The following is a 72,089-nucleotide window of genomic DNA, read 5'->3' on the forward strand; positions in this document are numbered from 1 at the left end:
CATGACACACAAGATTTTATACATGCTCATTTATATTTTTCTTCTTTTGGAAAGAGTATATAAGAAGGCAAAATGTCCACCGCTTAATAAAGTAAACTGGAATTAATCAGAGGAAAGAATGACACTTGTGAAGCATGAGTACCTTGAGTAAGAACAGCCACTTTGAGAGGCATTCCAATTCCCTTGGGTAAGCTTACCTGTTACGATTTGATGAAAGAGGAAAAATTTATGTGTTACTGTTATATTTATAAGAACTTCACAATTTAGATACTAAAATCAAGCAAAGAGCAGAAAACTCACCGTTGCTCTTATTTGTTGGTCATTATATTTAGGGTCAATGTTGAGACGAAAATGGGCTTGTACTGTTCCTACAAATTTTGTATTTGCTGTTTGTTTTAGTAAAGATATTGCCGTCTTTAAATCATACTCCTTTATACTCTCCCTCAGTCCATGAACCTCTAACAACCTCTTATATCTCACCTGGTGAGACAACAAAAAAACATTTAGCCTTGAAGGGAAAACACAGCAAATACAAAAAAATTCAAAGAAACAACAATCACCTGAGCTTAAAAGAGAACAAAAACGACTTTTAGATAATTTTGGCAACAAGCCGAAACTCTTGGAAGTATGCAAGAGTCGAAAAATGAAAATCAATATAAAATATTGCATGGACTGTGAGATATACATAAGAACAACCAAAAAGTCTAGAAGTGCATATTACCCCTCCAAGTTGACAAGTGAATATATTATAGTCACCACTTGCGTAAGACCGATGTAGATAAATCTTAAAGCTTAATTAACAAGACAAAAAGAACATGAAAATAAACAACTCCCCCATGATTCATTGAGAATAATATACAAGTCAAGCGCAAACGTATGGCATTCTATAAGACTAATCCAAAACTCTGGGTAAAAATCAATGAAATTGAAAGTAGGAATTTATAAAGGAGGCACCGCAAGACCCTGTACTACTTCTCTTTCGGCAAATGACAATTGACAGCACTAAGGTTAAAGCCTAAGACCTACAAAACCAGCCATTCCCTTCAACACTAAACTGCACCTAATAGCTTTCTGAATGTGTAATGACGATGCTTTGCATATTCATCTCAATTACATGATAGCAAGTTTGAAAGCCAACTACGAAACAATAATTATAATTTGCCAAAAAAGAGAATACACATGAATAAGCGAAATTAGGGTCCAAATATTATAGAAGAAAGCGAAGGCATACTCTTAGTTTATAAAGAGGCAATACGCTCTGAAACTTATTTCCCTCAGTTAAAAAGTATACCTATACAAGCAAAATCCAATAATCAAATTCATTGCATAACCCCATTATTCATAGAAAATCAAGACAATTAAAAAAAAACAAAATTTACGCATACCCTCTCCGTTTTGAGAGGCAATGCAGCCTTCACTTTCTTAGGCTTGGGTTTAGTAACAGTATTCGCGGCGGACCCATCATCCCTCTGTTCCACACTCTCAGCAACCTCGGCCTTCGTCGCCAAAGAAGCCACAACGACACGGGAAGCCCTAGAATTAGCTTCCTTCTGCAATTTTACGTCGATCCATCTGCCAGAGATTCTCGCTCTGGACTTTAAACGCAATGGGAAAAGAGAGAAATTACTAGACAAGGGTTTGGGATTGAAGGAGGACAACGAGGGAGTGAGGTCTTGAGGATGTACAGAGGAAGTGGGAGGAGTGAGCATGAGAGATGGATGTGTGGCGCAAGTAGCCATGGCGATAATGGAGGAGCTTCTGGAAGCAAAGCTTTGGCTAGCAATCTATATATGAGAATGAGAGAGATAAGAAGCGGTTTCTTGTTTCTGTGGTCCATTGCTGAGCTGATCATTTATTTTTAGTAAATTTTAGAAAATAAGAAGGCTGAAAAAATATTGCCACAAATAATTAAAATTACATCAAAACCTATTTTATTTTATGGAGTAAAAATAATTTATGCATAAGTCTAAATATATCCACAAGAAATGAGACGACAAATCTAAATCACAAGCGACTTGTAAAACAATTTTTTTTTTTTGTTTCTTCTTATGCATGTTTTTTATTATTTTCAAAATTCTTATTTAAAACCATTTTTTTATTTTTATGTGTTTATTCTTTTATATATATATATATATATATATATATTCAAACACTATCAAAACCGGGTGATTCTCTCAAACTATTAAATTGAGGACTCGAATTAGACTTTATATTAAAGACTATGAGTGTGTTTGGATGAAACCAAACCGTGGTTTGAAAAAGTAATTCTGGAGAATAGATTCTGGGGAGAATAGATTCTGTGAAGAATAGATTTTGTAAAAAAGTGATTCTGAGAAGTGAGAGTGTTTAGATAGTTGTTATCAGAAGCACTTTTTATATATACAAATTACTAAAAAAAAGACATAAGTTAATATGATATTTTAATTTAAAGGAATAAAATTGTTAATAAAATATTTTTTACCAACATAATTAATAATACATAAGATAATATAATTAATAAATAATTAATGTGTATATATATTTATAAAATATAAGATTAAATATGTTTATCAAAAAATATGTTTATAAAAAAAATAACAAGATACATATCATATAAGCTCTCACACTCTCTCTTTTTTCTCCAAAAGCAAAAAAATTTTGCTTTTTTCCAAAACCATGGTTTTGGAGTCAGAACCATGGTTTTGACCTAAAACCATGGTTTTGGTTTTTAGAGGGGGTGTTTGGGTGATTGACACCCCAAACCATGGTTTGGGTCCCCAAACCATGGTTTGGGGTGTCACCCAAACACACCCTATTATATATGTAAGAAGCTCAACTGTCTCTTATCTTTGATTTTAATCTATCACTTTTATATAAGCGCTAAAGTTCTAGGCATTGAATTGTAATGAGTGAAAATGTAAAAATTAAGTTAAAATCAAGTAAAAACTATATGGATTAGGTTATACACCAAAATATAAGAATTGAGTTAAAACTACGAGGATAAAAAAAATTACTTTTTTCCTTTTATTAATAAATAAAACAGTTTAAGGTATTTAAATATCTTGAAAATATCTACAAATAGTTACCCAGTACCTCAAATTTTTTTAGTCTTATGTGTCTTGAAAGTTTATTTTCATAATAAATATATCTTAATAGTTATCCATTGTTAAATTTTTTAAGTATTCCTTCATAGATACTTTCAAAATATTCACAAACCTTAGCCCATAAATAAACTACTTTTAATTTCAGTGAATTAGGTGAGAGTAATTTATAATAAAAAGGAGGAGAATATATATTAACATAATTTAAGCTTCTTGGCTCTTTGCCATGTTCTTATCATCAAACACTACTGGAGCACCCCCAACTTCTACACAAAATATTCAAGTAGTCGTGGAAGATTGCATGTAAATTTTTTTTTTTTATGGAGGTCAAAATTTTGCATGAAAAAATTTGTACGTAATTTACAAAATCCACAAAAATTGAATCCAAATCTAAATACCTTTTTATTTTTATTTTTTTGGCCAAGGAGAAAATCCAAATCCAAATATCAAATGGAATGAAACTGACATTAATATCAATGTGGTGAACTGGTGATCAATAAAACTGAACGAACTGGGGACCAATGAATCACACGGAAGAGATTACACGTCATCATTTAGATGTGACACGTGTTGCGACCAAATTGACTGCTCCTTCAGAATGCATATGAGCCACACCTTAGTCTTGTCTTTTTTCAAAAAGGCAATTACTTTAATAATAATTTCTTTACGAATTATTATTAATGTAATCCTAATTATTATATAAAATCATAATTAAATTCAAGAAATTCATTTTAATAATTTAAAAATTATTGTAAATTATTGTTTGTCTAAACTCTCGTTATGGCTATTTCAAAACTCGATAAAGGTCTCCTAAATTTGTATCGAGATTTTGTTCCTAAGAAAATAATTATAATTATGATTGTAAACTTTTGAATAATATTTCTGTTTTGGGGAAAAAAATGAGTCATCAAAACGTACTTTTCCTCTCATCTGTGCTTGTGACCAGGAGACAAAAACGAAATGTCGTTTTGAGGTGGGTCTTCACACCTCAATATTAGAGGCTACAATCTCTCTATCACTAAAATATCCTTCTAGTATTCTTAATTTTCTGTGGTTAATAAATATCTTTAGCATTTTATACGAAGGCAGGTCAATTTAAGGTTGTAATTGTACAAGGTTCCAAAATATTGATGGATGGCCTTGGGACATTATGTTAGGTGATTCTGACTCGTGACTTATCTATAAGTTAGCATTATTATTCTACAAAGAAAAATATTTATCGATAGATCCAATTTGCAAAATAATTTTTAAATTAGGTAATCCAATTTGCAAATATTTATGGATGAATCTGATTCATCGCTTATCTACAAGTTAGCATTATTACTATTAATATATAGAGAACATATTTCTAACTCCTGTCTTTTAATAACTTGAATTCTAATTTTAGTTTCACACAAATAACAAAAAAATGGAGGGGAAAAGAGCCTTTTAAAAAAATATATATATAATTGTTAATCCCTTTTGATCCAATTTTAGTTTTTGTCCCTATAGTTTTATGAGGACTTGATTTAAGTTTAAGCATAATGATTAAAATCAAAATTTGTTGAAAGCATATAAATCATTTATTAAACTCAGACTACAAAATCATGAAACTATAAAAACTAAAACCAAATTAAATTCAATCAAACTATAAGAACTAACTATGATATTAACCGTTTTCCTCTCTCAATTAGGGAAAAAGGAAATACTAAAGCCAAATAACTTATCACTCGTACTTATTTTATGAAAAAAATCAATGTAAAGTCCCACATAAATAATTTAATAATGAATGCCTCATAACAAGTTAGTAGTATAGACTTATTGTCATCTCATGTACTGGAATTTGTCATTACATATATATATATATATGTCTATATTGTTGAGCTGCTCACTTATTGAAGGATTTTTTAGTGATTAAATTATTTTTGAGAAATTGCACAATGATTTTTTTCCTTATTTTATCTAGCTGGGTTACTCTCTTTGCACATAATGAGAAAACTCTGGGCTAAGCCCAAAACTTACTTATTTATGGAAAATAGCCCCACATATTGGTTATGGGCTTTGAGCTTGTTTCAGTCCATTACAAACTATGAAACTCAACAGTTAGAAATTCCATCTAAAACAGCAAAATAAAGTCAAGTCTAGCGAGAAGGAACTGATTTCCTATAACGTGATAAATAAATATTCAAATTTTTATAGAAAAGATACCTATATTTAATATCTGATCAGGATTGCTTCCGGTACCTATGCTTAAAAAAAAAAAGAAAAAAAAGAAAGAAGAAATCCATCTAAAATAGGAGTTTGAAATCAGCCCATTAATTATATAGCAATAGTGCCCGCATTAACTTAAAACAAGAAAGCCAATAATGTATTGTGAGGACCAATTCCCTGCAAGAGGGGACAGAATAGCGCGTGTTCTCTAATTCTCTTATCTGTTTTTTTTTTTTTTTTGGGCGGGAGAACCCTCTAATTCTCTTATCTTATGCTGGGCTTGATCCTCATTTTTAATCTTTCTCCTAAGATCATGTTTGGTTTGATTTATCTATTAAATCCTTAAAACTTCAAATATTGTGTGCTAAACATGAGGTCTTTGTCTCTTAGTTAGAGATAATTTGGAAATATGAATTAAAGATAAAATAAGAATATAATTGGTTCTGCCGATTTTGTCCAATTCTCTAGTTGGGCAATTTTCTTTCTCAATTAAAACGGATTTAGGATTGATAGTCTTCGGTTTAACTTGTTGAATTGGTGAGTCCAATCTGATTTTCAGAATATTGCCTAGTAGTAGTTTAAGTATGAATTATATAGTTTATATTTTAATTTTTAATAAAAAGTATTTGTTTTTTTGACCAAAAAAATTAAAAGTATTTGTTTTTCAATTTGGTAATTAAAAGTGAAATTTATTTTTTTTAATAACAAAATATTCCTGACCCAGATAATATCATAAAAAATGGGGGCATGGGATAATAGCAAGATTCAATCTTCCTAACTCAAAGAAAAAAAGAAGAAGAAGAGATCTTACTTTTAAAAAAATTAACATTTTCAATGGAAATGACTTTCCCATGTAAAATTCTCCAAGTTATATAAAGTTTTCAATTCCATAACTTAATATTCTCCTAATAATGTGCTATATTATATAGAGCTAGGTAGGTTGCCAGTAGTTGAAGATTCTCCGGATATGTCATTTTATATTAAGTTGGGTCTATTATTATTTATTAATAGGTTTAGCTTTTCAACTTTTTAGGGAAATTATTTTATTTTAAAATAAAGATTCGATTTCTTTATTACTCAAGAAAGTGACATAGATGAGCGACAAACACAACTTCAATTTAATAAAAAATTCAGTTCATAAAATTTAATTCGGTCTGGTTGAGTTTATTAAATTTAATTATTTAATGTAGTATTAATCTTTATATTTTATAATTCAATTACAACTCAATTTCTTTAAAAAAAAACGTAAGGATCAATTTATAAAATGCTGAATCTTGAATTATTGAGTTAAAGAATTATTGGATTACATGGACTAAATTGTAATTAATTCAAAATTATAGAGACTAAATAATTATTTTTTCATTTTAAAAAAACCTCAAAAGAGTGGTGAGCCATAATAGGTTAATATAATTTTGGTTTTGGTCTCTCAAATTTCAAATTTATAATTTTAGTTCTTGAAATTTAGTCTGCTTTAAAATGTTGGTCTTCGTAAATGTGATAGTGTTAAAATATATTAAAGTATTATAAATAATGTTAAAATGGTAATTTGAACTCACCAAATGGCACCTCATTAAATTTTGTGTAGATAACAAAAGAGGCAAAAAAAAAAAAAAAGAACACGTAGCTGTTTAGCCTCCATTTTATCTTTCTCATTGTTTATTTTAAGAGTTATTTACTGTGCTGTTTTCTGTTATTCATATAAAATCTAGTTAGTTACCATTTGATGAGTCCACATCACTAATTTTACTATCATTGATGACATTTTGACAGATTTCAACACCGATGCATATTCAAGGACTAATATTTCAAGATAAACTAAATTTGAAAATTAAAACTACGAGTTTAAAATTTGAGATATCAAAACTAAAATAGACTCAAATTTTATATATTAAAAATTATATTAACCTTTTATAGAATGGCTGAGAATATTTTTTTTTTTTGTATTAAATGACATCCAAATTTTTGTGTTCCACCAACTATTGCCCAAACTTCTTATCGTTATCTAAAAATTATATATCATCATTAACTGTAATATATGCTTATCAGTAATACTACCTCCCGTCCTTAATATATGAGTTATTTGACTAATTTAAATAAATTAAAAAAATTTTATTAGGTTAGTTATTTATAATAATTAGATGTTGTCTTTTATAAAATATCTTTACTAATAATATATTAGCTAAAACAAACATTTTATTAAATTTTTATCATATGCAACTATTACAATAACTATTTAAAAAAAGACAAATAAAAATAAAATAAATTAAAATTTTATATTTAAAATTAAATTAAAAATCAAATCAATTATTATATTAAGTATCAGTAGTATTTTATAGTACTTTAAATAATTAAATTCTAGCAAGTACTAAAGTCGGTGGAACCTCCGGTCAAAAAAAAAAAGTCGGTGGAACCGATGATGACTTGATATGCATGCGTGTCTGTTTCTGTTTTGTCAAACATTTTCTATTTATTAATAAATTTTTGTTACTCCAAAATATTTGAATTTTAAGTAGTAAATCAATAATCTCTATCCATTTCAAATCCTATAATCTCACTCCAGCAAATTCTAATAAGTTATTTATAAACTATTATCATATTCATTAATCAAATTTGGTGTAATGTGTTGGTTTCATTTTATGGTTTCTAATTCAGTTTTTTTGTTTGTCAATCCCTGATTAATTTCATTTTATGTCTCTATTTGTCATTTCCTCTCTTAGTCTTGATTTCATTTTGTCAACCATGCGTCAAATCTCTAAAACTCGTAACATATTGCTGGTTTGATGAGGATTATAATCTCAAACGGTAGTGCTTACCTCTCTTAATTTAAAAATTAAATAAAAAGAGATAAATATTAATTTGAGATATGAAATCTGATATATATTCAACTTTTTTATATGTATATTCACACTTGACAAAAAAAATGCATATTCACATACTTACACGTGAGAATGAATGTAATTTTCTTTTCTTTTCTTTTTCTATTTTGGAAATTGGTGAAAAAATTTAGATAAAAATTTATTTAGAAAAAATTATAGGAAATTTTATTTAATCTTTTATTTTTATATAAAAATGTTTTTGGTTTTTTAATTTTGATATGCCGTCAATCCTGAATGGTATTTTTGCAGCAATTATTAATAATATGTCATTATTTATAAATATTTTATCTAAAATTTAAAATTTTAATATTAACAATTTCTTATTAATCCAATAGAATTAAAGGATTGGGATTATTCAGGCCAAAATATGATTAAAATTTTAATATTAACAGTTTTTTGTTTTTTTTTTACCAGCAAATTTTTTTGTTAATCCAATAGAATTAAAGGATTGAAATTATGCAGGCCTAAAAATGATTGAAATACTCGAAATTAAAGGATTAAAACCTTGGGTCCAATTCCAGACTCCAAAGTTTCAGGCTTTCAGCACGTGCCCCGCATGCTCTGACACGAGCTTCATTAGTTTAGCAGCCCGTGGGACGTGATTGCCACGCGCTATTGGATTGATTTCTTTATTCGTACGTGGGCCCAAAGTATTTCTTTATTAGGAGGCATGATGAATTGAATTGTAAAGGCCAAGTGAAACAAGAAAAGGTGTAAACTTGTCATTGTGTCATCGATCATAATAGAATATCACAGCCATTTCCAGACACAAAAAAACTACAAGTCCATCATCATCGTCTTCTTCTTTCAAACGACATTTCAACTGCCGAATGGGTGCTGCAGAACCTGTAAGCTTCCATTTTTTTTCTTGGCTTAAGCTAATTCCTGTAAAGATGCGGGCTTATTTCGTAAATAAGATTGCCTTTTATGTAAAGTTATGGAGTTTTTCTTTCTGGGTATGCAGGTGGTTCAGGGAGGGAATGAAACTGGAGCTCAAGTCAGAGAGGAAAATGGAAAGGAGGAGGAGGAGAGGAAAGCAGTGGATTTGGAAGGGGGTTTACGAGAAGAGAGAGTGATTCAGATGAATAGTAATGGAACTGGAAGAGAGAATCATAATGATCGTCGTGAAGACATTCTGCTCTCGAAGTTCCAGACGTTGAACCCCACCAATCCATTGAGGATTGTGATTAATGGACCCAATAATAGGGTTCCAAATCCTTCTCCTGCTCAATCTCAACGTCCTCAGCCTCTTTCCATTCCAACCCCACAAGAAGTAAGTCCTGTTTCATCTCCAGAGAAATGGCTACTGCTTGATCAAGAAACAAGTTCATCACTTTAATGAACATGACTTGTTTCCGTTAAAGCCCACCTGGAATCTCAAATCTTCTTTCTATCTGTCAAATTTTTTTCCAAAGTTTGTGTTATAGTCATGAAGTATGTACTTGTTTGCGTTGTGAAATTCTTGAAGCTGAAGCTAAGCTAAGCTAAATCTTTCTGGTAAGCTACTATATTGTCTGCTAAGTACTCAACCGATTAATCTTGAATTTTCAGCAGCGCCGGTTGACTTTGAATTCCAGAAGATATACGAACAGAATATCTCTTTTCCTCTTCCTTCTCCACTTGTTATTAGCTATTGCCCTGGTTTGCTTTCTTGTGTTTAAGGGAATTCAGGGGCTAATCCAAGGATCGGATTCTATGGAAAGGAAAGAGAAAAGACTATTAAAGTACTTTCTACCCCAAGTGGAAGCTGCAGCTCTCTTGAGCATCATTCTTGCGTTTGCATGGCAAAAAGCAGTTAGGAAATGGCCTACATTCATGGTTCATTTCATATTATGGTGCTCTTTTGTGATGTCTCTATCTGCTGGAATTCTCCTACTTTGTTTCCAAAAGCCTCCCACTGATGGTGTTGGAGTCTGTTTGGTTGCTTTTTCAATAGGCAATGGCTTATATGCTTGTTGGGTTAATAGGAGAATTAAGTTTTGCAGTAAGATTTTGAGTTTATCGCTTCAACCGACTTCAAACTTCACTGATTTGAACCATCCCACTTATTATATGCTTGGTGCTGGATTCTTGTGGATGTCTGTCTGGATATTGGCTGTAATTGGAGCCTTGAACTTCTATTTCCCTCCTTTGGTCATCATTGCTTTGGTCTTGAGCTTGGCTTGGATTACTGAGGTCTTGAGAAATGTGGTTAATATCACTGTAAGTAGAGTCATTGCACTGTATTACCTAAGAGGAATGCAAGCAAGCACTCACTTTTGCTTCCTGAGAGCTTTGACCCGCAATCTTGGAAGTGCTTGTCTGGGGTCTCTCTTCGTTCCAACAATCGAAACCCTGCGAATCGTCGCCCGATTTCTGAATCTTCTTGAGGGAGAAGATGAATTCTTGTTTTGTTGTGCTCATTGTTGTCTCAATGTCATGCAGTCCATCTTCAGAAATGGCAATGGCTGGGCCTATGTACAGGTAAACTCAGATAAAGATAACTACGATGATATTTTTAATTGTCTGCTTATGGATAATGGTTAGATGGTACCAAGCATGGCAAAAGGATCAAACTTGGGCTTGTTCTTTCCTTGCGTATCTCTTTTCTTTTCAGCTTATGATATAGTTTGAAAAGTTTTATTCTTTGGTCCCTAAAGACATATGCCAGATTCTGTTGTTCTAAGTTCACTAGAAAAAGGCGCAGAGCAGTCACCATCTGAAAGCACTTCTATTCAATGTGCTCTTCACTTTCGTTCTTCTCTAATTAGTTACTAATTAGTTAATTAATGGCATCTGCTTTTTTCTTAAAATTTTTTACAGATAGCTGCATATGGAAAAGGTTTTGTAATGGCATCTCAGGACACATGGGCTCTGTTTGAGAAGCAACAAATGGAAGAACTAGTGGACTCTGATATAACAAGCGCAGTCTGCTTCTTCACTGGAATTTGCAGTGGATCAATCTGTGTCATTGTTGTGGCTGCTTGGACTGCTAAAGTACACCAAAGTTTCACGGCCACTCTGTCTCTTCTGACCTTCTTCATTGGATACCTTCTGGTCAGTACATTCAATCCCTTATTCCCCCCTCCTTGCTCACACTGAAATCATCAGCATGTCATGATCATATCTGCTATATTCATATGTTTGTGCCACATATCCAGTCATTTGAGCATTGTCAGGTTCCAAATAGATGATAATTCATTCCAATGTGGTTTTTTCAGGAGAAACATAGTTTTTAGTCCTTCAAATTATGGTTTTGGTTAACTTGAATTAAAATCCTACTAACTTTTTTGTTACGGGATCAATCCTTAGAACAGAATTGTGGTCAAAGTCCTTACTATTACCGAACATCATCGTCACATCAGTGACATGTTATTACCACATCACCGAGATATCATCTCTAAGAACCGTTTCCTTAATACTAAAATTATAGGGACCACTCAAACCCATAACCTAGTTTAAAGAATGTTGAGTCCCTTTCACTCAGTTCAACTAGTGTTAATTGAATTTAATGTGTTAATAATGGGACATGTTGATGAAATTGCAGACTAGGATCGCCATGGCAGTGCCTCATGCATGTGTAAGTTGTTACTACGTGTGCTATGCAGAGAACCCACAGAACAGACAGTTTGATGAAACAATCAAAGATCGTCTCTCTTTGATGAAATCAAATCGTGATATGAGTGTGCGTACGCCTCGAGTTTCATCAAGACTGCTTAGAGTTTAGTTCACTCGCAATCTGCTCAGATCCTCCTTCAAGCTTAAGCTTCTTCACTGTACAGATATTGGTTCATGGCCAACAAGTTGAGCCATTCATTTTTGGATGTTCATAGTGTAGTGTAGTGTATTGTATGGAGAAAATGAGAATTCTTTTGAGATGGAGGCAAATAAGAAGAAAACTTGCATACAATTCTTTGTACTTTGAACTGTAAATTTCCATTAATCATAACATGACGGTAAATTGAATGGTTTTTTTTACCAGAGTGATACAAAGAATGAGGATGCGTCTGGGGTTTATTTATTTTACACTTATCATTTCTTTATTTTTTTTAATTTGTTTCTCTTTGATTACAATTTGGATCCTTAATTTAATTCATATTGTTGTCGAAAAAATAATGTATTTGTCAAGTGTTTATAACAGCTGTTTGAAATAATTTATAAGCAGCTTTTCAATTAAGATTTACGGAATACGTAAGGAGTTTTATCTCGACTTATATAAAACATGTTTATAAGTGTTTACGAATATGACTCCAAATAAACCATAAATAATGAGCAAAAATACACCTTAAACTTTATACAAAATTTTAGTTGAGTCTTTTAATTTTTTTTAAAAAGTATCTTTTTAGTGCTCTGGCCATAAGACTCAAATAGTTTTTTTAAATAACAATTATTATTATCTTAAAAGTTAAATTTAATATATTAGCATTTAAGAATGTCTTGCAAATATTAAAAGTATTAATAACATCACATTTGGTTTTTTTTGTTTTGGCTATCCTTATATAAGTTTAAAAGACCGAAAATACACTACGCAAGTTATATATATTTTTACTACCATAGGAGCACAATCTAGACTATCCAAAAGAATTTAAAGATAAACTAAGTTATATAAAAAAATTACAGTTGGTAAAGTTTTCAGTCTCTTAAGTTATCATTTCTTTATTTTTTTTAATTTGTTTCTCTTTGATTACAATTTGGATCCTGAATTTAATTCATATTGTTGTCATTATCACGGAAAGGATAATGTATTTGTCATGCGTTTATTAAGGGTTGTTTGGAATAGCTTATAAATAGCTATTCAATCGTAATTTACAGAATACAAAAAGAGTTTTATCTCGACTTATATGAAATGTATTTATAAGTGCTTATGAATGTGATTTCAAATAAGCCATATATAATCAGTAAAAATATACTTTAAACTTTATACAAAATTTTAATTTAATCTTTTAATTTCTTAAAAAGTATTTTTTTAGTACTCTGACCATAAGGCTCAAATAATGATTTTTTTTAAATAACAATTATTATTACCTTAAAAAATCAAAACTATTCAAAAGAATTTAAATATAAATTAAGTTATATAAAAAATCACAGTTGGTAAAGTTTTCAGTCTCTTAAGTTATTTAAAATTGTAGAAGTAGAATAAATAATTTAACCTTCAACTTCAAGGAGATTTCAATATATATACCTATAATTTATAATATCCTACTGCGACTCCCCCCCCCCCCTCTTTGAAGTATACGAGGAGACAGATAATAGTCAAAGAGGTTTTTATCCAAAAACGAGTTCTCTAGAGTAATCAAAAGTCAACTTAAAAGCTTCCTTGTGGTATTGTCCAATTGTTGCGTATTTATGTTGGTCATCACTTGATCACTTTCATTTTATGCCTTTTTTATTGTCATTATTTTTATATAATGATATGACATCCAATATAATAAATAACTCTTTTAATATTTTCTTTTAAAATAACATAAAATTTTTCTTAACTTATAACATTATGTATAAATAACTTTCTTAATCTTTAAAAAACTAAATAATAAACCTTCATGGACCTTCAAATCTGTCCAGATGGACTCTAATTATTAATTATAATTTTTTTTCAACTATAAGTTGCGTGCGGATAAGTAATGTATATAATTAATCGTATAATAAATACAAGAGTTTAGAGATTTTATTGTAAAATTTTAAAGGTTATACAAATTATTTGTATGTGGTTCAAAGTTCAGAAAGTTTATATATAATTTAGCCAGTTTTTTGGGTCCTTTATAAGATTCAAATTAACTTTTAATTTTTAAGGTTAAAAAAATTAACTTTTAATTTTGACATTTACCACAATAGCCTTCTCACTTTGGACGTATCTATATGGATAGGAATTAAGATAATGTAGCTGCATTTTCATAATGACAAGTAATACGCAACGTAAGTAATAAAATATACCTCTAATTCTGGCTGGACTTTCATTATTTTGACTTTCTTATGCACTCTTTTTCTGGAATATGACAGAATATTCTTATTATTTTATATTAGTTAAGTCTTATATATGAAACAGAGTTTAAGAATAATACGTATATTATATATAATTATATAGATTCTCATTCTAGGGATAATTAATCTCCATGTCCTTATAGTTTCATTTGATTTTTAATTAGGTCTCTATAAATTTTTTTATCATATCTTTTTATTTTCACGTGTTTTTAATTAGGTCGTTCCAATTTTTTTCTTTTTTACTAGGTCTTTATAGTTTCACTTATTTTTTAATTAGGTCCTTTGTAGTTTTAAAAAATTTATTTATAAAATTTATTCTTAAAAATTAATTTCATTTTTAAATTAATAATTTTATAATTGGACAAAATAATTAAGAGAATGATTTATTAATTAATATTTAATCAGAATAATCAATTGTAATTAAATATAAATCATTTACACAAAATAATTAATATAATCATTTATTAATTAATAATTAATTAGAGTAATAAATTATAATAAAATATAAATTATTTATAATTATATTCTAATTTTAGAAAATTTTATTATTATAATTTGAATTTTTTAATTATAAAATAAATAATACATATGTTTAACTAAAAATTTAAAAGAATATTAACATAAGATTATTATAATAATTATTATTCATAGAATATTATTATTTATAGAATAAAGAATAAAAATTTTTAAGGACCTAAGTAAAAATAAGGTAAAACAACAAGGACATGATAAAAAAAAAACTATAGGAACCTAATTAAAAATTGGTTGAAATTATAAAGACTTACATATTAATTGTTCCTAGATTTTATATATTTTAAAAATATCTCGTAAATCACATAAAAAATTAATTATGAAAAATCCCAAAAAATGATTATTAAATTTCAAAATTCTAAATCAGGAATTACTACAAAAATATGTTGTCATTTGCTTTTCAAATGTAGTCATTTTCTTTATGAGTGTAGTAACTAATACTAATTTAAAATTTTAAAATTCAACAATCACTTTTTTTGGAATTTTTTCTTTCTTACAATCCGAACATCACTAGTCTCACACAATAATTTTTGAAAAAATTCCAAATAAATACTCTAAAAAAATATAAAATTGCAATTCAAGTTTTCGAATTCAAAATTTTATTGCCAAACCGGGTTTAAATATAAATTAGCAAATGTTGTATAAGAAATTAAATTGCCCTACTGTTTAAACTTGTTATTTGGAATATTGCACTTGTAATTTCTAATATCATACTTGTTATTCTCAATAGTTCACTTGTTATTTCCAAAAAGAGGACAACTTGATCTTTTACACAATATTTGCTAATTCATATTTAAGACCTAGTTCCTAGCAGCATTTTTTTGAATTCAAAAACCCAAATTACAATTTTCAATTTTTCAGTGTCTTTATTTGCAATTTTCTCAAAATAGAAACAACTTTCACCAAAAAAAAATTTGAATGATACATATATATATATATATATATATTAAATCACATCAATAGTTATGCGAGCAAGATAGTCACGAAAAGCAATACAATTAACATTTACAAACTTAAGCCAATCGCCTAAGTTTACAGATTACACTTTTATATAATTAAAAATAGACGTAGATTAATATAAGGAAAATTATGATTTTGGCACGTTTCACTTACAAATATATCAATTAACAATACCGCAGCCTTTTGACTCAAGTCTCACACAGTCTATTATTTTCATAAACAAAATTTAAATTCAGAATTCAATTATATCAATTAAAAATACAGCAGCCATGAATTCAAATCTTGAGGACTTGGTTGGTAACATTTCTAATAATCAGGACCAAAGTGTTAATTTGGGAAAATAGTAGTGCTAAAAAGCGCAAAGACAAGTCTAAATGGGTGTCTATTACAGAAAGCCACTGCTCATATGGTGGAGCTAGCTGTCTACGTGGAAATCCAATCGGAGTTGATCCAAAGAGAAGGTGGGTGGAGACCCGATGACATTAAACTCCTGACTACACTCACGCGCCCTCCTCGCTCACTAGGGAATCAGCACATTTCAAACACTGTTATTAATTAGAACTTGGAAAATATGAAAATTTAAACAAAAAGTCCATGCTAGGAATCAATTCTGCTCCCTTTGCTACAGGTAAATTAATGCTGAACATCTGATTAATTAATTTCACAATATGATTACTACTTTGATCCTTAGTATAAGAGGTAGGTAACTAATTTACGAATATTAATAAAATTAAGTTAATTATTTGTAATAAATATGTATTGTCTTTCTTAAAATACCCTTATTAGCCATCTGCATTAAATTAAAAATATTCTAATATATGCAATCACCATAGAGACTATCAGACTACTTCTGAAAACAAATGAATAAACTGGGGAGATCAAATGGATTAAACACTTATATTTAAAACCAAATTGAATCTCTAATTAATTTTTATACCTAGACCGGAGGTAGTATTATATTTGGAATGCTCAAGAACACATTCAACAGTCTCCACCCACAAAAGGAAAAAAACAAAAAGGCGAATCACTAGAAAATATAACTCACTTTAATATGATTCACATGATGCGCTAGAAAGGACTCAATCCAATCCCATAAGGCCCTGCATACAACATAACTGCTAAATGCAGATTATAACAGCAATACTGGCGAACTTTATTCTGTACTCTGTAGATTATAACTGCTTTAAGACACTCGAAAAACCTAATAAGCAGATTTTGCCCCCATCAGATGCTCTAGACATGGCTCTAGAAATCCCACATTAGCTTAACACAGAGCAGCATGAGAACAATACTATTGGGGAACTGCTACTCTTCCTTGCCCTGTTTGCTTTCATTGGCTCTGAGGAACTTTGAAAACCAGTAAGCAGAAGATTTGGGGTGCCTTGTTAGCCCATTTTTGTAATCCACATACACCAATCCAAAACGTTTAGTATAGCCTTGGGCCCACTCAAAGTTGTCCAATAATGACCATGCAAAGTATCCCCTCACATCTACTCCATCCCTGCAAATTATTCAAATGTAAAAGCAAACTCTGAGATGTGATCCTCCGGTATAGGTTCACAATTTGCTTTTAAAGTTAAAAAGATTTTATCCACTTATTTTTCATAAGAAGAGGTGAAGTAAGAAAGTTTTGCTTACTTTACTCGATGATTTTAAAATCCTGTACAAGAATGTCCATGTCACCTCAAAACCTATGCCATTGCTACCTAAAAAATGAAAATCCAACCCTTTGCAAAATAGAAGTTCTTGGTTTCGGGCTTCAACACATTGTTCTGCCACATGTATTTCTATTCATATGAAAGACTTCTTTGTCATATATATACCTGAGATCAACTTTTTGCAAAGTGTGCAGCTCAGCATTCTGTATCTTTTTTTTTTTTAATATTTTTTGGCTGATAATAGGGTGTTTGGTTTTCAGGTATACCCTACGAAGAGAATTTCTACAACAGAAATCGTTATGCTTAGGGTAGAAGATACGGAGGTCAAATTAATAACCTTTGAATTGAATCACCCCTTTCTAATTGACCCGTTCAATACATCGAATAAAATAAAAGACTAAAATACAAAAAAATGACCTTGAAGATAAAAGTGACCCTCATATCCCAATAGTAATATAAAACGACAAAAAACTATTGAGTGATGAATACAAGAACATATTAAACACTAAAAGAATTAAGAAGAATATCTTTCCTGGTTATACAAAATGGGGCCTAATTGTGGATCATTACTGCTATTAAAGAGTTTAAGTATTCACAACATATTTCATTCTAAGTAAAAGTCGGAAAAATTCATTTATTGGCCAAAAAATAAGAACAAAAAGAAAAAGTGGGCAAACTTACTTGATTGCCAAAGCAACTGAGGCAAGATATTCCTTGTAATAGCGTACTCTCATTTTGTCATCTAACATTTCATTTAGTGGCAACTTATCATCATCTTCATCATCCATACCTGTCAAACGGAAAATACAAAGGTCAGAGAAATGAGAACCACTTAAGAATGCATTTTGCAGCACAACTGACCAAGTAAGCCTAAATATGTGACTGTTAAGATCCTTCGGAGGAATCATTTCCCAAAAGCTGGTTCATGAGGTTAGAAAGGTCAAGATCACCATAACCCACACATTAGACTCCTACACTTCCAATATGAGATTAGAGAACTTCCAAATGGATCATTAAATTATCCAGTACAACTAATTCATTAAAATTAATCAATTAATCTGATAATCAATTTACAATATGTTCCGAACAGAAATCTGTTAGGCGCATGTTAAGGATTTAGGACAATGTCGATACAGCCCACAGTTATTATTCAAAAGGAAACCCAGATGTCATAAGGAGTCAACATTCAAAGAGATATAGAGATAGGCAGAGAGATATCAAAATCAAAATCACCTTTCAATTCATGCTTGTTTCTCTCTGATCTCACCTCCAAATAAATCTTAAATAAGTAAGTAGCCCTTGATACATGCAGATAAACTGAAGAGAAGTATCACATACCATTCTCAGTGACGTATACAGGGAGATTGTACTTCTGAGCTATGTAATTCAGAGTCTTCCGGATGCCCCAAGGAACAACATAGAGCCATTCTGAAGCAGCCTGCCAATCATTTCCAAGCATGTAACGTTTGCTTATTTGTGCATGCGTAGATGCGCACAATTGCAAGGATAGAGAGAAAAGATTTATACCTTCTCACCGATGAGCTCACCACCTTCCCATTCCACTGAGGATACACAGAAAATTCAATTAGAAAAACAATTCAATTAACGGATATCTTGAAAATGGTGTAAGGCTGCAAGTATTACCAATTCTCTCCATTGCTTGTGATCTATAGCAGTGACCTGCTTCAGAGCCTTCCGTCACATGAGAAATTAACCTTGATGTGTAGTGGTTCAGACCAATGAAGTCCAGTGAATTTGCAAGCAACTTCTTATCCTCCTCTGAGAATGTTGGAAGTTGATCTCCAAGTCGTTCACGCATAACTTCAGGATAGTCTCCAAAACATAGGGGTTGCAAAAACCTGGATGAAATATATACAGAGTAGACATAAGTCAGAGTCGGCGTTGTATTCTCTAGACAGAAATAAAATAACCACAAAAAAAAAAGTCCGCATTCTAGCATATGCACAAGGTTAGATTGGCTAATCAGCAAACCCATAAAAACCAGTTTTGTCGATTCTTTTTTCACCTTCCAGTTTTCCATTGCTCATTAAAGGTCAAAGAAAACTGGGTATAATTTCATATTTGCAATAGTATATAATATTAAAAAATTATCACAAACAATGTCTGTAGCACTAAAGAATATTAGAGAGAAATTCTAAGTCGAAACCAGAAAATTCACTGAATTTGGTTTCTTATTAGTATGACATCAGCGTGATATAAATTTCCAGTGGATACAAGTCTTCCCATCAAAGGATTGAAACTTAATTAAGCATTACGTATGTGAGTACACAAATGAAACCACGTTTTTTTTTTTGTTGGATAAAAAATGATTAACTTCTTTGCTAAATTATAGCAAGAAATGGATAAAGGTATACTACCATCCAAGCTGAAAATCCAGGCGCCTTGAAGCAGCAGATTTATCTTCAATCTTATCAGAATAAGCTTCCGCCCATTCACAGTCTACCACCCAGCCCACTTGCCCCCCTTGCTTTTCCTGGAAATCAAGACAACAAGGTTAAGAAAACGCTGTCTTAATAATATCTATTCTTCCTTTCCATCATTGATTGTAAAACTAACAGAACAACTTTATTCATATTTGATAATCATACTAACAGTAGATGTGTAATATGAGATATGGCAAAATGAATCGCATTCCAGTAAATGTTTTCAATGCGTAAACTTTCTGCTTGAAACATGATATAGCAAAGATAATCAGGTAATGAAAAGAGACCCAACCAAGCCAGGTTAAGAAAATTCTATGGGGTCAACACTAAAAAATTAAGTAATTAACATCATTTAGCCGATTGGCTGGTGTCCTGGAGCTAATTAACAACTTAGAAGTAATGAGTGGAGCATGCTTGCTCTAGATTATTATGCCAGCAATTACTACTTACTGGTATCTAAGTATCATTTATTTTTACAAACCAAGGCCTAGATGAGAATAGTGGTATACAAAATATAAAATATATGCCAATGGAAACTTGCGCTAAGGAAACTTTTAACCAATTGTTCTTCCTTATTGTCAATTATGTTAAGAAGCCATTTAACTGAGTGGTGGTTGAGAATAATACTAAAGCTTGACTCCCTTGTATACGAGGATATGTTCCCACAGTGAGGGCATAACCTAAAACAATGTCCTTCCTTGGTTGGAAGGGATGAGATAATATGGATGGACAGTATAGGGACATGGCAATTCATGTGCTCCGAAGCTCACCATTCTGCAACTTTAAACGTGCATAAGGGAGTGAACTAGATGACCGCAAAGATGGGCATACTATGCTATTAAATGTTGAAACTGAGAATATGGACCATATTTGACAGTCATGTCACGAATATTATGTTGGATTATTGTCTTAAGGTAAAAATATCAGCCCATTGTAGGTACGCCTGATAAAAGAGCTAATAATGTTTACCAAACAGATGTAATTAACGCTCAAGTGCCAAGACTACTACATTAGGACTTCCTTCCCATACTAAGTTAGAACTGCACAGATCAGGATCACCTTCAATACTACCACTTCTGGTCCCGTTAACATGTTGGGAAAAAAAAAAATGCTACTCATGGTAATATAGCATGAAGTGGTTTAAAAGCCAAGATAAATGCCATTATCTGGATGGTCTGACATTAAATTTGTGCCATTACTCTTACAAGCTATTTCATGCATAATCTAATATTATAACAACAGTAACAGACAATGACAGACTATGATATACACACGGTTGAATTATTCAAAAAAAACATTCTGGGGCATCAGTAAAGTACAACACCGCACCTGGTACTTGCTTCGGTATACAGATGCAGCTGCTGCATGAGCCAAGATTTGATGATGTGCTGCTAAATATGGTTCTGTTGACGAATTTTCACATCTTCCTGGCGCAAATACCCCAATATCGTACCCATTGATAGCAGTTTGAAGGGGCTCATTGATAGTAATCCAGGTCTTCACTCTATCACCAAAACTTGCAAAGCAAGTGTCTGCATAGATTGCAAAATATTCTCTGGCGTATGCCATTGATGAAACCAGAGAGATTAGAGGATTTCGAAGAAGGAATGTTAGGATAGAAGAGGAAGAAGAATCTTTAGAAAATTAAAGGAGCAGAGTCTATCTCATTAATAATCTCAAGCCAATGAAGAAAATGATAGAATAGATAGATTTAAGCGAGTGGAAGAGTCTTTAGAAGATATGAGCGAGAATATAACTTAGACATTTTCCAAAGCCAAGGGAGATTCTCCATAGAATTCAATTAATATTCATTGCCTTCCCTCTGAATACATTCATCTGTACTTTCATAGCCTTGACACATGATTGAATAATGAATATCAACTCCAGAGATGACATGATATAGAAAAGAGGACTAATTAGCTACTGTTCTTTATTAGTACAGTAACAAATGATAAAAAGGAGGAAATGAAATACTAAATTGAGAAAATCATGAAGCTTGTGAAGCAACCTAATGAGAAGCATATGGAGGAAGTAAATAGAATCTTGAGGTATCTCAAGACGACCCCAAGCAAGTGGTTGTTTTTCCAAAAAGGAAATGACAGAGGGCACAAGTATACTTCTACGCAGTCTAGGCCGATTCAGTGGTTGAGAAAAGATCAATCAATAACTATAACACTCTGTAAAGGGGAATTTAGTTCCTTGGAGAGGTGAGAAAAGTGTCGTTGCCAGAACTGAAGAGGTAGAATTCCAAGATTTAGCAAAAAGACGTGAAGAAATATGGATTTAGATGCTCCATAAAGAATTAAGTTTCAGAGTTGACTTGCTACTGAGGTGTTTTGTGACAACCTGGCAACAATTTTGAACTATTTGGAATAAAAAGTGACATCCAAAACCATATTTATTAAAACCTATGCAGCAGCAGAGCAGAAATCCGTCACATGAAGCATAGGAATAAAAAGTGACATCACAAGTACTTGTTCACATCTTCATGCCTTGAAAAATATAACATGAAATTAGGAAAGAAACAAATTGTAGGAAGGAAAAATTAAATCAGCTGCATATCACTTACATGATTTTTTTATCTAACCATCCTCCCATTGACTCATGGAGATGCAGCGGAAGATCCCAATGGTACAAAGTTACATAAGGCTGAATACCTGCTGGTAAAGAGTTCTTAATATATATTGTAGTCGTGACTACAAAGAAGTGTAAAGATGAAACAGTTTTATACCTCTCTGAAGAAGAGCATCGATGAGGCTATTATAAAAAGCAATCCCTTCATCATTGACTTTGGTTCCTAGACCGTCTACATGAAGGGGGGAAAAAATTAAAATTAATAATATACCCATATTCGTGGGACAATTTAAACAAACAAAGAGTTGTCAAATATGCAGAAAAAATATAAATTAGGCAGCAGAGGCTGGGAACAAAAGCTTATCTTATTCGCAAATACACAATTTAAAATTTGGTTATTTTCATACTTCATGGGTTTAAGAACATCAAAAAGAATCATTCAAAAACTAGAAAAGTCGCTAGTATATTTTTATTGCATTTTGTATGCCAGGAGATTTGATAATTTTTTGGAATATGATGATTTTAAATTTTCCTTCATATGTATATTTCATTTACATGCATAAGTTTTCAATTTTATATATAACAGGGTATCAGTTGGTGAGAGCAAGCTGATAGTTTTAGTTGTTTCCATCTCGGACGTCCAAGTTATTGTCGGGATAGGATCACAAATCAAAGAAGCAAATTCACAAAATCCCTTTTGACTGAAAATAATAATGTCAGCAGACAGTCCGTGCCAAGCATTTATAAACTCTCATGATGATGAGCTTAACAGAAGGAAATAGGGTATTCTGTCCCCTTAACAATGAACAAACTCTTAAAACCTTTAGGCTGTCATTGTAATGAAATTCTTTTAAATTGTTTAACAACTAACCATACGGGAAATCTGTTAAAATTCTCATCAGCAGCAAAACATACCAGGGAAGATGCGGGACCAAGATATTGAGAATCTGTAAGCACCAAAACCCAGCTTGGCTATAAGATCAACATCTTCCTGTTAACATAATTATGTGCTGAAAGGTCAGCAGAGTTAATAATTGTATTTTGTTGATTTCCTCTGTACCCATGGAAACCAGTTCAGATTAAGGGAAAACATGGATGAAAATAGTATGCACAGCAGCAGAAGTCCTCAGGCAAATTATGCATAACTAATGCTGTAAACACTAGTTCACGTCAAAACAAAAAACCAATAAACAAACAAAAGAAAAATAAATGTATAAGATATATAAAAGAATGATATTGCTGACCATGTACCGATGATAATGATCAACTGCTACATCTCCATTGCTTTGGTCAATAATTTTTCCTAACATAACAAGAAATGGAAACCAAGTATGATAAATAAATGAGACAACAATTTGCACCATTCAAGTAAATTAATAGACAATCCTCCCGAAATAAGTTCCTATACCTTCAGTGTGTGTAAAGGCATCCCATATACTTGCACCTCTACCACCCTCCTTGCAAGCACCTTCTACCTACAAATAAGAAACAAGGAGTGAAATGCCTGATTGAAAAATTTCAGCATCACTTACATTATAAATATTAGTATCTAATAGTGAATAATTTTTCCTATCAAAGCACTCAAAACAAAACACTAATCTTTGTTGTTCTCGTAATAAATTTATCATGAAACATTTAAAAGAAAACATTAAAAAAAAAAAATCTTGAAACTACTCAGACTGATTTCCCTACGAAGATCAGTTTGATTCTATATGAATTCAAGTACAGTTTGCCAACAGCTGTGTTGAATAGCTACCTGAAACATTAGAAGTAGCAACATCACCATATATCATTTTTAATAAAATAAAACTAACGAAATTTATTCATTTAATTTCTCCCAGCCAAACATTTCAACACTGATAGTGGGAACGGCATAATATGGAGTAGTGATGATCATCGGTAGGTAGGATACGATAGTCTCCATCTCCAGACCCATATTTGGCAAAATCAAAATTTTTCATTCCTACCAAACCTTTCGATTCACATGATCTGAAGTATTTACCCAGAATAACTAAAAACGAATAAATATCTGCCAAGTTGATGTTTCATTCACGTAACATTTTTAATATATAAAAAACAAAATATCTCAATCAACTATGAACATAATTTAAAAACAATAAAATGTTGCTTGGATGAACTTTTTTTGGGCCATAAACAGTCCACATAGAACACAAAACAGCAAATGCCCAGGTCAAATTTGAAGGACATGAAAGCAATCGCGCAGAAAAACGACTGGAACACCCACCAAGACATGCATACAGATACATTCTCATTAGAAATTTCAGCAGACTCAACTCGAGAGTTCAATATGGAAAAAGAAAACAGAAAAAAAGGAAAACCCCATGAACATCCGGATCATATTTTGCCCACAGAAAAGAATAGCATAAAAAATTGCACACTGCTTCCACAGATGAAGCAAGTGGTTGATGCGCATCTGATCACAGACCTGGTAAGATGAAGTTGCAACGCCGAAGACAAAGTTGGGAGGGAAGTCGCTGCGAGAGACTTCTCTGTTGACAAAACCATCTTTGTTCTCTCCATTATCATTCACAATTTCATCCTTCTTCGCCATTGCCAAATCGCCCTCTTCCACTCTTATCTACTGATAGCAGAGAACTTTGTCACTCCTCACCAGAGCTGAAACACTCCCCAAACTTCAAGTCTCAACTAGAAGAGCAGGCAAATTCGACGACGCTTATGCGTATATTATATAATGAAACGAAGACCCCATGAGAAGAAGAGAAAATGGAAGAACTTTGGAGTAATTTTAACGTCACTCTTTCCTCTCTAACTATTTATCCTTCAACAGTGGCTATTCACACATCTCACTTTAACAGTGGCTATTCGCACATCTCACTTTAACTTCTAAAATATTCATAAAAATATAATTAGGACTTTAAAACAAAATACTGCTCTGATTTAATATATGATCTAATTATTAAGTTAATTTTAGTTTTAAATATAAAATTTATTTCTCATATTTATTAAATTTTTTTCTAAATTAATCCTCTGAATACTTCCTCAACCATAATCAAGTAAAAGAGAGAAAAAAGATATTACAAAAAATGTTTATAGTGTTTTAGAAAAAAAAGTCATATTTCTTTTAATTAACTGACTAACATGTCATATTTCGTATAATTAACTAACTTATCTAACTTTCTTAATCTAATCAAATTAGTTAAATAAGTCTTGTATTAAGAACCGGAAGAGTAATATGTAGTAATTAAAGTTATCATATGTTTTGTCAACCAGACATTATTTATCCATTGAAAAGTTTATCAAGCCAAATTTCTTTTTGATACAACATCAACCCAAATTAATTATCAATTAGGAATGATGTCATAAGTTATCCAGATGTATCATACTCGTCAGTCAGGGAAAAAAATCTCTTAACTTACATTGATAGTCAACATTAAAATAGTTGGCAAAAAAAAAAAAGGCAACATTAGAATAACATTAAAATATGATGCAGATATTTAGTTTTAAAAAAAATAAAGATAAAATGAATGTCATTTAACTTGCTAGCTATATCCACTCAAAAAAAGAAAAAAAAAAACCTTGTCAACTATCATCTCATAAACACACACACACACATATATATATATAAGGTTTGATAGCCCATAGTACCGAAAAATATATATGATGGTATAGATAAATCAAAAAATATTTCGATACACATAATTAAAGATAATAATTTAAAGAGGTTAATACGGGTTTGTAACAAATAATTAATTTAACTAATTTTTTAATATTTTAAATTAGTTATCTAACTCTTATATTAAAAATAAGAAATAATACTTAATCAGCAAAGTCATATGAAGGATAACTTGGTATTTTCATGTGTGCCGGGGGTAATTATTTTATTTGAATTGTAGAGCGAAAATGTTGTCTAACCCAATATCAATCTAAAGGCAACACCATAGTTAAGGGCAATGTTGTAATGACATTGACACTTCAAAAGTGACATTTAGTCCAATAAATAGGGGGACCTATGATTTTGCAACTATTTATTAATCCTATATTTATATATTAGAGAGGAGTTCTTAAATTTATTTTATAACATGTCGCTTTATTTATATTAGGGTGATCTAACAAAATAATATTATCTTCGCTCCTAATTATAAGAGTTAGTTAACTAATTTAAAAAGATTAAAAAAAGAAGTTAAGTTAATTATTTGTAATAAATATATGTTATTTTTCCTAAAATATCCTTATTAATTAAGTGTATTAGTTATAACTATCAAGGAGGACTATCTTGAAAAAAAATATAAATATCACAGATAAAGTAAATTAAAATATTATATTTAAAATCAAAATAAAAATTAAATAAAATTTTATATTAAAGATCGGAAGTAATACCAGTAATTGAGTTGCCATGATATTTTATTTTGTAATGATTAAAAAAAATATAATAATAAATTATACTCTCTCTCAGACCCCCCCCATGTGAAAGTAGATGAGAGTGCGGGGTCCACTTGAGGGTGACTTTTATTTATATTCATCACCGAAACTCCTTTCACTCGTACGAAAACCCTGTTTGAGGCACGTGGCCGCGCTCGATTCATAAATGACTATTTATATGTCAAAACTATGATGTTGCTCTGGTGGGAGGCAAAAAAATTAATATAATTTTTTCTCATTTTATTTTTAATTTATAAATTTTGATTTATTTTGAAGACAAAATAATTCAAGTTTTTATTAGATTATAAAGACTAATATTTTAAGGTAAAAAAATTTAAAAAACTAAAACTTATAGTTTGAAACTTGAAGGATCAAAATTAAAATAAAGATAAACTTAAAAAAAATTAAAGATTATATTAAAAAAAATATTACCTTGTGATTGTGCAGTAAGACGATTTTCTTGTGTTTGTAGTACTTTGTGGATATTATCATATTTAATCTACATATATAAAGGGAAGCCATCGTTGAAGTACATCAAGTTTCATTCAATTTTGAGACTAATATTGGTGTGTTTTTTTCCCTTTTATTAAATCTTTTCATTTTACGCTATTAGTATAATTAGCTTCTGTGTGTGCGGACTAACAATACTAACAGATCAAAGCTATACAAGGGTGCTAACAAAAAAAATTAAAAGATTTAATAAGAAAAGAAACTCACATAAATACCAAATTAAAAATTTTAAAAAAATACAGGTAACTCAAGAATATTTTCCTTAAAATATTTATAAGTTGGGCCAAAAAAGGGTAAAGATGCATATTTACTTTAATTTTATTTCTTAGATGTATCCAACGTCTTGATTTTTTTGAAGATGCAATTTTATCTAAAAATCAATGGTAAAATTAAAAAAAAAAAGTATGGGTAAAATTGCAAGCTAAGCGTGCGTTTGGAATGCTATTGGGAGAGGTAAAGGTGCATAGAAAACTAAGAGAAGTGTGAAACCTAAGTAATTGACTTATTTAATGGTGATGCATTGTTTGGATTCGAGTAAGAAGACGTGTTTTGGAAAAAAAAGTCATGGAGAAGCAAAAAGCCCGAAATTTATAGCTTTTGAGACTGATGGAGAGGGAGAGAAATAATGACTAATGAGGTGAAAGAAAAGAATTTTGAAGTGAGTCCTACTTTAATAAAAATAATAATAAAAGAATTAAGATGTATCCTCCAACACTCTAAAATATTTTTAAAGTGTATTTAGTACTTTAAAATGTTTTTTATTGCAAATTTACGAGTAAAAATTTTGGGTGTTGGATGCACCAAAAAATAATTCAGAATATTAGATGTACTCAAAAAATAGTTTAGGATGTTGGATACACCAAAATATAATTTAGGGTTCTAGACGCATATAAAAAAATTTCAGCACCCTAAAATATTTTTTAGTGCAATTTTATACTTAGTAATTTTGTGTGTTGGATGCAAAGAAAGTATCCTTAACAAAAAAATTAAATAATAAAATTTAGAGAAAATTGGGAAAAGGTTTTCATGGTTTTTTTTAATAGTTATTTTACATATAAATTTATTTTTTATTACTCATCCAAACAAGTTTCAATTTGGCAAACGAACTAACTTTTACAAAAAAAATCAATCCAAACATACACTAACTAACTTCTATCCTTACTGACTTTTGCAAAAGTCAGATGAATTAAAAGTTAATTTTACCACCACTAATCTAAACACACCCTAAAAAGATTGGGATATTGGGTGCATTTGAGAAATAAGCTCAGGGATAAATTTACAAAAGGTTAAGGTGCAAATTTGTCTTAAAATTTTGCACCCAAAAGTGTTGTTTACTCGAAAGCTTTTTAGATGCAAATTTATCCAAAAATTTAAAATCGTAATAATATTACCCTTTATTATTAAAATAACTAATGTTAAACATTAAAATAATGACGTTACCTATTAACATTTTTAACCGTACGAAACAATATTGTTGTGATTATAAACTTTTGAAACAAATTTGCACCTTAAAAAATTTCTAATGTTCAGAACTCTTAAGTGAAAACTTTTCAAGAAAATTTGCACCTTAATCCATTTGCCTAACTTATATATACATGCAAGGATGTATACGTACGTACATATATATAAAATACGGAATTAGCACAAACACAAGTGAAAAAGCTTTTAATAATACAATTTTTTATTAGTATTATTTAAAAATATTATTTACCACAAAAAGTGTTAATGAAAAAAAGGACTCATTAAGATTAAAGTTTTTTTTTGTGAGAAAAAGAGGTTATATAAAAGGGAATAAATAGAGGCCATTTTTCAGCAAATGTTCCCTTTTATCGGTTTTATGCATTTACTTGCCTGAGCCTAGAACTCAAAAAGACAGCCCCATATGCGAACCACCGTATGCCCAAAATCTCTCTTAAAAGACAATATACTAGAAAACTAGAACCAAACAAATTTACATGACCATCCTACTTACAATCAGGTAAAACTAGCCTTCATTCCCTTTCAAAAAAGAAATCTACGCACACATAAAATAATCCCATGATTTATGTCTTGTCCAAGCACTTTATAGTAATCTTTTTTTAAAAGATTCCAGCAAAAGTAAGTACAAACATGCTGAATCCAATATTTTAAAATCCGAATCGGATATTGAGTCGAAAAAAATAACGGGTTATAGTTTAACCGACCTGTTAAACCGGTAACATAATAATAAATAAAAATAATATTATATATCTATATGATAATATAGATATGAAATTAAATATCAAATTCTTAAAAAAATTAAGAAAAACTTAAATATCTCAAGTTTACCTCACAACTCACATAATCATTGAAAATAATATACTAAATATATATAACTTTATATTAATCATTTTACATAAAAATAAAATATCAAAATATGCAAATAAATAATACAAATAAAATGACAAATGAGAAATAAAAAAACTTGAAACAAAAAGGTGATCGATGGGTAAATGCGATGTGATGGTGGCTGATATTAAATGATGTTTACTTTTACAGCACTCAAAACAACTTTTTACTTCCACCAATTTTACACCTTCGGCCTAATATTTTCCTTTCAGATTTCAACCTTTCACTTTCAGGCTGTCACAGCAGCTTTCATTTTTCTCATTCATGGCTGTCACAGCTTGCAATGCTGGTGGAATTAAGTGTTTTTAAGGTTGCATTTCTTTTCTCTCCTGTGCTATCTTCATCCTTCTTCTCCTTCGATCTCCTTTTTTTTTTTTCTTTTCTTTTCTTCTTCTTTGATCTAGGGTGATCTCAACTCCAATCTAGGGTTTTTTTCCCCCTTCCCAACCAACCACACATAAGTACATAAACTTAGACTGACCGGTTTTTGCAAAACCATCTGGGTTTCTGGTCTAAACACCGGCTCAAAACAGCTCGAAATAGTTCAAATGGTAAGACGGGCCAATTGTGTGAAACAAACTGGAAGGTGTTCCGGTCACTGGCCGAATCGGTCTAATCGTTTGATTCGGCCCAGTTTTTTAAATCATTCAAGTTTCATGCTAAATATATGAGTTATAAGGATTCAATATTGTTCTTAAATCATCACACATAACCACATCATTATCAAAAGACATATATTCATAGTTTTCACATCAAGAAATTTCTCATCCAAGAAGCAATAGCCCATTCTTGCCTATATTTTATATAATAAGCCACAGCTTTTCATAAGAATATATACAATATTAAAGTTTCATATGTTCAACATTGAATATGTGAAAAGAAATTACATAAATTATCCCATTACCATTTTATATAAACAGTTTCTACTTTCTCTCATGAAGAGAAACTCATAAATTAGTAAATTACTCCTTATAAAAACTCTTAATGTCCAAAAGAACTCAGAAAAGCTTAAATACGATAAAGGAAATCATTTCCAACCCATCTACTCTATAAATTTTACCCTTTTTTTTTTGCCAGCCACTCTGTAAATTTTACTACTTAATTAAGCATGTTCAGAAAATCTCAGCCATATAAACAAAGCCTTTTTTTTTTTTCCCTCCTGCCATCAAATCAAGTCTTATTAATGAGAAGTTACAATATTAAACGGTAGATAATTGTATCTTTCTTGGAAGAAAAGCCATTCAGCATGTGACGCACAAAGCACCAACCTTGATTATTTCACCCATCTCGATGCATGTCCTTTTTTTTTTCTGGTCTTTTGTCACCAACTTATAGCAAATCAGGCTTTCCAAAGATCCAATAATAATCAGCTCCGAAGATTGTTCCCAGATTGTTTTTTGTTGGGTTGGCAGTGAGCTAGTCGTTAGATTTTGATTGGTCCCAAGAAAGAAAGAAATTACGAAATGTAAATCATTACAGGTTTTGATTAATTAATAATAACTAAAAAGGAGATTGGTCCCATTTATTGAATTCATATTATGATGCGTGCTCTCACCTCATTCTTGATTGTTTTCACTTTCATTTTCTCACACCTACTACATTAATTTACAACCCACAACCACATCGTTTGAAAAAAAATCCTAGTTAAAAAGATCTCTAATACTCCTCCGGTCCTAATTATAAGACCCTATTGACTTATTTGAGGAGATTAAGGAAGTAAGTTAAGTTGGTTATTTATAATAAATAAGTGTTGTTATTCCTAAAATATCCTTGCTAATTAAGTATATTGGCTAAAACTATCATTATTAGAAGGATTATCTTGGAAAAAAATGCATAAATATAAGAGAGAAAATGGATTGGGTCTTATAATTAGGACCAAATAAAAAGTCAAATTGGGTCTTATAATAAGGACCGGAGGAGTTTAGTTAAAGGATCTCAAATCGTTCAAATTGCTAAAAATCTCACTATTATAAAACTTATTACTCAAAGTATACTCCTCTGATCCTATTTATAGAATAGAGAAAGAAACTTTTTTTTATCCTATTTATAAGACATTTAGAGAAATTTTTATATGGATATACAATTTTATCTTTTATTTATTATTGTGTTGACTTTGTCTATATAAGGTATAATGTATATTAAATAGGTATAAAATTAAAAATTATTAAATTTAAATAACAATTATAAAGTTTAAAGTCTTTCTTGGTTTGTGAAACATAAGATATCTTCACCTACATGAAAATGTTTTTTATTTTGTATATAATCAAAAATAGGTTGCATATAGTTAAAAAATAATTACACCTGTCAAAGAAAATTGCAACTAAGTTCTTAAACAAATTTTAAGTGTGTCTGGACAATAAATTTTGTAATAGGATCAATCAATTTTCCCCTTAAAATCACTGATACTGATACTTTTTTCCCAAAGAAATATCATATCAAATCGTCACAAGAGTCATAAACAAAAGCAGTTCGAATAATTTCTTGTGTCTTTGCCCACTCCAATATCCTTTCACAATCTTCTTGTCTTGTGCAAGAAAAGTCGGGTGATGCAACACGTGGCGATTTCCTGAACAGCGTCGAGGGAGTCTTTGTGAATTCACCTGCTTTCAATTCCATTTTATATATAATATCTCAATTTAATATATCTTTTATATTTATTTATTTTTTTAAAATAATTTTTTATAAAGAGTGTATATATTAAAGATTTTATCAGAATAATAATTTTAGCTAATACATATGATTAGTAAGGATATTCTATAAAGATAACACTTATTTATTACAAATAATTAACTTAATAAACTTTTTTAATCTACTCAAATTAATTAACTAGTTCTTATATTAAAGACTGAAGGTAATTATCTAAAATGAATCGAATTATTTATTGGTTATAAATAATAATTTTCTAATTCTATTTATAAGTTGTTTCACCAAAATTGAAAAAACCACCTTAAAATTTCACAACTTTTTAAATTTATTCTTTTTTATATACATACTTTTAAAAAAAATGATAATCTACATCATCATAATAATAATAATAAATAAAAGATAAAATAACATTTTTGGGTCACTAGTTAGAAATATGACTTTACAAATTTAGACAGAAGAGAATTCAAATCTCGACGCAAGTCTCGATATTTTTCTACGGATATATTGATATTTATTGATTATTGATTGGTTTAGTCCAACGTGATTAACCTAAATAACTGTATTTTATGTGACTTGTCATCATTTTTTTTTTTAAAGAAAACTATTGTATTGGTTTGAAGGAGGAAGTTAAAAGGAAAAGGCATTTTGAAACAAACGTGAGACACATCCGATTTCTCTCCGTTTTTTTTTTTTTGAAACATCCGATTTCTCTCCGTTTTTTTTTTGAAACATCCGATTTCTCTCCGTTTTTTTCTTTCGAAATATCTCTTTAGTCTGTTTAAATTATTATTTCGATTAAATAAAAAGCCAAGAAGCGTTAACTATAATAGTAAGTAATAAGTAATTAGAAATAGGGCAGATTCATTTTCAAAACTTTTAATAATGACAAAAACAAAGTGGGTTATAAACCAGTGGACTTTTAACTTCAATTTTCTATTAACCGTCCATATTACAAACCCGACCTTTTGTTCAAAAAAAGGTTTAACCAGGTTTGCTTAACAGACTTATCCATTTTGAGATCTAAGTTAGCATGTAATGCAACAAGTATTAGAGAATACTACCTGCAACCCTTAATATGAAAAAGTTAGACAATTAATTTTTTAAATATTAAAAAAATTTAGTTAAGTTAGTTATTTATAACAAATAAGTGATGTTTTCCATAAAACACTATGTTAATCATGTGCATTAAAATGAAAACATTTTAATGTGTAATCATAATGGAGACTACTTAAAAAAAAAATGAATAAATATAGGAGACAAAGTTAATTAGTGTTTTATATTTAAGAACAAATTAAATTTTTAACTAGATCTTATATTTAAAACCAAAATAGTCGAATTTTACAAAATAATTCACTAAGTTAATGGCATGCATCCTCTATAACAACATATTTAATAATGATTATTTAATAAATAATTTTTAATTTTTTTTCTCTTTCTTATTTGATTAAGGGTTTTTCATTTCGAAACCTAAAGTGCAGAGAGTTTTCATTTCTCCCCACAAGTGGATTTTAAGGGGGTGTTTGGCAAAACCAAAACCACGGTTTCAGAAGCACTTTTTCGTAAAACGAGATAACCTTCTCCACATATTTACTTCATAATCCGTAAAAATACTTCTGAAACCATGGTTTGGTTTTTGTCCAAACACCCTTAGTGTTATTTCTTCTTTTCTTTTTCAACCTTTCATATAGAAGCCAGTAAGCCACTTATAATATACTCAGTTCTTGGGCAAGAAGGAGTAAACTGACTGCCTCTGTGGACTTCTATTTCGCTTCATTTTGACAGGAGTTCCATTTATATTGGGCTTGTTGGGCTTTAATCCACTAGAGAACACATGCCATTGGTTAATTATCACATCGGTACTAATTAATTAATAGAGAAAATCACACACTTATTACATTATATGATTAAAAACAAACCTAATAATTAACCAAAAGAATTAATTTTTTAAAAAACTACCAAGTTCTATTATTGAAGAAGAAATAAGTAACAAAGGGAATTAACAATACTAATAATATAAAATAGGTAGGTAAATAACTAATTAATATCTGGTAGTATCAGGAAGAGGAGTGCCATCTAAGAAGTGTCTGAACAATGAAAGGGATCTTGCTGCCTGGTAGCTTGGCACTTGATGCCCTGCGTTCCTCACTGTTGCAAATGTTAAATCTCCCTTGTACACTTGGGTGTACCCTCCAACCTACAATTTTATATTTTTAATTTCCAAAAAAATAGTTTATTAATTTAATTATTCAATAATATAATATGCGTGTGTATATGCCGCTTTGGTTCTTAATATAAGTCATTTGCAACATGTTGTTCTCATATATCAAAGAATGCATTAAATTGACAAAATTTTCCAATTTTACTCTTATTTGAGTTCTTACCCTCTCTTTACATTTTCAAATCATTCACATATCTTTTCCTTCTTTCTGTTTTTTTAATGAGAATTAACTAAAGGTAAAATTAGAAAAAAAATTGACTTAAGTCAAGTTTTCAAAAAAAATATTTTATTAAAAGTATCCTTAATCAAGTTAAAAAAATAAAAAATATATATAAGTTCTTTTGTCAGCCTGACTTTTACCATTTATAAATTGTATTTTTAAAATGAGTAATAAATAATTTATTAAATTTCAGAAAGGAGTTATAAATGAGTTGCTGGGAATTACGTACCTGTCCATTGAAGTACCAAGGATGCCATGGAGTGTTGACTTTCATATTCATAGAGTTGAGAGAGTATTGTGTTGAAGTCACTGGCACTCTTCCATCTGTGTCTCCACTGTTTTTAACATTCACATTTTTAATTAAACTCTAAAATCCTTAAGTGTGAACAAATTAAAGATGAAGAATATAATATACTACATTCGATATATACTTCTTATAAAAGCTAGTTATACATTGAGTTTGCAGGTCCTAAACATAAAACCTCAATCAATTTTGTCCTTGAATTTATAATATTTTTTTAAAATATCCCTATTGATTATAAGGAGTTACTACCAAGAGATAGTTCCAATACACATGGTTAAATAGGGTAATTTAGGAAAATCAACACATATTTGTTATAATTAATCAACTTAACTAATTTTTTTAATATCTTTAAATTAGTTATCTAACTCATGTATTAGGATTGGAAGCAGTATTAAAGTACCTGAAAATCCAAACCCTAATTCCATGGTCCATGAGTTGACGTAGGATTGGAAGAGTGGAAGAAGGGCTATCATGCCAACCTGAAATCACATCACTGCAAGGTGCCCACTCGTACTTCACCTTTGTCACATTTGCATGAAGTGCCTCTTGAACTTCTTCTTTATTCATATACGCTATCACATAATATTCATTACATGCGTCCAAAACAATCTGCCAAATGAAAAAACATAGTTTTCAGGTTTTGATTGAATCATATGAATGAATGGATGAATATATATATATATATATATATATATATCTTGTCTTACAGAAGTGGGGTTGGGAGTGGCTGTGAGATTAGGGTTGTTGCAGATAGGGGCATAGATGTTGTAGATATCAATATAGTAAGAATCTCTGTCTACTTCCTCCAAAGCTTCATTGCACTGTTTAGGTTGATTTTGGGCATTTGCAGAGAAATCACAGAATTTGTCAATTGTTGAAACTGTTGAATCCGACATTATCGCATGACTTCCTAGGAAATCGTACATTCCCTTATCATCTGTCTCATCATTTATCGCTGCGTTCCCTATCTGCAATAATACGTATATCGTCATATTATCTTCAACTTCAAATCTTCAATACCCTATTTTCCTTTTGCTCAGTAAGTATGATATAAAATCTCTACAAGAGAAGTCACATTATATTATTCATCGTTTATGAGTAGTATGCGCACACAATTCATGTCAGACTTTGTACAATACCCAAGAAAACGTGTGTGTAGTTTAAGGCTCAAAGTTTCTGTAGCATTTTCTTAATTTGTCAGAATGAAAACTAAAATCATTCCTTAATTACATCAAGAGTGTTTAGATTAACTTTTTAGAAATCATTTTACTGTATACAAATTAAGCATGTAAGACGAGTTTTGTCTTGACTTGTATAAAAGCACTTTCTTTTTAAGTGATTGTAGGGTGTTGCCAAACTCCCAAGTTTTGATATCCGATTTCAGCACATAAGAGCTTCACTGTTAAAAAAAATAAAGCTCAATTTCCAGGTTATCAGATTTCAACTCCATTACATAAAGCACCAAAGATTTGTTCCTATTTAGAGTCTTCACAGTTTTCATTTCTCGTTTCTTAACGTGTAATTCATAGTTTTAAATATGGATACAATTTTTTTTTTTAAATTTTCAAACAAACTTAACGACTTAACCACATCTCCATGATTCTGATAAAGTGCGTGGTTACAGGTGCTTTATAACAAAGGGAATCATCGCTTTCACTCTTGTCAAAATCCAGTTCACTGGACTGAGATGTTACAACTAGAACATAAGTAACAATTAATTATTAGAAGACATATATAGACACATACCATGATTCCTTTAAGGTTGATGATGGTGTTGTTGGCTTTGATGTTATGTTGGAGAATAGTTTGAGCAAGTTGAGGAACATAGTGGCCAGCGTAGCTTTCTCCAGTGATGTAGAAATCTCTGTTCTTGTATTCAGGAAACCTCTCCAACCAATTCAACAAGAAGATATAATTATCTGAAGCTGTTCTTTGGTCGCCATTGTTTTCATAATCTGATGTTTTGTTTGAATATGAAAATCCCACTCCAGCTGGTGACTCCAAGAACAATACATTTGCAGCTTCATACAAATTATTCAAAACCACAAACCAAGCTAATTAATTACAAAACTAAAATAATTTAAATTCTTAGGGCTCATTTGGCACTGTGATCAGATATTATTCAAAAAACATCTTTTCAATCGTGATTTGCAGAATACAAAATAAGTATGTGAGGGAAGATTTTGGCAAAATTGATTGAAAGCCACACCTATACTTATTCTTTTTTTGTCTAATTTATAAATACTTATCATAAGCAGCTCCAAACAGGCCCTGTCAAATTGAATTTTGATATATGGGCATTATGACAAAATTAACGAAAACCACACCTCTACTTATTCTTTTTTTTCCCTAATTTATAAAATAAAATGAAATTTCATAATTAATTGTTTGGTTTTAAAATATGAAGCCATCTTTGGAAATAAAAATAAATTAGAGAGGTAGGCAGGTACCATGGTTCCATGAATATCTGTTTTTGAAAAGGGTTTTGCCATCACTGTTGACTCTGAAGGGTCCAAGTTCTTGCATGGCTCCATAAGCAAGAGATGAACATCCAGGCCCTGATTTAAAAAAGAAAAAAAAAGTTAACTTTTCTCATTTAACATGAACGATAAAACTTATATCAGCATGCATATATAGGATATATATATATATAGAAATATATATCAAAATTTTCTAAGTCTTTGTTATTGTTTTGCTATCTATATACTTAGAACAACTCTGATCCACATGTAATAGTAATAATAGTAATAATGCTGATTAATAAAAAAATAATAGCAATGTTTAATTATGACTTATATTCTGTTATATATTTGCAACTATAATAACAACATGCACGCCAAGAAATCCTCCATGAGTGAATTATGGGATCGCAAATCATGAAAATATAATTATTTATTTGAATTTATTTAGAGTTAATCAATTTAAGCATATCCAAATGAAAACTGTTATTTTTATATTAAAGATAATAAGTTACAGAAAAAGAGGTTATTCAGCAGGATATCCTTACCAAAAATATTAAAAACTATATATTTTTCAGGCTGGAAATATGCAAGTACCAATCCACGACAAATGGAGAAAAATAATTGCAAAATTAATACATTCTTTTTTTAGAAAATTTTTAATTACATGATGAGAAACAATATATTATTTTCCATATATATGCTATAAGATTAATCACAATTATTCATGTTTAGTGACACAGCTAGCATATATAATTATCCAATATAAGATGATGCCAACAATATAATGTATATACAGTTTTGATGTGGCCAGGTTCTGAAACACTTTTTATGGCATTCTCAATTAAATGCTACTCATCCCAAATTTAAATGTTGGGTAACCCTTCGTTTGTAACTTGTAATTTGTAACTTGGAAAGCATAAGTGGAATTTTTGAAATCATAAATAAAATAATAGCTTACTATTATAATTATTGAAAAGAATTTTAATTTTTAAATTTAATTCCCAGTCTTTCTAAAATGTTCATACAAAAAAATTAACAAATATTTCATTTACAAGATTTGATAACAAGAAGCAATGAACATGAGAGCAAATTGTTATACTAAACCCTAAAAAGCCCTAAAATGTTTTAAACAGTCTTCATATATACAAACGGCATTAAAAAGATGCATTACTTTCTGTTTCCATCTAACTGGCCATAATCACAAAACAGGAAAACATTGTACAGATCAAACAAGAACATAAATCAAACAATGAAAAAGAAATACAATGAAATAAATATTATCAAAATTAGGGTTTAATTTTATGACATTTCTAATAATATATATTACCTCCATTAAGCCAGAGAACGAGAGGCAAATTCTGCTTATTTCTAAAAGCTTCTGTGAAATAATAATAAAAGGCTCGTCCTGCTTCTTCATTCACAGTCACATACCCTCCATACTGAGAAAACCTAGCAGGAGGTTGACCTGGGAGTTTCTGGATTCTATCTTTCTCCTTCAACCCTTTTTGATCTTTATTAACATGAACTTCAAAATCAATATCTTCTGCTTCAAAAAGGCTCTTATCAATTCCTGAAATGTTATTATCATTTTGGCCTCTCAAATACTTCAGCTTCTGAAACCTGTCTTGGGTTTTTGCTTGCTGGTTTCCATGGAAACCAGAGGCCACAGAAACTGAAAGAACAAGAAGAAGAAGAAGACGACGACGATGGTGATGGCTTTGTTTGAAGAACATGATATGACTGTTTTGTTTCTGAGAGAAAGAAAGAAAGTGTGAGAGAAGTGGATGAGAATAAAGATGTATATATAGAAGAGATAATAATTATATTTGTTAGAGGTTTAATGGTGTTTTAAACCTACCATACTACTGAGACGTACGTTAAGATCTGTTTCATTTTTTTAATTTAATATGTGAAGTAAATTGAATTTTATGAAGTCAGCATATTATGTTGATTAATAAGATATCATAAGTAGGAGAAAAAACCTGAATTTGTTACGCACCACATTGAAGTTTTCAAATCAATGAACAATCTTTAAAACCCTATGCAATTTTGATATTCTTACATTATGTATGCATGTATGTATTAAGTATTGAAAATTAAAAATAAAAGCATATGGAACCTGGGAAAATATATGCAGAAATTTTGAATAAAGAATGAAAAGAATAAAATAATACTATTTGAAACTGTATTTTTAATTCATAACTTATACATATAAAGTATATTGTTTCTAAGCAGATGAGAATTAGCTGTAGCCTATATATGTTAAAAGAGAATAATTGTTAAAGATCTGATAGTGTTTGAAAGCAAAGCATATGGGACCGTACGTTAAGATTTATTTCATTTTTAATTTAATAAAGATAATTAATATCTTTAACTATTTGCCATTTGGTGAACTACAATATCAATTGCACGACATTGAAGATTTCAAATCAATGAAAAATTGGGGAGAAATATACCTTAACTTTTTTCAAAAAAATTATAATCTTAATTATTACCCCACTTTTAATTTCACCCTTACTATAATTTAATTTCGACATTTTTTTGCCAGACATTTCCACGGATTTCACTCAAGATGAATAATACTCTTTTGGTCCTTAATATAATACCTATTTAACTAATTTGATTATATTAAAGAAGTTAGGTAAGTTAGTTTATTATAAGAAATATGACATGTTTTTCCTAAAACTCCATAATTATCTTCCTTAATATCCCATCTCCCTCTTCTACTTGATTATGGTTAAGAGAATATTTATAAGGGTAATTTAGGAAAAATTGATAAATATGAGAAATAGATCTTATATTTAGGATCAAAATCAACTCAATAATTAGGTTCTATATTAAGAATCGGAGGAGTAATAAGTTTGCTATGTATTTTATATTTAATTATTTATATATCAAGGATGAACTCCTGTTGCAGGTTATTGAATATGATTGAGACAATGAAAAATGCCAACTTAGTATATTAGTATATAATCGTGTTAATATAGGTCGACTAACTAGATATGTTTTCATTTTAATGATAACTAATAATAATATGGTTTATTATAGATTTTATGTTTTATATTTCTATGTACAAGTTAATTATATATATAGACAAAGGTTAATAAACGTTCACTGGGTTTTATGAATAGGGATCAACATAAAATTTTGTAAACTGTATATATTTAATTATTACTTTTTTAATCATAGAGATTAAACTGAAAATTGAATCAAATCATTAAGCTTCTTCTAAAAGGAAATTTAAATATATGAAAATTAAATTTCTCGTTTCTTGAGATGGTCTTATAGACTTGATCAACAAAAGAATGGAATTAATTAAGTTGGGTGGCTATAATTAGCAGCATGGACAATAGGAAGCGTCTCGGAGGGTTCCTCATTGCAATTTTTGTTGACTACTAAAAATATTCTAATGCTTGAAAATCGCAAACCAAACAGAAATAACTAATTATGCTACAATATCGTTCTTTCATAAATTAAGAATTAGTTCGTGTGTGTCGTATATAGTTTTTTTTCTTCAAACTATTCTATTAACAAATCATTAATATCGTCTCAAACCATCGCATTAAAAAAAAAGGGATTTTAAGTTATATAAATTAAAATAATACTTTTTAATTATGATGTGGTATAATATTCTGATTTGAAGTGAAAACTGATTATAGTGTAACACCTTCCCTTGTTAATGTTAGCTCTGCCACTTGTCACGGTGGCTTAGTTGTTAATGTTAGCACCATCATTCATTGATGGTGATGCACATGATAGGAAAATGAACAATTAATTGTAAGTTATTAAATCGCAACGCCATGAAAAATACAAACCCAAACATATTTGACAAACTAGTGTAAAGTTTGAGATAGTATCATACAAAATCTATGGGAAAATTTTTTGATGTAAAGGTATGATAGAATCTCATTTGCTTAAATAATATATCACCTCAGTTCCTAATTATAAGAGCTAATTAACTAATTTAAGGAGATTAAGAAAAGAAGTTAAGTTAGTTATCTATAATACATGTGTTGTCCTTTCTAAAATATCCTTGCTAATCAAGTGTATTGGCTAAAACTATCATTGTTAGAATGACTATTTTGGAAAAAAAATACATAAATATTAGAGACAACGTGAATTGAGGTCTTATATTTATGACCAAAATAAAAATCAAACAAGATCTTATATTAAAAACCGAAGGTAATATTTTGCATATAATGCCGTCATAATATAATAGTCTTCTATTAAGTTAGTTGTCACTTGTGCTTCCTTGCTTATCAATGGTTGTATTTTAACTAATCAATGAATGTATTCTCATTTGTTATTTTCCTATTGCTAACAATATCATACAAAATTTTGTTCAAACCTTGAAAAACGTAATATAAATTTATACGTCATGCTATAACATATAATATATAATTTCCTTGGAAGCGCCATAAATCTCATTGCAACCTCATAGCTTCACTCAAGGATTTAATTTCATTCATAAATAACAACAAGAAGAACAATGTACATTTGCTTGCAAATAAGATACAGATGAGATCATTACTAGTTACCAAAGAGACCATTTCCAAGTTAGGCATAGTAGTTACATTATAAAACATATTTTCACTTTTATAATTTGCACATCTATCTTTTTAGGTTGCCCATGTAACTTGCTCATTAATATCTTCCTCTTCCTCAATATACTTTTCCAAGTTTGTACCATCGTCTCGTGGAAGCATGACAGATCAGCTTAATTCTCTTCACAAACCATCTTGAAAAGTACTGCACAACAAAAAGTTAAGAATTATGCTTCTTAGAATGAGTACACTAAAACAAGCTTGAAACTAGATTAAACATTTGACAATTACTTATTGCAAGATACTTGTTCACACTAACAATAAATAATGAACAAACGATTGCTTAACATTCTCTACAACTATGATCCCCAACAACAACTCTTACCTTCTTATTATGTGACACGTGACTGGAAGGTTTCACCGTAGAATGGACACCACACACAATAATTTGACACTGATGATCGAAATACCTGATAGGGGCTACCAGCAATAGCTTCAACAACTACTAAACAGCCAGCATATCCCACAGCATGTCAACATCTAATTTATATGAAACATGGGGGAAAAAAAAGGGAAATCCGAAAAGAAAAGAAATTTTTTTGTTTAAGTGTACAAGTGAAAATCCAGTTGAATCAATTTCGTCTCTTCGTTTTGAAAAGTAAGAGAGAAAAGACAAAATCTAAGATAGAGATAGTCCTTGTTAAACGCTTAAACCCATATAGACTAGAAAATATTATCAGAACAACTTCTACAAAAATCTAAGCTAGAAAACCAAATTGCAGATATAGGACGATAACTGCAGCATTCATATAAATTTAAGATATGCAAATAGCAATCGGTAGAGGATTATGCAGGGAAGAGAAAAAGAACTGCATAGGTTTCAGAAAATGAGAGAAAGAGAAAGAGGCAAACATGCCTTTATAGTTGAAACCGTTTGCTTGCAAAAAGCGTTGTCACAACCGAGAAATTCATCAGAGAATACAAGGCGGTAGCATCAGAGCTAATAAAAGACCCATCCATAGTTAGGGATTAATGGAGATGAAGGTTTATGAAGCTTACCTCATGCTTAGAAGCCATTTTCTACAACTTACAAGGAGGATAAGGAGAAGCCATGAGAGCCCTTGTTCTTCGTTTTCTTCCTCTCACTCTTTGATTGGGTTTTCCTACAGATTCGTTGGATAGAGAAATCATTGCATATAAATAACTTAATACACACGCGCGCGCGCACACAAAATAAGCCGGAGAGGGCAGTAGAAAAAGTAAGGAAAAAAGGGCATGAGTTTAATAATCAAAAGTTTATATCAAGACTCAAGAGGAAGACAAGAAAGGAACAGAGAGATATGAGCAAGAGGCAATAATAATCCTCATGCAACGGATACCCAAACATACTCTTAATATGATAACATATTCACATAATCCCCATGCAACGAATATTCAAACATACTCTGAGATCATAACATATTGGCATCAAATTTTCCTTTTTCTCATTTGGAGCAGTTTCCCAAGTAATAAGAATTGTGCTTGTCAAATTTACCCCAGCTAATAAAATATTTTGATTATCCCCCCCCCCAATCTAAAATAGTTTAATTTTTAAAATTTTAAATATAAATTTCTATATATATTTAAATGCCATGTACCTTGAAAATGTTAGCCTTCTAATTTATATTTCGATCGCACCCACGATAATCTCCACAAAATGAACCCCCGTCCTTAAAAAGATAAAACGTTTGCATGTCTAACAATTTCCCATTGCCCATTGTAGAAGAGAAGTATACCTGATAAAATTATAACAATAAGGAACATATCATCTGGAGGCTCTCCCGATTCCAATTGGTGAATTAAGGGCAGAGTTAATGACTCCAAAGACAAACTGCGAGTGTTTCACGGTGATGACCAATAAGTACTTCCCTTGTTCCTCATCTATATCCTGCATGACCAATCAGACACAAGGGATTATACCAATTTCTTTAATCTTCCAATTAAAGAATCCCCACATGAGAGAGAGGGAGAGTCCATCCTTGTATTCTGTGGGGACCTATCTCGGATGACAAAGGTGTGGCTTTGATCCTCTAGCTACAACCAAGATTGACCAGGATGCTTCTTGACACCTCTATGATGCATTAAACTCCTTACCCTAGCAACCTCATCCCATCCACGGTTATCAGCACACATATTTGACGACAAAATAAAAGCTCCTGTATCAAAAGGTGCAACTTGAAGTAGGATCTCAGAAACCCACTTTCCCATTTCAACGTTTTTATGAAGTTGGCAAGAAGATAAAAGAGATTTCCATACAGAACTGAGGTGAGAGATATCATGTTCAAAGATAAACTTCTTAGCCTCAAGTAAGCACCCTGCTCGACCATAAAGATCAACCATACAAGTTAAGTGTTCGGGTCCTGGGTCAATGCAATAAACATCTTTCATCATCTCAAAATATCTACGTCCTTCTTCAAGCAGGCCTTTGTGGCTGCATGCATTTAAAACCCCTAAGAAGGTAACCTCATTCGGGGTAATATCCAAATTCATCATTTCTTCAAAAAGACAAATCGCCTGCCTCCCTTTGCCATGCAATGCATAACCAAACATCATTGAGGTCCACAAAACAACACTTGGATCATTGATTTGTTTGAAAATCATAATAGCATCAACCAACCTTCCAGATTTAGAATACATATCAATTAGAGATGAACCCACGTAAGCATCTATTCCATGTCCAACTTTCTGAATGTAGGTGTGAATCTGCAGACCAACATCCAGAATTCCGATGCTGGAACAAGCAGAAATAACACTTGTGATGGTCCTAATGTCAACTGTAACTAGTTCGCGAACCATAATCTTAAATAATTTTAAACCTTCTGCATAATTGCCATTAGAAACACAGCCAGAAACCATTGAACTCCATGAAACCATTTCAGCCACCGGTTCATTGCAAGAAACTTTAGACATTTGTGATTTTAGAAAATTCAAGGGTATTTCTCTGAGGATTAGAGATGCTTTATCCATTCTTGAACATTTGCAATACATTTCTACAAGTGAACTCCTTATAAAACCATCTCCATTAATACCAAATTTTAAAACACGCCCATGAAGTTGTCTACCCAGCTGCAAAAGGAATAAGGAAGAAGCCAACGTAAGAGCTATAGAGAAAGTGACTGCAGAGAATTGAATTCCACTATCCACCATATAATGAAGTTGTTCCAACGCATATCTTTTATAACCACATTGCATCAGTCCATCTATGACTGTATTCCAACTTACAACATCCTTGTAAGGAAAATTTCTGAATAAGTTGAGAGATTTCTCCACATCTCCAGTTTGCATATATGCACCAATCATTATATTCCGTGACACAACATCTCTCTCTTCCATCAAATTGAATAATTTGTTTGCATATTGAAAATCTCTGCATTTCAAATAAAAATCAAGCATAGTATTATGCAGCACAACATCTCCATCAATGCCATTTAGCAGCATCCATGCATGGATTGCCTTGCCGAGCCAGAGATTGTTTCCAATGGAGCAACACTTGAAGATACTGGATAATGTATACTGATTTGGAGCTATAGATGCTACCAGCATATCTCTGAAAAGGGTAAATACCATAAGGGAAGAGCCCAATCGAGCATAACCTGATATGAGAATGGACCATGTTTGGGTGTCTTTGAGGAGAATTTCATCAAACAGCTTATGAGCGCTATCCAAATTGTTGGATTTAAGATAAAGAGTCAAAAGAAAATTGGCTGACTGAGAAGCTTGAAGAGAAGCATTCCTGACAGCCACAGCATGAAGAGCATCAACTGGCGGTGCATTGGCAAAGTGGGGGAGGGACAATGAGTGGTGCCAACAGGACAGAGATGATGGAGTAATTAGATGCTTGAAAGAGGAAAGAAAAAGTGAACGAGAAACCATACATAGCAATATCATTCTCATTTCACAGTGGCCAATACCTCACTCACCTCACTCCATTCTAGACCACTGAAGGCATCTACATCCATAATAAGCAATGGCTTCCATGTGAAGGCATGAGAAAAATGCCACCATACAAAACTTCATGTCATATGCAGGACCTGCAATCTGAACAAGAAAAACTGCTCAAAAGCTACAAATAGTCACAAAAATAAAGAGGTTAACTAAAAGGAGTGTCATATCAGTGGATATCATAAAAACAGTAAAGCATTGCCAATAAAACAACTGATAATGGTTGTTCAAAGGTTCGTTTATTAAACATGACAAAAAAATGAAAAATACCAGTAAATAAAAGAAATTTACAATTTTTCAGAAATTATGAAGAACGTGCATGTCTCTATAATTTTATCTGTAGAAAATATGACAACCAAAAGAAGTTTAGCCAGAACAAGCCACTCAGAGAAGGAAACATAGCTAATCACAGAGGCAAATAGCATGACACTAGAGCCAACAGTTTACTGCAGCCAGATGTCTGCATGTAAAACTGTCACTTAAAGACATGCTAAGCAGGCACAATTGATGCATATGATGTATCCCTATAATTAGATGGTTTTCTATATCTAATCTTGGGCTTTTAGCATGAATATGGGGTTGAAGTGTGCTAATTAGGAGTGTGTGCTTAAGAGTTTTGTGAGAATTAATGGATTTATTGATAAAATCAGTGTTAAGTTTTATACTTTCAATTTAACAATCAAGCATCCCAGCAACAACACATCAACTAACACTTGTATGATACAACATCTTGGCACATGAGCACTTCTACTCCCTCCTAAAATTTCGAACAACCTTCCCCCCTCAAATTTGGAACTTCCAGATCCGAACCTTACCCACACAACTTCCACAGTCATCCATTCCAACGGCAACAACAATTATATAGAGATTGAGATTGAGGGATTGGGACGAGGAAGAGATGAGAGGTCGACAGCATCAACTAACTGAGATTCATGAGCTCACGGCCGACCGTGGCATCAAGCAGAGACAGAGCAAGGCGAGCCGCCGCGTGCATGACGTGTGGCGTGCCGACGACAGTAAGAGCAAGGCGCGAGGGCGCCCTGGGAGGTGAGATTGAGGTCTGAGGGGACTGGCGAGAGCGCCGAGAGCCGGAGATGGAGGGCCGAGCCGCTGATGACGCCGAGACACAGAGACACAGAGCCACAGAGCAGAGTCACGATCACGAAGGTGAGTTTGAGAATGAGGGTGCGAGAGCAAGAGTGAGCCTAACCCCATGTTTGGTTGGATTTTTCCGGGGGGAGGGCAAGGAAGTGGAGGGAAAAAAGGAGGAGCGTGTTTGGTTGGGAATTGGAAGGAGGAGAGGAGAGGAAAGCCAAAAATTTTTTTCATTTTTTTCAGAGAAAAGTAATCTGTATTAGTCTCTTTTTTTTATCTGTAATCTGTATTAGTCTGATTAATTTGCCGAAATTATTTTTTTTAATATTTCAATTTTACTCACCCTTCTTTCTATTTGTCTTCATCGTTCATGGTTCTTCTATTTGTCACTCTTCTGTTTATGATTCTTTTGCTTGGTACTCTTTTAGGTAAACGCATTAACAAAGGAAATTGTTTGGATAGAATTAGACTCTTAGATACTGTTTAATACAAAGCATTAAATATGAGGGATGGAAATTAGAATTGAAATTGAAAAAATCTATTAAAAGAGTGTTTAGCATGAGGGATTGCTTATTACGTGAGATTAGACAAACCTACGTATGTGGGATTGAGGAATACCATGGGGGAAAGTGGTATTCTCCAATCCTACTTCTATGGGTTTGTCTAATCTCATATAATAAGCAATTACTCATGCTAAAAACTTTTTAATGAATTTTTTCAATTATAATTTTAGTCCATATCCCTCATTTTCAATGTTTCGTACCAAACAGGACCTCAAAGTCTTAGTTCAAACTTTGTTGAATCCTTAATCCCTAAGGAGTCTTGATCAATGTTGAACTAACCTCCATGGCAACAACCTCTTCTTCTTGGTGGAGAACTTCAACAAGCTTGAAGGAATATATTCACTGCTCTATTTTGAATCTCCATAGAATCAGAACTAGCAAATTATATGGTTATACTCTAGCCGGCATTTTGATAAGCCGACAAAATATTAATCCTAACCTACCATCAACCAGCGAATTCGTATTATCAGCTCTATTCCATAGAGGAAAAGATGTCATAATACTATTATATAAAATGAAAAATGAAAGATAATTTAAAATTATTTTGAATATCTATGAAGTCCTTCAAAATTAAACAGAAGTCATAAGTAAGCCTATGATGTTAGGTCTAAAGGAGATTATAAGCGAAGAGCATCTAAATAATATGCAACTTCTGCTTCTTGCATAACTAACGCAAAAAATAGTATTTATAGTGATATTTTGCATTAGTCGCACCATAGTATTAAAACTAAGTCGAGTCAGTCAATAAAATCAATAAACTAGTGAACTGATTTGATTAAAACTTCTGCACAAATGATTGGATTGAATGTTATATTTTTTCCTCCCTTTATAAACCTAAAACGGCATCATTTTAGGTTAAAACATAGTTGTTTAGCTGTCACAAAAAAAAAAAGTTGTTTATCATTATGTTTTAATAACTATATTTTATAAACTATGTGTGTTTTATACATATACTAATATTTTTGTATATCTTAATTATAATTAGATTAACTTCAATTTAATTATAGGTAGATCAATAACTCTTAAATCACTGCCTCAACCAGTTTAATAACTGGCATGATTTTCCTATAATGCATAATAAATACATCTGGTTATTAATTCTTAAATAACCAAGAGAGATGATGTTTTCATAAATTATTAAAAAAAAAAACAAATCAAGTCAACTTTCAGAAGATCCTACTGGGTTTAGGTAATGGTTTGTTACCACTTACGGGGATGCTACAATGAAGTGCAAAGAATCTTGGACTATTCTTTGCGGGCCTTAATTATTGGGCTTTTGTGAGAAAATACGCACACAAGTTTAACAATGGATTCAGTTCTGTACCCAAAAAAATAAAACAAGGGATTCGGTTTAGTTAGTGATGAGCACCAAATGTCGTCTGTCCAGATTTAAATGAGACGGTTTAGATTTAATATAATTTTCTTTTTCTTTTTCTTAATATTTAATACTACCTCCAGTCTTTAATATATGACCTCGTGTGATTTTTATTTTGGTTCTAAATATAAGAACCCAATCCACTTTGTCTCTAATATTTATGTATTTTATTTCAAGATAGTCTTTCTAATAATGGTAGTTCTAGTCAATACACCTGATTAGTAAGGATATTTTAGGTCTTTTCTTGATATCTTCAAATTAGTCAACTAGTTCTTATAATTAGGATCAGAAGTAGTATTTTAATATCTATAGGAATTAACACAAAGACTATCCCTTACCTGTTAGTTTTTTTTAATTAAAAATTAATTTTTTATTTAAAAACTACTTTCTCTCGGGTTCGAAATATAAACATCAAAACTTTGAAAGAACTTGTTTTTTTAAGCTATAATTTAGATTTATCTCATCATTTAATATACTTTTTTATTTTTTATACTTAATTAATTATATGTCTTTCTCATATATTTTTTCACTCATTCTCTTTTCTATTTACTCTCTCTATAAATAAAAGTGTTTTAAAAAATAAGTTGCATTATTTACATATGTATTGTATTTAATTAATTTTAACTAACCTTTTAAGTCACGTAAATTAATTATTTGATGCTTATATTTTGGAATAGAGCTAGTATTAGTTAACATTTTTAAATCTAGACTGTTTGAACTGTATTTTTTTTTTTTGCCAACTGTTTGAACTGTATTAAGACAATGTAAATCTTATCTCATCGAATCAATCAAGACACTGATAAGTATCTAAAATCTAAAAATGGCATCTAAATTGCCATCCATGGTCAGAACTCCACTCTTCCTCTCTACACGTAATTAAGTTTTTGGTATTATATGACGTGCTGAAGTAGATTGTTTATTCAATATATTAATAAAAATAAACAACTTATTACATATACCTAAATGTTTATTATTCTTTTTGAAAAATGTTAAATACCCCAAATAAAATCAACAGAAGTACGAAAATGGTACATTTTCAGGCCAAAAACTAAAACTAAAACCAGCATTACATCTTTTATTTATTTTATAAATCTAAAAATGAATTATAATACTCATAAAAAAATAAATTATGCCTTCATAATTGATAATGGGTAAGTAAGTGTGAACACAAGTTAATGAAGAGGGTAAGTACACGCATGGTGTGTCGTTGACTTACATTGTCGTTTTGTGTGTTTGTTAGTGCGTTTGGCTATATTAATGTCGTTTCTTGAAGGTGTTCCGTTCCCAGCATACCATCTTTTATTTTCTTTTTAAAAACACAATTTAGATTTTAAAAATAAAAATATTAATATTTCAAATTTTAATGAAATCAAATGATAATCGTCATTTAAAAATATTGCTTTTGTAAAATAATTAATTAAACAAATATATTCATTCAGTGAAATATGCCATTTAGCTATTAGAATCTGAATATAGTAGTTGGATTAATTTTAATATAATTTCAAAAACATAATTACCAATTAGATTCATTCTGATCTAATGATTAGCATTGCATATGGAGAGAAAGCCTAACCCTATTTGGTACGAGGGAATTGGAGGAAATGGGAGAGGAGGAAATTTTTCTTTTTATCAATAAATTTTAGGAACAGGGTTGGACTCATCCATGATCCAAAGATAGGACACCTAACGCTTGATCCACTGAAATCTGTCCTTACGGGCATGGGAGCATGACAAAAGCCTTTTTTTTTTCTGGCTCAATAAATAGGAATCTCCTAGCTTCACTATGCTATGATATGCCTCACCCAACCCACGACTGGAGCCACAACAAAGTGGTACTCCCAGGATCGAACCCCCTCCCTTTGGTAAGAGAGTCCGTCCCTTCGCTAGTTGAACTCACGACGAGAGATGAGGAGAAAGATTTTAATTAGCTCAATTTAAGAAATTAGAAATGTAGGGTTATAAAATGTTGATAAAAATAATATGTAAGATAAAAGAATAAAAAAATTAATTAAGATTTTTTTAATCCTACTTCTTCAATTTTTTTAAACCAAACTTGTTAAAATTTTCTCTCCCCCTCCATTTCTCTCACACCCAACTAACTGACCCTGAAACAATGTTCGGAAAGGATTTAGATTTGTTTGCATGCCAGCAAATATGAAACATTAATTAAATCACCCTTATATTGAATATTCTCATTTTTAATGTTTTACATCATTATCTCCATTAATGAAAGGTAAAACAATCTAAACAAAATTGTTAATACATTATTAAAATCCTTAAAAGTTAAGAATATTTGAATTTTGATTCGATATCACTAAATTCCAAAATTATATGATTTTGACTTGATTAAACTCAATTTCTTAACTCTAATTCAATGCTATTTGATCACCATAGTTGTAAATATTTGAAATATCCGTCCCTATATTTTAGAAAACAAAATTATAAGGACTAAAGTTATTTCTTAAAACTTAGTGACTAGTATTTTAAATCATAAATAATCAAAACTATGGTTAAATTGAGTTATATCAAATTAAAGCTTGATGACTGAACTTCAATTGAATCAATATTATAAAAAATGTATTGTATCAAGTGAAAATTAAAGGATTAAGTTATCACTAAATCAAAAATTATAGATGAAAAATGATTAATCTTTTCAAATAAATATTGAAAATACCAAATACTTTTCGATCCTAAATATAAGACTCTTTTTTTAAAGAGTCTTCTATTTAAAATCAGAAATAAGAGTTTTATATCTAAATATATTAATTAGGGGCGCACGAAACATGATGTGTGTGACTGTGTGAGCCCATGGTTTGTTAGCTTGAGGTGGAAGGCGGTGCGTGCAAGCTCAAGAGGGCCCAGCAACCCCGAAAGGAAGAGAAAAAGCTAAAAGGACACTTCACGGAAAAGCTGACGTCAAACTCAAGCATAGATACCAAAGAAGCACCCAGTGGGTTGGGTTTTACTGTTACCAATTAAAATTTGAATTCTTATTAAAAAAAATACTTATATTAGTATCTGATAATTTTTAAATAGGATTGTTTTAAAAAAAATACTGAAAAATGATTCCACAACTCAACTTAAAGGGTGTTTGGATACCCTAAAAAGTGCTTTTTTTAGAAGTACTTTTTCGCAAATTGAAATAAACTCCTCCACAATTTACCTCGTAGGCCGTAAAATCACTCTTTGAGATTATAGTTTGATTTTCATCCAAACACCCTCTTAGCAACTCGGGTTAGATTTATTAAAAAAGTTAGTTTTTGTAAGTTGAATTAATATTAGATTTTTAATTAAGAGAGTGTCTATTTGGTAAAAAATTCCACAAATCAATTTGGCATAACCGCCTCTCCAGCTCATAAATATGGTCCCACTTCTTTATTGAGTTCCCATTTACCAACCGTGGGCTTGTTTAGTTAGCATCAGTGGAAGTGAATTTTATTTAAGCGATTTATGTAAATTTAAAGTTGGGCAAAAATAAAGGATATTTGATTACGGGTGGATTTTTTTTTAAAAAAGTCAGTTGGTCTTTTAAAGTAATTTAATTTATATTTTAGAGTGATTTCAGCTTTTGTAAAAATATATACATTTTAATAACAATTAATTTAACTAATTTTTTTAATCTGGATGAATTAATCGTCTAAGTCTAACTTCTATATTATTAAGAGAGTTTTTTTTTTTTTTTTTTAGTAATATACTCTTTATGTTGGACAATAAAAAATAAGTATAGTCAGTACATTGAAATTGCAAGCAATGTACGGAGAATATTTAATTTGCAGACTTGATTTTACGTCATACAGATTTTATACTCTGCATAATATATTATGGATATTAGTATATTGCAAGTCAATATACACCGGTTTATTACTTAATTAAAATTTAAACCAATCTTGCTGCGCAATTTTCTGAACGTTGTGACCAGTCTAAAGATGAAGCTCCTGAACCAGTTATAATAAGTGATGATTTGTTACGTATCAACCAGCCAAGCCCAAAAAAGATATGCATTACATTAACGTTAACTTGTCAGTTCATACCAACGGGATTGGATCTAACAGAATGGACTAGTTTCTTACAACGTGGTGAATTAAAGTTTGAATCCCCGCTGAGAAAAATGCCTACATTTAATACTCGACAGTGCCTCGAATAGAATTGTCTCCAATAAGAGGATACGGATACCTATGTTTTGGAAGAAGAAAAAAACTTGTCGGTTCATTTAATTTTAAATTAATCAAATAAATAATGTAATCATTTATTTAATTCTTTTATAAAGCGCGTAAGCCCCACACTTTTCAATTAAAATATTTTTTTTTCATAAAGTAATGTCTAGCACCTTCGTATTATTTTCTAATTGTATCATGTATTTTAATTTTATTTATGATGCATTCATCTTTTAACACTTTAACCTTATTTATAATATATTTTAGGATGTTAAATTATAAATAATATTAAGGTGTTGGGTGTAATTAGGAAAACAAATCAGTAAGTGTTAATGTACTGAGAAAATAACACTAATGCATGTTGAATACTAATAAGAATAAAATTAGGATACTGAATATAATTTTATCTTTTTTTTTTTCCCACTCAAGAAAGTAGCTCTCAGACATAATGTTCATGGGGGGAAAAGATGCTCTAACGCTTCTTTGCTTTTCCGAGCTTCACTATATATTTCTTGAGTCATGTTCTATAACATTCACAGAAATCCTTAATGTGGACGTAAGAGAAGAAAAAGAATCAATCAAAATAATAATAATAATAATAATAATAATAATAATAATAATAATAATAATAATAATAATAAGCCTACATTTATTAAATTTCTGTTTAAATCAAATTGTTCTGCTTCCCTCTCAAGCTACCAGTAATAATGTACTCTTCCGGTCCTAAATGTAAAACCCTTATACAAGTGTGTATAAGGGTCTTACATTTAGAACCGGAGGAGTATTAAATTTCTTAATACCTAAGTCCAGGAGTAAAGTTGGAGTATATTTGGGAGCACATGGTATCTTTTGAGCTGTGCAGAATATTTTAGTTGGGTATGTGTTGACATGGAGAATAAGTAAATTTAATAAATGCTTAAATAATTAACTTAAGTAATTATTTTAGTATTTATTGTCTTATCATGAAAAAATGGAAAATGAAATAAATCTCTTTTTCGCTGCTAATATTGAATAATGGTAATATAATAATAAATTTCAAAGTGATAGTTTTTTTTTAAAGTATTTCAAAGTGATAGTTACCCACACGTATTGGAAGCCATTTACAAATTAACAAGTGATGAATAATATGTATACTATTCCTGGAAGCAAATTTGAGGGGCAAAAAATGTAAAGGTATGTCTTCTTAGTGATTTAGCTCCAATGTTGTTAACCTTGAAAAAAATGAAATTGAGACTTTAATACTGATAAAACATACTGATAAAAGATTCTTAATTACTAATATATCAGTTTAATTTTTGAAATAATAATAATTTTTAAAAAATTATTATTTCAAACTAATGATTTCAGGGTTATTAACACCAAGAGATATTTTTTAAGTTAAAAGGCAAAATAAAAATTTTATATAAAATTAAAAGACTAAATATGTACTACCTCCGGTCCTTAATATAAGACCCCGTTTGACTTTTAGTTTGGTCCTAATTATAAGACCCCAATCCATTTTGTCTATCATATTTATGCATTTTTTTTCAAGATAATCCTTCTAATAATGATAGTTCTAACCAACACACTTAATTAGCAAGGATATTTTAGGAATGACAACACTTATTTGTTACAAATAACTAACTTAACTTACTTCCTTAATCTCCTGAAATTAGTCAACTGGGTCTTATAATTAGGACCGGAGGTAGTATTTTTGAGGAAAAAAATGCTGAGAGAAAAATTAAAAGTAATTTTTACCGTCAAGGATAAAATAAAGGAAAAATTCCAAACAAGGTCTTTAGAATATAAGAAATTTCAGATTTGGTCATGGAATTTAAAAAATGACAGAAAGGATCAGTGACCTAATTTATCATTTGTAAAATCAAGAGGAATTGACAATTTTGCCCTCATTTGTATTCATTCACTACAATGATTTAAGGAATTACTATAAGGGTTTAGGCGTTACCTAGATTCATGTAGCGAATAACTACTCACTTTTTCATAGTCAGGTGTCTTGTTATTAACTACAACTAATTTTGTAATCACTAAAACAATGTAAGTATTATCTAGATTCATGTGGAGAATAACTACTCACTTTTTCATAGTCAGGTAACCTTATTATTAACTACAACTAATCTTGTAATAATTAGAACAGTATAAGCGTTACCTATATTTGTTTAGAGAATAACTACTCATTTTTACTTAGCCAGGGGCAAAATTGTCAATTCGTCTTAATTTCATAAATGATATATTGGGTCAATGACTTTTTTTGTCATTTTTAAAATTCCAGGATCCAATCTGAAATTGCTTATATTTCAAGGGTTTTTTCCTGAAATTTTCCCTAAAATAAAAGTGCATTGAATTGAACACTAAATTTCCTTAGCCAACTAATATTGAATTATTTTTGCCAGCAACTAATATTGAATAATGATAATAATATAATAATAGAAGAAGAAGAAGGGCACGTTATAAAATTGAGATTTAGAGTGTCCCTAGAAGCTAAAACCAAACATTCAAAATTTCAAACCTTGACTGAGAAATTCAAGTTGTCAAACAACTTAATCCGAATTTCCCAACTATTATTATAATCATCACAGCTTCCTTTCGCTGATCGTTCGATGGTACTCTTGGCTGCTCAGAAATTTTCGAAGAAACTGGAAGATCACAACAATCACACTCATCATGATCATCACCACCATCATCAATCACACCACTTTTCATCTTCCCTTCAAGCTTTTCGATCCATAGCTTCCAATTCCATTTCCCAATTACCCCAATCTGAAATCCTCTCCCTCTTATGGATCCACAAGTTCTTAGGCCTCTTACCCTCAATCAACAGGGCTTTCGCTAAGCTTCTGGTGGATATCGATTATCCCATGAGCTCATGGGATTCTGAATCGGTCCAATTGTTTCTCCGGTATAGCGTGAATTTGCTTGATCTTTTCAATTCGATTTCTTCTTGTCTTTCTCACCTCGGTCAGGCTCGGATGTCTCTGTGTCATGGATTGAGTCTCCTGGAGAATTCGCCCTCCTCAGCTATGAAGCATCTGAAACCGATTCCGCCTGGTCGTTTCAACCTTAGTTTCGATGAAGATACGAAGGCGGAGGATCGCGAGGCCAAGGATTGCTCAGGTAAGCAAATGGTTGTTCATGAAGCTGTAAATGAATTGAAGAGGATTGTGTTCTGGGTATGTGGGATTTTCTTGTCTGGCTTATGCAGCGAATGGAAACCCTACTTGGAGATGAGAAAAATTACAGGTGGTTTTGATGATTCTTCAGTTTTCACGCTTGATTCCAGAATCAACGAACTGATGCTGATAGAGAAAATGCCTGTGTTGAAAGAGATTGAAGAGATCAATGGTTCTGTGGCTAATCTTCTTGCTGCTTCAGATGCTGAGAAACTTGATGCGTCCATGGAATTGCAGAAAGAACTTCATGTGTTGGAGAAACTCATGGACGATGCGAGCAAGGAGGTGGATGAATTGTTTGGCAACGTTATGACTCAGAGAAATGAGTTAATCGATTGCTTTAGAATAACCACCACACAACCCCAGAAATCCACTGCTTGATCTGTAGTTATGTTCTTGGTTTGATTTTCATATAAGCTCGTTGTAAATTCTGGATCTTATTGATTTGTTTGCACAGCAATGTCTAAGTATATAGAGTAGTTTCAGATTCTATTTGGAATGATAGATTCAAATTTGCTGTAATAGCAGACAATATTTCAGCCAATAGTGTAAGTTCATTCCCCTGTTCTTGTTCTTCTCTTGGACTTATCTGTTTCGATGGAATGGGAACAAACAGCAGAATTCATGATCGTTTCTAGTGTACCTTGCAAAGATGAATGATCAAACTTGATATTTTATATTAGTCATGGATGTGGAGAATTGTAGTGGCTTGAATTATTTTTTGGCATCAAAGTGTTTCAGATTTTAAGGCTTTTTTTTTCTCTCTCTTGATATTATTTCATTTAAAGGTGTACAACACTTGGTTGGCTAGTTGGGATTAACATAATGCAACTTGTCATAAATTAATACAAAGGAAGTTTACTTGTTGAAACCCTCATAATTTGTGCATCCATATCCATCCACCATTTTGGCCTAATACACGGATGTCTATATGCTACTCCCTCCGTTCCTTATTATAAGAGACGAATAACCGAATTACGTTGATCAAAAAAGCAGTTAAAATTAGTTAAGAACAATCAATGTGTAAAAAATATAATTTTTTTCCCAAAAATGTCCTCATTAATAAGGAGAGAAAGTATGAGAGAGAACAATTAAATTATTGAAAGAAAGAGAAGTGAGAGGGAGAGAGTGTGTGAATTTGAGACAATAAATATGGGTAAAATAGGAAATCAACACAAAAAAGTAGAGACAACTTTTAAAGTGTCTCTTATATATAGGAACATGCCATAAACACCAAATGTCTCTTATAATAAGGAACAGAGGGAGTAACATTTATCATCGCATTGTGAGGGACTAATTCTTTTCATTAAACTCATATATAGATTTCTTTTTATTTTTCATACATGAATGTTAAAAAGCATGGATGCTTTTGACATTCATATGCTCTATAATGATCAAATATTTTGGAGTGTATAATTTTAGGATATGACAATGCAAATTGGATGTACTCCTTCAATCTTTAATATAGGACCCAATTCTTGAGTTAATTTTAGTGCTAAATATAAGACTTATTTCTCATATTTATCAATTTTCTCTAAATTATCCCTATGCATACTCCCTCAACCATAATCAAGTAGAAGAGAGAGATGGGGTATTAAGAAAGATGATTATGGTGTTTTAGGAAAAATGTGTCACTTTTCTTATAATTAACTAACTTACCTAACTTCCTTAATCTAATCAAATTAGTTAAATGGGTCTTATATTAAGGATCGGAGGAGTATTTCTTTTTATGTTAGGTAATTTGACATTTGAAAATATGCCAGACGTGCCTTCTTTTTTGCCGTCTAAAATTTGAATGAAGGTGTGAGGTGCATACTCACTAAATTGATGATTTTATCAAAGTAGTTGGTTGAGTCATGACATGACGTTGGTTTTATTAACCGTGTTTTGTGCATGTAATCACACGAAAGACATTTTTGAGTGATGACTATTGATAAGAGTTGTTAAATAAACATTAATAGATACAAAGATTCAATAGTAGAAGATTGGTCACTTCGTCAATTCATGACAAAATATTCATAGGCAAGCAATTCAATAACCGTCACAGTCACCTAAAAACAGAGGAAGAAAGAAAATTAAAATGATGACAATAAAAAAAATTAACATAGCAGAATAAATTCTAAGGTTGGTAGTTATTATAGTTTAATAGGTGATCTTGGCATCCATATCATCAATTTTGGCCAAATATTTTAGGATGTAACGTTGTGAATTATATGAATGCATTTTTATGCTAGGAAATTTGACATTTGAAAATACGCACGCAAAAAAAAAAAAAAACTCTTCTCTCTTACCATCTAAAATTTGAACGAAGACGTGACGTAAGTGCTCACCAAGTTGATACTTTTATCGAGTAGTTGGTTAAGCTGTGGGCCTGTGACATCAAATCTCGGCTTTATAAACAGTGTTCTGCCTATGTAATCACATGAAAGCCGTTTTTGAGTTATGACTTGTGAGGAGAGTTTGCATATATACTATCTCTTTTTTTAGTATAAAATCTTGTTTTATTTTTATTTATGACTTGTGAGGAGAGTTTGCATATATACTGCCTCTTTTTTTAGTATAAAATCTTGTTTTATTTTTATTTTGATCCTAAATATAAGACTCTAATTATTTTATCTTTTATATTTATATTTTTTTTTAAAAATAATTATTCTAACAATGATAATTCTAACCAAAACATTTGATTAATAAGGGTATTTTAGGAAAAATAATACTCATTTATTATAAATAACTAATTTAATTTTTTTAATCTACTTAAGTTAACCAAATAACTCTTATATTTAGAGCCAAATATATATATATATATATATATATATATAATATGTAACATTAGGTGGAAAGAGCTATTAAAGACATGTTAATACATGTACAGGGTTCACAATAGGAGGTTAGACATTTGGCCAATTCATGGTAGAATATTCACCATAGCCAAGTCCCTTGATGACAATAATCACAAGTTGCCTAGGGGTGTTTGGTAACCCTAAAAAATGTTTTTAAAAAATAGTTTTCTCCAAAACGAGACAAACTTCTCTATATATTTATTTCGTAAATCGTAAAAGCATTTTTGAAATCATCGTTTGGTTTCCATCCAAACACTTCTAAAATTAAAAGAAAGAAAATTAAAATGATGACAATAAAATAAATAATGAACGTATCAAATCAAATCAAAATAAATTCTAAAATTAGTAATAGCATAGTGTTATACCTTAAGATGTTAGCATGAAAAAGCTCGATCACCATGTATTTATTTCCCTTCCGTTTAACCTGATATAATTCAATTTTAGAATTCTAAAATTACTGGTTTTAATTGTTTATTCAACTACTTTGAGTCTCGTTTGTTGCACTTATTCTGACAAATGCAATTTGTTAGAGATTTTATACCATATATAAATATAAATTAGCAATAATAATTGCTTTTCACAAGATATTTAAAATTAATCTGATTAGATTGTATTCTAAACATTAATTTGTGTGAGTTGTAAGGAACCTCATATGATTACGAAAATAGTTATATATTTGCGAAAATGATTAAAAAAAGAATTGGAAATTGGGAAATGCCCAAAAAAAAGGCTAATATTTCATAATGCCTATGACAGGTAAGGATCCCAAAATGAGATTTTCAAATTTAAGTTAAAAACGCAAAAACACAAAAACGCTTCTTATTTAGGGAAAAAAAATCTCTCAAACCCCTTGCTGCTGACTGGGGGTGCACATGGGCAGAGTTAGGCCCTTGTTCGATGCCCAACCCGAAGTAACAGCTGCCCGTAGAAGCCTTAACCATTTTGGGTTGGGCATGAGGGGGTTTCGTTGCCCAAAAAGTGATGCCTTGCCCATGTCATGGAAAAAAATTCCATCCATATCTAAAAATTACATTTTATAATTTTATATTTTAATACATTGAAATCATCCAAAAATAATCCAAAACAAGTCTTAACAATTATCGAATTAAATAAGATCAACAATCCATTTAAAGCAAGACAATCTCAATGTTATAATTGAAGCCTTGAAATTCAAACGGTTTGTATCAATCTCCACAAGTTCCAGAAAAAGATAGAACACCTAAAAAAAAGAAATAAAAATAACTATAAGTTTAACATATTAGAAAGTAAACTATAAAAAAAAAAGAAAAGAAATGTACTTCTAAATTTTAAATGATGCACCGATGCACCTTATCAACATGGCTAGTCATACTTATAAATTGACCATTCAATCACCAAAAGCCATTAAATTCTCCTCTCTAGGTGTAGTAGCATCTAGGAAAAAAAAATAAAAAAAACAATTACATTACAAGTTATGAAGTAATATATATATATATATATATATATGAGTTATAGGTTTAGGGGGAAAAAAGATTACTAGCAAGTTGAAGGACATTTCCTGTCTCATCAAAATTATCGAACTCACAAAACTTGTCAACAAATTCATACATTGATTGCCCAGATTGTAGCTAGTCTTGGCTATAAATTAGTGCTTCCGTCATTTTAGGAGATAAAGAGCTCCTATAATGATCAACCACACGTCCTTCATTGCTAAAGGTAAACTCAGAAGCCACTGTAGAAATTGATATAGCCAATACACCTCATGCCATGTGAGAGAGAATTTTATATTTTTCTAAATTAGCTTTCCACCATAACAATATGTCAAACTCAACTGCAGAAGGGATTTTATCTCTCGAGTTAGTTGCTATATATCTATCTAACTCAGTTTAAGGATCCATTGAGGTTCTTTGTTTCATAGATTTAAACTACTTATGACCTGGATCCTCTTCACCATCATCATCATCAAAAGAAGGCAATGAAGTTGCACCTGTTGTCCTTGTGGAGATAGTCTCTGATTCAATAGAAACCCTAGCATAGTATTCATTAAACAACCAATATAAACAATGTTTGACCCCCTCCTTCATAATTAAACATATTTCAGGATCAGCATAAAGAAGATCAAACATATGATTCACATATGCTAGTTTATATCAAGGGTCCAAAATGATAGCCACAAAAAGTAATGGATTCATATTGTCTACTTGATCCCAACACTTGTCATACGTCACCTGCATGCTAGTGCTCATTTCTCTCCAGAAGTTATTAGCATTATTCATGATATTCCTTTGCAGTATTTTTTGAATACAAGCAATCTGGTGCAAACATTCATTTGATGATACAGAAAGGGAGCTTAAAAATTTTAATGTTATCTCATGTAAGACCTTTAAGAACTTGATGAAGATTCGAGCATTATTCTAATAATCAATAATATGACTAGAAAAGTTATCTTGGTTACGTCTAACGCTATCACGCTCACGCTTAGCAGAACTAGAAGCATCACACCTAGAGCTTGAAATGTTTAAGCTGAAGTATGAAATATAATCATCATCTTCATCACTCATTCACTCAAATACTTTTTGAAATTTCATTGCAGCTTCTAACATTAGGCATGTTGAATTGCACCGAGTGGTTACATCAAGACAACAAGGCTTTTGGTGTCTATTTTTTCAACTTCAGCCCAAGTTTTAAATCTTAAAAAACATGAAGGAGAAGAATGAACATATTTAACAGTACTTCGAATGGCTTCAAAGTTGTCTTTCATTTCTTTAATACCTTCATTAACCACCAAATTTAAGATGTGTGCACAACACCTTAACTGTAGATAATCACTATCACAAAGCAAGCCCTTCCAACTCGTCAAACGCCATTTAATATATCCCAAAGCTAAGTCATTAGTTGAGGCATTATTCACAGTTATCGTAAACACTTTCTTAATCTCTCAATCCAACAAGCATTGCTCAATGGTCCTATGGTATCACTTCTATGATTTTCAATCATAACAAAATATAGAATCCTTTTGTGAAGCTTCCATTTATTATCAATAAAATGTTTTGTCAACTATAGGTATTTAAAATTCTAATTTGATGTCCAACAATATATGGTAAGACAGACATATTTAGCAGTTTGCTTAAAAAATTTCTTCCATACTTTAACTTCTCCAAGATGTAGTACCCGTTTGGATAAGCGATTGAAAAAGCTGCTTATTGAAAAAGTAGCTTATGGATAAGTAAAGTGGGGTAAAAGCTAAATTGGATAAGCTGAATTGTGTTTGGATTGGAGTTCAGAAAAGCCCGTTTGCAAAAGTGAGATTGGTAAAAAGTTGTTTGGATTATGGTTGAGTAAAAGTAAGTTTGGTTGTAAAATGACCAAAATGGGTATGAGTTATAATAAATAATAAAAAATGGGAAAAAAATAATTTCACATAACACAATGGAATTAAAATAATTTAATATGAATAAGTAAATTAAATTTTAAAAATTTAGAGAAATCAAAAAAATTATTTTAAATATAAAGTGAAAGAAGAAAAAACTTGAATTGAGATAATATAATGATGAAGTAAAATTTAATGAGTGAATTAGAATTCAGAACTGTAGAGAAATCATAAAAAATATTTGAGAAATGAAGTGCAACATGATAAAAAAAAATAAATTAACATAATACAATAAATTTAAATTAATTTAATACGAAGAAGTCAAATTGATTGAGTAAATTAAATTTGAAAGCCTCAGAGAAATGAAAAAAAAGATTGTTAATATAAAACTAAACATAATTTAAATGGATAACAAAGTTTTGAACTCCAATTGACAAAGTAAAACAAAATAATATTACATAATTAATTATCTGGACAATAATTAAATTCGCAAGAAAAAAGAGGGAAGAATTAATAATAACTAATCATTCATATAACAGCCACAGTGAATTAGAACAAAGTGTCATTCAGGAGATTTGTTTATTCTGGTTCTTCTTTCCCATTCCCAATAGTCCAAACCCAATTTAAATGAACACAAAGTAAAAAAAAAATGTTGCACCCATGACAAACATCACCAGAGCACGCAGATTTGATACATTTGGTCTCAAAAGTATTCTCTATACGGATAAAAGCCAACTTGACAGGATCAGTTCATATTAAATCAAAAACTTCTCCATCTTGCAATTGCTGCAATATCCAGATCATTGAAGACGAATAAGTTTCAAGGATTAAAATTTATATTCCTCTCCCTCACAAGTCGCAAAGCCGTCGGCATTTTCATAGCTTTTTTGTGAATCCCCTCATCCAAATGTTATATCAGCTCACACAAAGATCAACACACACACACAACTCCACATGATTCGATCACTCACCTATCACTGCCAAATTCACCGAAAAGCAACACAAAAATAGGAACCGGCCAACCTGTCTCAGATCGGACCAACCAACGCTTACCAGAGGTAGATCGGACACTCTATTCCATTGGGAGGCTAAGAAGTCAAAGCACACCTCACATGCACCGGCAGACGGTGGCGACCTGGGTTGGAGACGCCGACAGCAGCTTGGAGAAGGACGAGACGTGATGAAGGACCAGCCTCTCGGTCACTCAAAGCCACACCGAGGACGATGACCCCATGACGGAGACACGATGGAGCTGACGATGACTAGGTGTGGGTGGTTCTGGTGAGGACGTGAGGGCGAACGCTGGGTTGGAGCTTGCGGTTGCGCAAAGTGTAAAACCCTTAACCTTAAAAACATTATAACCCGTCATAAAATCACTACTATGGTAGAAAAGGAAAGCTGTTCAAATGAGCTACCATAGTAGAAGGAAAATTTCATATTTTTAGAAATTGACTTTCAAACTCAGGTCAACCCGTAATCCATTGCATGCAACTAAAAATCATTCATTTACATCTACTGGGCCTCCGAGCCTCCGGCCCGGGTAACAACAAACATCACATCAGCCCATCTAAATGATTCCCAACCAAATAATCCAGAGTTCATAAAACACTAGCAATGGCCTCCGGCCAACCAAAATAAGGAGATACATTCTCTCCAGTTTACAACAAGGCCGGGTAATCAAATATATCAAAAAGTAGTCCTAACTGTGGCAATATATACTAGTCATACATACACAAATGCTAGAGGCCTAAAGCTAACCAAGCTCAAGCCTCTGCGTCTCTTTCCGATAGCCCACGCCCGGAACCTTCACCTGAAAACATTGTAAACCACGGGGTGAGATGGAGTCCCAGTAACCAACCTTTCCAATACTAGGTACTACTAAATAGGTGCTCGTGATGTGTCAAGTGGGGGCAGTTCACAATTAATATAATAATTGATAGCCACAACAATTAATGCAGGTGCAATGATGCAATCCCATCAACCATATCCCTCACTTTGGGGATTTTCAAGAGCCGAACCCGGCCTATCCCTCACTATAGGGGACGTAAGGAGCCATAAAAGGCCTATCCCTCGCTCTGGGGGACGTAGAGAGCCAAAAAGGCCTATTCCTCACTATGGGGGACGTACTGAGCCAACCATCATGCATTAATGGAGGCCTTACCACGTGGTAGTAACAGACAAAACTCTCACCAATTCCCAATTAATGCATCATGCTCAAATCATAATCAAAGAGTAATAATCATTTCACAATTAACCTCATTCAGTAGCATATCTTTCACAATTCCAAAATTCATTCATCATTAGTCGAAACCCCATAAGACGGTTTTCCTTTTTATACACAACATACAGTTTGAACATAATTACTACTTAGAGCACAAAACATAAATCTACTCACAATACCACAGAAGCAAGTACTAAGGATTGGAAAGTGGTTACCTCTCGCCTGAGCAAGGAACAACAAACCAACGATGTGGCTCCGTGCACCACCAAGACTCACAACCGGTCTACACAAACACACAAACACACAACCATCATATATTAGCTTTCCAACTAATAATGTGGCCAAAACAACACTTGGAGACACAAAATTCCTATCTCCCATCAAAACTCTACCCAACTCAAAGGGTATAACTATCAAGGCAACACTCCAAAGTCATACCAATCCATAAAAACCTTAATTCCTTTCCAAACATCAATTAAAATTCATAACCTCAAGGACCCACTATGGAATTCTACACCCAAACATCCCATTTGAGCAATTAAGGTTCCAACAACAAATCTAAACCGATTAAACATCCAATTTAACCCTCCTTAACATAACCCAATTCACAAAACTCAAAATCAATCTCTATATTATCATCCTCAATCCCAAATCATCCATCTCCATAAACCCTAGCTCCAAAAACTCAAGATTCTTTAAATCCAAGGAAACTACACCGATTAAACACTTAAACTAACCCAAAGCAATCAATTAAACTCAAAACAATCGGTCAAAAACCTCAGTTCCATCACAACCTAGAAAATCCTAGGGTTCCACCATAAATCCTCAAAAATTCCAAGAAAGAAAGAAGATTAGAGGTTAAAATCACTTACTTGAGGTAATGGATCCTTAGAAATGCCCCCTCCAAGCCAAAATACCGAAACCCTAGCAGAGCCTCTCTCTCTCTACCTCAAATTTTTCTAATTTTCACACAACTGAACCCTCCAGCAACTATATAGATTCGCGACCCTTCGCCGCGGCGAACTAATCCCGAGAGGGATTACTCGCCTGAAAACCTGACTTCGCCGTGACGAACCCCAATCTTCACCGCGGCGAAAGCTTCCCGAGAGGAAACTCTCGCTCGCCCAGAAGAACTTCGCCGCGGCATGCCCCTACCTTCGCCGCGGCGAAACCTTCCCGAAAGGGAAGCCTCGCTCACCAAAACAACTTCACCGCGGCGTCCCCAAGACTTCGCCGTGGCCAAACCTTCCCGAGAAGACACTCCCCTCTGAAACCCTCGGTGCGCCGCGGCGAACATACCCTAAGAGGGGTACGTTCACCTATTCCTCCAACATACCTCAAATTCACCCCAAACACCAATATCAAGATTAAATTGCTAATCTATCCTCAAAATCAACCCAAAAGAGGCTATTAAAACCCGATAAAACTCAGGATGTTACACAGAGAGTGGTGCTGGAAAAAAAAACCGAGTGAGAAAAATGAGGCCCCAGCGTGAAAATGACCCCCTATTCAACGGTAAAAAATAAGCTTCTACAGTAACGCAATAAGCCACAAATTTCAGCTTATCTCATACCGCACGTTTTGCAGCTTAAAGGATATAAGTTGCTTATTTTTTTAAGCCCAGCCAAACACAACCAGATCAGCCAATCGGGCTTAAAAGTAAAAAAGCAGCTTTTAAGCCCAAATAAGCCTTGCCAAACGGACCCATAATTGCCACACATTCCTTCCAATTGTTGTTCTTGAAGGGATTGGAAAGCGAGGTTTAAACTCATTTAACAATTTCTTAAATACAAGCTTCTCGATAATTCTGAATGATTGCTTATCATAGATAATAAATTCAGTTAAAGCTCTTCTATATTGCTTCTTATCATATACATGTATAACTAAAGATCTTCCTTGCCCACTAGTCTTGCCTAACAAAAGAGTTAACATAGATTGTTCTTTTATCTGTAGTGGCTTTATGTGGGTTCTTTGAACATTTTGGGATATGCCTTAACAAAGAATTTGTCCCATGGGGGCTTGAATCAGCTTTATAAGTAGTATGACAATACTTGCAAGCTGCTAAGTGAACTCCATTAGTTTCTTCTATTGGCAATCTGATAAAGTATTCTCATACATCTGAGGTGTGCTTAGGTTCTCTTACCTTTCTCTTTGTACCCCTTGTAACATCCCAAATTTATTTGGGTTTTACAGCTAGTTAGTTAAAAATATATATAATACATATATATGTATAATAATTAGAATGAATAGATTTTTTTTCTTTTACTATTTAAAATGTATCATAAAAGATTGAAAAATAAGAGTTTTTAGAAAAATTAATTGAATGAAGTACTCAAAGATAATTCTGTTATGTGTATTTATAGTAACATATAAATAATTAAAAAAAGGGTAAAACGGTTTTACAATATATATATAATCAAATGTCTTGATATCTTTGACATTAGTTTAAACAACAATTTAAATAGGAAGAATAAATAAATGATAGTAATAATAAATTAAAAGAAGTAGGTTAAATCTTTGAGATATGCCACATTAGCTTGAAGTTATTTTAAAATCTATTTTTAAAAAAGATTTTAAGAGTGAGAGAAACGCTATTTTTCCTTTTAAATATCATCTTCTTCTCCCTATCTCTATTACTCCTGCCGTCAATAAAATCGCACACCCTATAAATACCCATTTTTCTTTCTTCTTCTTGAATTTTCCTTTTCTATTCTCTCTCCTCCTTATTTTTGTGTTTTACACATCAATGGTCTTGTCTTTTCTCTTCCACAGTAATATTTATTTTGGATTATTTAATTTTTTACATTGCATACTAAATACTCATTAGAATTTTCTCAAAGGTACACATTTGTATACATATATGTTTTCTCTCTTCTTATGGGTTTTATCGTTCGTGTTTATTTGATATTGTGATTAAAAGGCTAAGTCTTTAAGTGTTATTTTTATTATTGTGAGACTTTAAGATCAAACTAGTCTTATATGATGTTTTAAGTAGCTTAGAGGATGTGTGTTATATTTTTGGTATCAGAGCCTAGTACTAAATGATATTTTTTAAAACTAACTAGTTGTTAAATCTAAATAAATTTGAGATGTTACAATTGGATCCTCTTTAAAAAAATTTTTGGTATCAGAGCCAAAACGTTTGGTGGCCTTTTCTATTTTTTTCTATTGTTACTTTTTTTCCACTAAAATCTAGTTAGAGGTCATAGTAAGTAGATATTAATATTTGCATTTCCCTTCCCCTTATGTATCTAATTATTTTAATTGTTTTTTTTTTTTTGCTAACTTTAACTTGTATGGTGGCCTTACATAGGAGGGGAGAAAAATATTGAGCACTCAACAAACTACAAGACAAACCAACATAAACGCATCTTCACCACCTCCCAAAATCATTTACAGGGCAATGATGTCGTCTTGAGGGAGTTAAGAGACACAGTCCAAAACATAGGATATATATTGAATAAGTATGAAGAACAACTAGCTATAATGAAAGAATAGAGTAATAGCCCTATCAAGAGAAAAAGTGTGGGATAGGCCTATAGGTCAGTTTGATCTCCTATAGTGAGGGATAGATTTATGTGGCTTGTGTGTTAACCCCTGTAATGAGAGTTTGGATGATTGAGATTATTTGAATATATATATTTGTATTTTCATTGATATATAGATATTGAGATTTAATAATTATCCCACTTAACACCTCACGAGCACACGTTAGTATATATGATGAGTTGTAAAGTTGGTTATTGAGGCGTTTGTCTCACCTCGTGGTTTTTACTATCTTCAGATGATAATTCAGGTGGTGACTGTAATATCCTTAAAAAAATTGAAAAATAATATAATATAATATAATATAATAATATTTTATTATAATATTTTTTTAAAAAAAGAAAAAATATATATAAGTCAACTTTCCACCGAATTCAGTGGAAAGTTGACAGTGGGTGTGGAATTTTGGAGGGGGTTGCGGTAGAATTCAACCCCCTCAATAAATGTTTAGGGTTGTTAAATACCCCCTCCCCCAAATTCATTTCTCGTATCAGACGCATGGAGGAAAGAGAGGTAGAGTAGGTGAGGAACGAGAGAAAGAGAGATAGAGTGGGAGGAGCAGACCGGTAGAGGAGGAAACAGCTTTGAAGATATTTTAGGTACATAAAATTACTTCTTTTCATCAAACTTTCTTTATAAATATTTCCTGTATATTTTAAGCTTCCTATTTACGTTATTACTATAGTGATTGGAGAAAATTTTGAGACTTACATATGATCTAAGTATTGAGTTTTTACAAAAGATGACTATTGAAATTTAAAAGTTAATGAGTTGTTAATTTTAATCGGTTTAGATTTGTCTATTTGTTAGTTTTAGTATTTAAATTAATTTATTTAGTTGAAAATTTGTCATTTATGGAATATACCATATTTTTACCGATTAAATTTAAGGCAAATAATTTATTTGGATTGTTTGATATATTATTGAAATTTTAATCGGTTTAGTTTTATTTATTAGGTGACTAGAGGTCTTAAAATAATTATTGTAGCTAAAAATTTTATTATTTACGGAAATATATATATGGTAATTATACCATTAAAGTTCTGATTAAATTATTTAGTTATAAATATTTGAAGTATTATTATTATATTTTGAGAGTTTGATTTTGAGATTTAAACTGAAAAAGAGAGTTTTTAGAATTTAGAAAATAATAATTTTATATTTAGAATTGTGAAAAATCCTTTTTATTAAGATAAATAATTTGGAGATGGTAAATAAATAATTTGGGGTTGTTAGAAATTTTAAGTTATTTCTAAAATACTTAATTTTTTTTTTTGGGTTATGAGAGTTGCGGGAATTTAGAATAAAAATTTAATTAAATTAGAAATTTAACTAATATAGAGAAGTTTAATTAATTAATTAGTTTATATTAATATGTGGTTATATTAATTGTGTAGATTAATTATTAGTTGAGCAAAGGATTGACCTTGTGGTAATCCTTAGTATTGTTTTGACGAGAGGTAACCACTTTTCACTTGTTCTATGTGCTAATATATTGTTTGTGAGTATTTTGCTATTTTTGAATAATATTTGTTATTTGGAATTCGAGTAGATAAGTTATATCTTTCGAGCTATGAAAATTGTCTTGTGGGATTTTTTTGGAATTTTTATTGAGAAGTTTGAAAAAGATATGTGATTTATATCTTATGGATTATACTGAGAAAAAATTGAGACATTTTTATTATATTGTGAATGGTTGGTTGTTATTTGGATTTTGGATTGAGTCTTATCCTACCACGTGGTAAGGCCGCCATTGGTGCACATTGGTTGGCTTCTTCCTTCGTTCCCCATAGTGAGAGATAGGCCTTTGTGGCTTCTTATTCGTCCCTCAAAGTGAGGGATATGCCCATATGTTTGGTTGATCCCCCAGAGTGAGAGATAGACTTATGTGGCTTGTGTGTTGACCCCCATAGTGAGGGTTTGGATGATTGAAATTATATTTTTATAGATATATCTATGTTTCTCGAGAATTAATAACTATCCCACTTGACACCTCACAAGCACGTGTTAGTATGTATGATGAGTTGGAAAGTTGGTTACTGAGGCATTTGTCTCACCCCATAGTTTAATATTTTCAGGCGATAGTTCAGGTGGTGGCCCATTAGGGAAGGTTCCGGAGGCATAGTGTGCTGTTATAGCTTGTATAGCCTCCCTGTTTTTGTTCTATGTGCTGACTTGTTATATATTGCCACATAAGGCTCATCTACTATCATGATGTAAAATAATACTTTTAATTACTACTATCTGGTATGATTGGGTCGTGAGGAGGCCCGAGACATTTTAGACTCTGCATGTAACGCTCCTTTGAAAGTGTTGACTTTTGACTAATGAGCTCTATAGTTTATATTAAACTGATTTATCAGTTCGTATGGTTGAAAATATAAGTTTGGTTTGGACTAATGGTTGCATGATATTTCTGGACTTTGGAAGTCCAAGGCCCAAGGTAACGATCGATGTTACTCTTATTATAAATTTATTTTTTTTAACCATGATAGCGATTTTAAAATTTTAAGATTTCTTCTTTTCTATCATGGTTAATCATTCAAATAACTTGTTGGATTTAATCTAAAATGGTTTTAAAAGAGCGGTTGTCACAGTGACCCATCAGGGAAGGCTCTAGAGGCATAGTGTGCTGTTATAGCTTGTATAGCCTCCTGACTTTTGTTATATGTGATTATTTGTTATATATTGCCACATAGGGCCCATATACTCTAATGTTGTAAATTAATACTTTTAATTTCTACTATATGGTATGATCAGGCTACTAGAAGGCTAGAGACACCTCAAACTTTGCATGTGACACTCTTTTGAAAGTATTGACTTTTGACTAATGGGCCCCATAACTTATATTAAAAATAATTTATCAGTTCGTATGTTGGAAAGTATAAGTTTGGTTTGGGCTAATGGTTGAATGATATTTCTAGACTTTGAAAGTCCAAGGCCCAAGTTAACGATAGATGTGGCTCGTAATATAAGTTTATTTCTTTTAACCATGATAGCGATTTTAAAATTTTAAGGTTTCTTCTTCTCTATCATGGTTAATCATTTAAATAAATTGTTGAATTTAATCTAAAATGGTTTTGAGAGAACGGTTATCACAGTAGTAGTCATGGTAGTAGTAGTAGTCGTGATAGTGGTAGTAGTGGTAGTGATAGTAGTGGTGATAATGGTAGTGATGGTGGTGGTAGTAGGAGCAGCAATAGCAGTAGTATTAATAGTAGTAGTAGTAGAGTAACAATTTATATATACTGTACTCTTAGCAGCAGAGTATACAAAATGAGGAAGTTTTTGGATGATTTCCCAATACTAATGCTTTAATGCTATCATAATTACAAAAACCTACAGTGACCTTCTAGGATCTTAATCATTTAATATCCTAATTTTATATGCATTATAATATAAGTACATCCATATATGCTTATTATAAAGGCACATCTAATTTGGGAGAAACTCTATAAGCTAAGATTTTCAAAATTTTAAAGGAGTGTGTATAATAATTTTTTAAAAAAACAACAAAAAGCAGCGAGGGAGGAATTTTGGATCCATAGGATAGCTTTAATGTTCAAAATTTTGTCCCAATTTTTATTCAATAATATTCTTTTACTTTTAAATCCTGAGGACTAAATGATATTTGCTTTATAGTAGCTTTTAAACTCATGGATAGTTTTAACAATCTTAAAGTAGTGTAGGCTAAAATTTTAGATCAAATTATAAATTAATAGTTTTGTATGTATTGGTGACTTTTGTAGACTTAAGAGCCTTGTTGCTTGGAATTGTTGTTTCACTACTAATGATCTTGAGGAGACCAGGCAACTTGGGGTTCTTTCCATGTGTGGGTAATCTTTATCCATGATT

General features: G+C 31.3%; 5 protein-coding genes and 1 pseudogene across 7 annotated transcripts in view; 2 read left to right on the top strand and 4 right to left on the bottom strand.

Annotated features, from left to right (window-relative positions):
* Positions 1 to 1,814, bottom strand: part of LOC114719264 (50S ribosomal protein L1, chloroplastic) — a 4,416-nt gene extending 2,602 nt beyond the window's left edge. The window contains exons 1-4 of one of the 2 annotated variants that reach the window (XM_028904736.1): positions 1,386 to 1,814; positions 1,232 to 1,291; positions 301 to 480; positions 143 to 197 (exon numbers count right to left, since the gene is read on the bottom strand). In XM_028904736.1, the coding sequence (XP_028760569.1) occupies positions 143 to 197; positions 301 to 480; positions 1,232 to 1,291; positions 1,386 to 1,739 (649 nt within the window). In that variant the 5' untranslated portion in view covers positions 1,740 to 1,814. The remainder of the gene's footprint in view (positions 1 to 142; positions 198 to 300; positions 481 to 1,231; positions 1,292 to 1,385) is intronic. The other variant, XM_028904737.1, reaches the window with a different exon arrangement.
* Positions 1,815 to 8,864: 7,050 nt separating this feature from the next.
* On the top strand, positions 8,865 to 12,102 carry LOC114719256 (protein PNS1). Of its 2 annotated transcripts, none has more exons than XM_028904727.1 (5): positions 8,865 to 8,994; positions 9,111 to 9,419; positions 9,698 to 10,609; positions 10,949 to 11,182; positions 11,673 to 12,102. In XM_028904727.1, the coding sequence occupies exons 1-5, from the start codon at positions 8,977 to 8,979 to the stop codon at positions 11,850 to 11,852; spliced, it is 1,653 nt and encodes a 550-aa protein (XP_028760560.1). In that variant the 5' UTR covers positions 8,865 to 8,976; the 3' UTR covers positions 11,853 to 12,102. The 2 variants fall into 2 exon arrangements, with proteins under 2 accessions (XP_028760560.1, XP_028760561.1); XM_028904728.1 differs by having other exon boundaries at positions 9,701 to 10,609.
* Positions 12,103 to 16,600: 4,498 nt separating this feature from the next.
* LOC114719263 (beta-glucosidase 42) lies at positions 16,601 to 24,958 on the bottom strand. The gene is made up of 13 exons (XM_028904735.1): positions 24,718 to 24,958; positions 23,680 to 23,746; positions 23,516 to 23,574; positions 23,187 to 23,262; positions 22,429 to 22,503; positions 22,267 to 22,354; positions 21,027 to 21,252; positions 19,632 to 19,747; positions 18,898 to 19,112; positions 18,781 to 18,815; positions 18,592 to 18,691; positions 17,935 to 18,043; positions 16,601 to 17,096 (listed from the first exon to the last, which is right to left on the bottom strand). Exons 1-13 carry the CDS (start codon positions 24,841 to 24,843, stop codon positions 16,901 to 16,903), a joined length of 1,488 nt encoding a protein of 495 aa, XP_028760568.1. The 5' UTR covers positions 24,844 to 24,958; the 3' UTR covers positions 16,601 to 16,900.
* Positions 24,959 to 34,233: 9,275 nt separating this feature from the next.
* LOC114719267 (serine carboxypeptidase-like 40) lies at positions 34,234 to 39,132 on the bottom strand. The gene is made up of 7 exons (XM_028904739.1): positions 38,727 to 39,132; positions 37,388 to 37,495; positions 36,684 to 36,958; positions 35,645 to 35,905; positions 35,338 to 35,546; positions 34,863 to 34,968; positions 34,234 to 34,389 (listed from the first exon to the last, which is right to left on the bottom strand). Exons 1-7 carry the CDS (start codon positions 39,130 to 39,132, stop codon positions 34,234 to 34,236), a joined length of 1,521 nt encoding a protein of 506 aa, XP_028760572.1.
* A 2,689-nt stretch (positions 39,133 to 41,821) lies between these two features.
* Positions 41,822 to 45,914, bottom strand: LOC114719260 (pentatricopeptide repeat-containing protein At2g22070-like; annotated as a pseudogene).
* Positions 45,915 to 55,588: 9,674 nt separating this feature from the next.
* On the top strand, positions 55,589 to 56,677 carry LOC114719261 (protein BPS1, chloroplastic-like). Its single transcript, XM_028904731.1, has one exon. The coding sequence runs from the start codon at positions 55,709 to 55,711 to the stop codon at positions 56,657 to 56,659; it is 951 nt and encodes a 316-aa protein (XP_028760564.1). The 5' UTR covers positions 55,589 to 55,708; the 3' UTR covers positions 56,660 to 56,677.
* Positions 56,678 to 72,089: the final 15,412 nt, after the last annotated feature.

Source organism: Neltuma alba, unplaced genomic scaffold (genome assembly GCF_004799145.2).
Source record: "Neltuma alba isolate B1F8T4 unplaced genomic scaffold, ASM479914v2 tig00011900_pilon, whole genome shotgun sequence".
In the NCBI taxonomy this organism is placed as follows: domain Eukaryota; kingdom Viridiplantae; phylum Streptophyta; class Magnoliopsida; order Fabales; family Fabaceae; genus Neltuma; species Neltuma alba.

Bases quoted from the DNA above. Each gene is read 5' to 3' on its own strand.
- LOC114719256 (XM_028904727.1), top strand. The intron at 9,420-9,697 runs GTAAGTCCTGTT...TTGAATTTTCAG, and splicing joins CCATTCCAACCCCACAAGAA to CAGCGCCGGTTGACTTTGAA. The intron at 10,610-10,948 runs GTAAACTCAGAT...AATTTTTTACAG, and splicing joins ATGGCTGGGCCTATGTACAG to ATAGCTGCATATGGAAAAGG.
- LOC114719263 (XM_028904735.1), bottom strand. From the start codon at position 24,843: ATGGCGAAGAAGGATGAAATTGTGAATGATAATGGAGAGAACAAAGAT. The intron at 22,504-23,186 runs GTATGTTTTGCT...CCCTTCATGTAG, and splicing joins TTGGTCCCGCATCTTCCCTG to ACGGTCTAGGAACCAAAGTC. The intron at 18,692-18,780 runs GTATAAATCTTT...AATGATTGGCAG, and splicing joins GTGAGCTCATCGGTGAGAAG to GCTGCTTCAGAATGGCTCTA.
- LOC114719267 (XM_028904739.1), bottom strand. From the start codon at position 39,132: ATGTTCTTCAAACAAAGCCATCACCATCGTCGTCGTCTTCTTCTTCTT. The intron at 37,496-38,726 runs GTAATATATATT...TTTTTAAATCAG, and splicing joins CGTTCTCTGGCTTAATGGAG to GGCCTGGATGTTCATCTCTT. The intron at 34,390-34,862 runs GTACGTAATTCC...ATAAAATTGTAG, and splicing joins CTTGGTACTTCAATGGACAG to GTTGGAGGGTACACCCAAGT.
- LOC114719261 (XM_028904731.1), top strand. From the start codon at position 55,709: ATGGTACTCTTGGCTGCTCAGAAATTTTCGAAGAAACTGGAAGATCAC.